Source organism: Colius striatus, chromosome 12, assembly GCF_028858725.1.
Source record: "Colius striatus isolate bColStr4 chromosome 12, bColStr4.1.hap1, whole genome shotgun sequence".
Classification (NCBI taxonomy): domain Eukaryota; kingdom Metazoa; phylum Chordata; class Aves; order Coliiformes; family Coliidae; genus Colius; species Colius striatus.
In genome coordinates, this window is record NC_084770.1 from 20429335 (window position 1) to 20501423 (window position 72089).

The window sequence follows — 72089 nt, forward strand, 5'->3', positions numbered from 1 at the left end:
AAGCACGTTTAGCATTCAGTGCCTTTTGCACCCATTGGAAGTTCAGTCATGGACTTCAAAGGATTTTTGCTCTGGGTGGCAGTCACAAAGCAAGGATTTTCTGCAACCTTGTTGTGGCAATTGCATGCGTGTACAAGAAAAGATCTCCAAGAAAGATGTTAAATTGAAAGGAAATCAGAGAAGAAACAGAATAGAATAATTAAGAGATTCGTGAGAACTAAAGGGGGGGGGGGGGGGGAAAGTAGATATAATTTGGCCAAATAAGAAATAAGCAGGATCATAATAACAGCTTTCAAGTGCCTGAGGACATAAGCTTATAGAAAGAATAATAATTAGTCCACCCCTCCCTTCTTCCTGGGCTTGACTTCACTCCTAAATTCACTACTTCCTCCCCTCCAGTAGTTTAAGGGGATGCAGGAGAGGAGTTGCAGTAAGTTCATCACATCACACATTGTTTCTGCTGCTTCTTCCTCTGCAGGAGGACTCATACCCTTCTCCAGTGTGGAGTCACTGCCAAGGGAGACAGCCCTCTATGAACTACTCAAATGTGAATCCTTTCCATGGGCTACAGTTCTTCATTAATAGCTCCAATGTGGGCCCCCAGTGGGGTCACAAGTCTGGACAGAAAACCTGCTACAATGTGGGCTCTTCTCTTCACAGGTCATGCCACGAGCCTTCTCTAGTTCAGACTTGGCCAGTGGTGGGTTCATCTTGGAGCTGACTGGAACTGAATCCGTCAGATGTTGGGGAAGCTTCTAGCAGCTTCTCACAGAAGCCTTCCCTGTAGCCACCATGCTACAAAACCTTGTCACTCCAGCCCAATACAATGAGAGTACAGTTCTAATAGGTAAGGGGAATATAAGTGAGGAAGGACATTTGATGTAAATAATAGGAAATAGATTATTAAACTGTTGAATAATAGAAGAGATGGAAGTCCTATTGTTTGGGATTTTAAAAGATCAGATTGAATGCTAGCTATTGAAATGCAGAGAGTAATCTTTTCTATTCCCCATGACACTATGAAATATATCTGTCTTAAAAAGACTAGGATCTTCTTGCAGGCTCTTCCTTTGCAAGTTCTGTATGTTTTAAAGCCTACATCAGGAGATGCAGAAATAGCATAGGATAAATTGTTCTTCATAATGAATAAACACTCTTAATATCTTTTTTAATCATATAATCTCCTCTCTACTTTCATCCCTCTCTGCATAAGATGATGGTCTTTTCTAAAAGCCAGTATATCTTTCAACTGCTTTGCACTACTTAGAGATAAACAAGGCTTTATATTGAGAGGAAATAGGGGTAGCAGCAGCACTAAGCCAAAGATTTGTTAGCAGAGGAAAATTTTTACTACTGTTTCTCTTAGCTTACTCTGTCTTCTGCTAGAAATACCATTTATATATGAAGTGAGACCTCTTTTCAGAGGTTTTCCTTCTCTGGTCATATTCTTTTCCTATATTTTTATTGTCTACAATTATTTATATTGTTTATCTGCATGTGTTCACTGCTGGCCAAACACCACATGGATGTTCTTATTCCTCCTTTTCCCTTGCCTTGACTTACCTTCTTTTTTCTTCCCTAGTTTTGGATTTTTTTAGAAAATTTTTAATTATTCTTTGTGTCATTTCTTGGTTATTTCTTTTTTTTTTCCCCTTGTCTTTTTTTTCTTTTCTCCACCTTTCTTTTTTTGTTGTTGCTCTTTGTTCAGACATTTTATTTCCTGAATAAAATTTGTTGTTTTTTATTCAATTTAAACATTCACAGTAAATACTATTAAAAAAAACCCAAACAAAATGAAACAAACATCACAATGAAAACAACTCTTTTCTTTTCCATCAGGAAACAAAGTGGAAAAGAAAGTAGTTCAGTGTCACAGCAGCTGACCATAATGCAGAGCCCTTTCTTGTCCCGAGCATTAAACTCACAACCCACAGTCATACAGCCATATAATGTCATAGAATCATAGAATGGTAGGGGTTGGAAGGGACCTTTAGAGATAAAGTGAATGGCTTCCCCAATGTTACACTAGATTTTGGTGTTTCTTTATTTCTAACAAAAGCAAGGTGGAATCTATCACTTTCCACTCAAATGATGAATTGACCAAGTGAGTGAAAACTGCAACATGTTAAAGGAAAAATAAATCTCCATGTATTTGTTTTGGACCTGGGAAAGATTTCAAATAAACCAGAAAACCCTCAGTCCTATCAGCAAGTATAAAGATACACCATAACAGGTACAGGTGTCAGCAAAGTGGGAAATACACAGATGTGTAAACAAAGTTGAGCAGAAACCTGTGTGTTGCCTTCAGCTGTTTGCCAAAGCATTAGGTACATTATTTACATGGAAAAAGTGGCATATCTTTTGAGTCATGTGATGTTCTTGGCTCCTTAACAGCAGGTAAACCAGCAATTGCAGTGTAAGTAGTTTGTCTGCTTGGTAATGTGTTCTTGGTCTGAGAAAGCTCTTTTGTTCAGAGAAAGAAGAAGCAACATCGGAAAATCAGCTTTTGAGGTTGGTCCTTTCTGCTTTCCTTTTTATGGAAAAGAGTATTAAAAGTGGGAGAAGTGTAAGTGGTGATTTGAACATGCTTCTTCCTTTCCACTCCCCCTCCCCCTCCCCCCACTGTTTCATGTTAATTTGTTATTTTAGTGAGCAAATGATAAGAACAGCACTAGTTGGACCCCGTGGCAAGGGGTTCTGGGTGCTTTGGTGTCCTTTAGTCCTAAACTCTGGCCTCTTCCCTCAATCTCTGCTGGTCTTGCAGAGGTTGCAGCTGGTACGGGACCAAAACAGGTGCAGAGTATTATAAACTGCAGTCAGTCATGCAAATCCCAGAGCGCAGGTTCTGGGAAAGAGAATTGAACTGCACCTAAAGCCTGGAAAATGCTGCCAGACCTATATTAAGCAGGAAACTACGGGATCCTTCTCTGTAGGAACCCCAAAAAGGGAATTAACTAATTGCTGATGCCTAACAATGGCTTTTTTTGTCTTTTCTATATTCTTAATTGTTGTAAATGTAAAGCATGCTCTAGGAGAATGAACAGGCAGTTAAATGCACTGCAACAACTTGCTATTGTATTTTACTACTAAATAATCTCTCCTCAGACAACCAAGGGCACACTGTGTCATACTGAGGGGACACCAAGAGACAGCACGAGCAAACAGATGGAAAGGCAAACACAAGGAGATGGTTTTTACCCAGTTTATGTGGGGTCAGTGCTATTCAAAGGGGACTAGTGTAGGTATTAGCAGTGCTGCAGAGGAGGAAAAGACATCATCTATATCTACCATGGCCAAAGAAAGAATTGTCAGCCTTAAAACTGCACAGTAATATGAGAGTGAGAATTAGCGTTAGGTTTGAGTAAATTGAATGAGATACAATTATGCATCAGTGTGGGATGAAGCTGCATGTGTTCTTTTTTCATTAAAGTGTTAGTGGGACATCAAGGTAGAATCAAAATGTTTTAAATGTCAGTTGCTTGCATGTCGTCCATTCCACTGGGAATTTTCCAATCATCAAAAATCCAGCCATAATAAATGCACTTAAACTTACACTGCAGTTTGCAGCAATTCCTCTCTAGCTGGTAATCCTGTCAGATGTCTTTTGTGCAAAGCATGTTATAAACAGAAGAAATAGAGCAAATACTTCTGAGCTGATTTCCTGCTACTCCACCAGCATACAAATATTGACAATAAGTTTCATATTTCACATGCATTTTCCTTGTTCTGCAGTTGTGCCAGTCAGACACTGAAGTTTACCTGTGTTTCCCAAAGCACTGCTCACTTCTTCCAAGGAGCCTGTGTGCCTTTTGGGCTGGGGAATCTTCTCATGCATGAGAGGGATGTTTGCAGCTAATCCTTGGTCACAGCTCATCAGGGCACTGCTAATATCTCAGAGCTTTTTCAGTTACAAATTACAGTTATTAATGCAGTGTGTCTGACAGCTTGCTGCTTGAAGCCAATCACAGAGGAGTGGCTGATCCTTCAACTTCCTCCCTTCTCCCCTCCTTTTTCTCTTCCAACTGGCCCCAAGGCCATCTGCAGCAATAGGAGTCAGACATTGGCACAGATCAAGTTAATAATTAGCTGATATAGTGGTGAGGCTAATGCTCTGGATAACTAGACTGATTAACATGTAGAATCCTGCAATTAAGGTTAGTTAATTATTTACATTCTTCTTCCCAGAATTATTATCATTTCATAGATTTTTTTTTCTGGACAGACAGCATTTGTGTTTGGTCTTTGGATCCTGGAGAGGTCAGACTGCTCTATAGGCTGTCCCAGGCTCACTGAGCACCTTGTCTTTTCAATCCTTGCATTATCATCTCTGTACTTCTACCATAACTAGTATAGTTGTTTTGGTAGTAGTACATCATTGCATTTCTAAGAATCCTGGAAAAAACCTCAAAACATTCCTGGGATTACCCAGTTGTAAAATCCTTAGAAAGACTTTTCTTCCCTTTTCTGGGCCAGTTTTTCTCTGGGAGAAAGTATGGCTGTAATACAGCAATTTTCTTTCCATGCTTTTAAAGTGACTGGTTTTAATTTGGATGTATTTTCCCTGAAAATCTTTTCAGTCAATATGTAATTACACAGAGCAGCTTTCTGAAGAGAAAAAAATATCTGAAGAATTTTCCACTGGGAAATGTGTGTATTTGTGGATGTGAGTGCGTGTGTCCTGTGGACAGGGAACGTAGTTGCCTCTTTCCTTGAACCAAAGAAGTTTATTTCATACCTAGGAGAGGGGAATATTGGTGTGGTGAGAATGAAATCAGATAGAAATTGGGAGGGGGGGGAAAGAAGGCAGTGAATGCTTTGCATTGAAATATAATGAGATATTTTAGGTGACCTACACTGGGCAGCTTTATTCATAATGCAAATGAAAATATTCCATAGTCATATACATCAATAGGCCTTCACATTAGGGAACTGGTTTTCTGATATCATTGCTTCATCAACTGACAATGGAAATTAAATGTTCAATGTCGTTTTCTGCCAGTTCCTCCTGCCATGAAGGCTAGCTATGAAATACACCACAAAGACATCTTTTTGGCTGAATCCACTGTTAATCAATTTCTGTTTTGAATAGAGAGTATTCATTGTACTCAGCATTTTTATCTTGATATATATGCACAAGGTAATTGTCAGATTTCTCTAATCAGTGTGGCCATGGCAGCTTTTCAGCTTTGGAGACACTGTATGGTTGAGATACTTTTTTCTGATTTTCCTGGTCAAAAAAGTAGCAGAAGTGTGTGTAAAATTGCTTTTACACTTTACAAAGTTTGTTTTGCTGAGAACACATTTCTGTTTGCTTTTTCCACCTTTTAATGTGATGTGATTGAAACTGAATTTAGAATCAACAGGATGGGAAATAACAGGAGAAGTTTTAATTGGACTCTATATTTTTTGTTATCAGTCACTTGCAACACAGTAAAACTGGTTTTGTCTGCTTTTGAAGAATAAGCAGACATTTTTACTGAGCAGTTGTTGAGAAGTTTGGGGGTTTTTTGAGAGTTAAGTGATCATCTCTGAACCTGTGACTGTTGGTAGTTTCATTAACCTTTGTCTGCATGAAACTTTACCATTTTTTTCCAGTTGGCTCCATTTACTAGAAAATGAGTTGCATACTGTTTACTCCCATACTAAACATCTGCATACATGCCTGGTATGACTTAAACCTTTAAGACAGAGTTTACTTGGTATTTATAGAATGTATTGGATGCTGCATGCCATTCTTTCCAAGAGCAGTTTTCCATAGCAGTAGCATGGTTCTGACTTTTTTTTTTCAATATACAAGGAAAAAAAAAATGTTTTATTTGCCTTGCAGAGCTGCAAACTCACTGAATGGTTTAAAAGAAAAAATGTCTTTGTTCTGATTTATGAGCAATCACCAGTAACACAAATTCTCCCCTTGAGACGTTTCTACTGAAGTGTAACAACATTGAGATTAAGCTTCCTCTTTGCATGCCCTGATAATCTTGTAGGTTCTATTATAAGGTAAGGCACACAGATTCAGGAGCCTGATGTAAACCAGGCAAGCACAAGTGTTTATTGCAGTAAAGAAGTGCAGAATATTTGCTGAGTAAGCAAGTACTTTTTGCATTATGCCAGTGATTTAAAGTGACAAAAATCTGTCCCAACAGCAAGTCTTTGAGCACTCCATATTAACCTCTCTTTATGTCAAGAATTAGATTTTTTTTCTTCTCCTTTTGTTTTCTCTATCTCATGAATATTTTTAAATCTGTGGTAGAAATTTCCCTTTACTTTATAGTTTTTGTAGTTTTTGATTTTCCATAGTAGACTTTAGGATGTATTGTCTCATACGACATTTAAAACTACAACTGATCTGTTTAGATTTGCTTTTATTGTCTGTTAACATTTTTACTGGCATTGAACAGATCTATGGGGCAAGTAATTTAACTTTTCCAAATGGGGGAGGGGGTGAATTTTTCCCTGTTTCTCAACTTTTAAAATGTTTTGGAGTTCTGATACATTTATCACATCATCTGAAACACTGGGCTTGACACAGGAGCAGTTGCTTTTAGATAATTTAGAGAACAGGAAATCTGAACATGTCCAATGTATAATTACTTTGTATCTGAATGGATAGATAAGTTTCTCAGCTAAAGAGAGGTAAAGAAGCAGGCTGTAACAGAGCTGCTGTGATTTTCAGTAGCTAAAAATCTAGTCATATTCTTTGGGAGTCCGTTTGAGGAGAGAAAGCGTCTGTGCAGCATGGCATCTGCAACCAAAGTCTGATTCACAAGCCAGGACAGTACCAGATCCCCACGGAGAGCTGAATGACGTGAGTTGTGTTGCTTGTGCTACAACAATTCCTGATCCTGTGTATTCCCACTGAGGTGCATGAAAGAAGAGAAGTCTTTTCTCCTCTTCTTTTTAAGCAGAACTAAAAAGCTGTTTTTCTTGGAGTACTTGGAGGGACTATAGAAGATAATATGTGTTGTGTGAATCGAAGAGGAGAGCACACACTGTGGAGAAGCTACTCTAGTACCAAGCAAAAAGTTGAAGTGTACTTGGGAAATTATTCTAAAAGGTTAGGAATTAAGGTCTTGGTTTTGGTTTGTGTTGTGGCATGGTCTTGTCTCTTGTGTTACCAACTCCTGAAAGTGATCTTTTCTAATTATCCAGTTTTAGGCGGGGAGGTATCAGATCCAGCCTTGAATCTTAGCTCAGTTTTCTTTACACTATCTCACTCACAATTAACACTGAAAGGAATGTTTTTTCACAGCTCACGTATTTATGCAATGGATCTTGTTGTCAAATGTTTACAAGGTCACAAAATGCATTTGGACAAATTCACAGAATCTCAAGGAAGAAAAATCTCTAAGTAGCAATGAGATATGAGAACATGACCTTCTACATGGACTCATATTTTTGCTGGATGGGAAGTTTTCCATATCATGATATGTTTAGCCTTTTCTTCTTTGCTTTTGCAAACTTCCCTGACATATGTTGATTTACCCTTGGTCACACATAGGATGGTTGTTATTACACAGTTGTTTTGTAAAATTTCTGTTATTTAATAGAAGATATGATTACTTCTCTGCAGGTAATGTATTTCTTTGGTCATACATAGTGGCAAAGTAATTTTGAGTCACACCTCTAGCTGAGGTATCAGTCCCACGGTTAAAAAAATAATGTATTTACTCAGTTTAGTGGTGATTTACTTAGAAACTATGTAAGAGGAAACCTGAAAAGATCAAATCTATTTAGAAATTAGCAAGAAAAGGAAATAGCTCAGGTATAAACTATCAAAAAGGTAATGTGAAAGGTATCCTGAAAAAAATATGGGTTAGTCCAGTATGCCAAAGGCACTTAAGAGATTGAAAGAGTTAGTCTAGTACAAGCAGCACTGAGATTCCAACTGCATACAGACATGCTATCCAACACCTTCACCAATCTCTTTTTATTCAAGATGCTCTCTGAGCTCTCTCTGCAGTACACCTGATTTTTGAAATAGCATATAATTGAAAAACTGAAATGGTCTATAGAGAGAAGGGAAATGCTGTAGTGATGAATGTTAATAGCCGTTTTGTTAGAGATTGCACTGAGTGTAACACCAATCCTCAGGTCAGCTTTACAGTGTTTGCATCCTAAGCCTGTGCAGATGGATTATTTCTTTCTGTACCTAACTTTCATGACCAGCAAACACTGCCAGTGGTTTACAAAGTGAGCCAAAGTTCTGTGAAAAGTACTGAGCTGTATACTCAAAAGGAAAATGAGTCTGAGGGATTTGTTTTCTTTCTGCATTTCAAAGATTTTAGGATCTTCCCCGACAAATAACAACCATCAGATGAGTGCAGTAGCATAGCTCTGTGGTGATCCATATTGCTTAAAGGCAACAGCACAACCTGGTGGTTTATGGTTATTCTGATGCATCAAATCAGGTGTCTGCATAAGAAAACACAGGACTTTCTCCTCTCCAGAAACTGACTTGTCGCCTGTACAGCACTGAAGCTGTTTTTCATTAATTCGTTTGTAAGATCCCATTTTACCTGAGGTTTTCAGAATAAATAGAAGAGACTAGACTGCAAGGGCATATGCAAAAAGATAAATTAATAGATCCTTTCCAACATCTATGATTCTGAAACCTTGAGGCGCTGTTGTGATGAGCCATTTCATGCGGTTTTGTGCTGGATGTGTCTGAATTTGTATTCCAAGGTAATAGCTAGAGGCATTTAACTAGAAAGAAAATCTTGCAATATGCACTATGCAAATTTTTGGGGGGAGAAAAAGACAAAAGGAAAGTTTGTGCAGACAAAATTTCAAGTTTGTCTTGCTTGCTTTTTCTATTGTGATGAAGCCAAGCAAAGAAGATAATACATTTACATATTCAAACACCAATAATAATATTTATTCTCTTTCTTCTGTGTCTTCAAGATATGTAATGTTGGTCACAGTGTATCTTCTGATGTGGCAGTGGGAATGAAATGAGTGCCAAATGTGCCCAGACAGAATTTTCAAACAAAATTAGTTACTTTTTCTGTTTTATTTGATTCTGAAGAGTGGGCTGTGTTATTAGTAGCAATGCAGCCAGTATTAGTGTGGTTGCTGAACAAAATTCTTGCAAACTACATATGCAGTTCATTTACTGATCATGTAGAATAGGACAAAAGCTACTAGCTGTAAGTAGAAAGGCAGTGCCAGTCCAGTGCCTGGGCTGGTCCTGAGACTGTGCAAGCCTTTTTCATCAAGTTGTGCTCAAAACACAGATTTCTCAGTCCTGCTTACTTGATAGAAAGAACCTTTGATTTCAGCCTTTGTGGATTTGGACTTTAGAGAAATGGGACCTTAACACACGCTTACTGAGGCACTAAAGACTGAAATACTTTGAGCTAAAAGTAGTGTTATTTTTATGCAGTGAAGATTCCTATAGGATTATCACAAGTAAATGCAAAGATTTTTCATTGCTTCATCTTTGTACTTTAGCCCTGTTTGTGACCAAAGTATGACTTAAAATCTTGGTCAAAGAAAGCACTTTAGTCTCTGTAAAAGTATATTCAATGCAGTTAAACTTACACTTAAGCTCATAATTTATTTTATTGTCATCAAATATACAGCAAATTTGAAGTGTGTTAAAATTTGTTCTTATTCTGCTTTAGTTCATTATACAAGAAAGACAGTTACATAAATAGGGGGAAAAAAATCCTTAAACTGGTGATGATGCTTCTGAAATACTGTAAAAAGAGGTTTGGGAAACAGTAGAATGTGGGGGAAAAAAAGAGGGAAAGAAAGAAGATGAAGAATTTATTTTGCTTGAGTGCTGAACTAGAGGACTAAATAGACCAAATCCTGTTATAGACAACCTTTCCCTATAGTCCACAGGAGCACTGGGAGGTGGTGCAGTTACCCCATCCCTGCATCCCACTGTAGCAGATACGGGAAGCACAATCAGCAAGCCATAACCATGAACAGAAAACAAACACATCTGAGATGAAACGCCTTTGTGCCAGCTTCCCACACATCCTGCTTCACAGTGGCCAGACTCCAGAATATTTTTCAGCTTGCTAAAAACTATTGGTGAGTGCTGCTTGTTTTTATCACACATCGATTATAACCCACCAGTTCAGACGTTGCTTTTTGCTTTACTGACCAAGTAGGTGACAATGGTAACTGTAGTTTTTACATAGAGATCCTAGAATCATCTGGGTTAGGCTGACATGTCTCCATCAGGCTCTATTGCCAAAACTGCTGGGTAGAGTCTGGGGCAATATTCACACTGCGAGTAGAATAATTCCTCTACTCATCATTCCCTACTGTTTGCTAAAGTTCTTCCATGTTTTCACATTAACAAAGAACTTGTCAGCAACAACTTAATATACTGCTTGAGGATATCTGCCAATCTTGACAACTGAGTATCAAGCACTTACTCAGAGAATAAGCACGTACCCAGACTGTGTGCTGGATAAAAGCAAGCTCTCCTTTTCCCTCATTAATTGGAGTGAGAATAGAGAGACTCTGTTTTGTTTTCATGATGCCATTCTTGCTACCACAGTGAGTGCTGGATCAGCACTTACAGTACATTTAGAAGGGGAATCATATTTTCCTCAGAGGATTAACAGTTCTATAGTACAAATCCGATGCATTCCCATATGTGTCCACCAAATTGTGTTCTCGTGGCTACAAATTTTGTATTCAATTATTTAGGTCAGCTTAAATTTGGAAAGCAACAAAATAAGCACCATTTTTGGCTCATTTACATGTCTGTGATTATTGTAAAATGGTTTGCTTCCTGAATTAATGTGATGAGAGCAGTCTGCCAAGAAAATGAGCAGCAGTATTTTTTGTTGTCTTTTTGAAAAGAGTGTTGTAACACTTAGGCATTAACCCAGTAATAGGTGGACATCTGGAAAATGAAAATTAGGGTTACTTTTAGCATACACTGGATCTTTTCCTTGGAACTAAGTAATGCTTTGAGTCTTTGCCTAATGGTTTTACTATATAGTGCTGCAGACATGGGTAGCACACTTTGGCACTGCACATTTTTAGAGCTCTTAAGGTTAGTATATCAATATCTGGTTTCTGGTGATTAAAGACTGCCTAATAGCATGCATTGTCAGGATACAGAGTATTGCATTAGGAGTCATTAATAGCTCTGTCCTGTGCACTGACATGATGTAATACAGCAGCTGTCCATGGAGAAACTCTTTAGGCATCCTGTCAAAGGTAGACATGTTAAGAACTGCAGTAGGCACTGGCATATTGCATCGTGATGACACCAGAGTCCTTCCTTCCAGACGTACTGTATATAGTGCTAAAAATCCATGCGTTAACAGCTCCACTTTTACTGACATTCTTTTGTATGCCATGCCAAAGTTATATAGTAAGTGAGTTAATGTGAGCTCAGATCAGGCTTATTTCATGAGACTTTGAGGCACCATGGGGATAACAAGAGTTAGCAGGCAGATGCTTGATCTCCAAGTCTGAATGACTTGTTCTCACTGACTGCCCTCAGCCTACCTTTTACTTTTACAGCTATACCAGCTCCTGCTAGAAGTTCCAGATTTCAGACAAGCACCTCAATTTTCTTTGGTGATCTGTGGGGATATGCTGTACGTACTCATATTGTTTTGTGGGTTTAAGTGTGTGTCTCACCTTTCTACTTCCAGCAGATGCCAGTTATCTTAAATGGAAAGCTTCTTTTTTCATTGAGACTGGTCATAGCTGATCTCCTTGCACATCCTATTTCATGAAAAGTCCTGATCATGACTGAAACTGCAGTCATGGAGGGAAGATTCACCACAGCTTTCTGAGAGAGGTTAACTCTCTATAAACAGGTGATAAAATTTCCCTACAATAAATTCAAAGATATTTTGGCAAAGATCTTTAACCCAGAACTGAGGCAGAGGAAATGCTTTCTAGTGTGCCACAAATCAGTAAATGAAAGTTGCCTTTTTGAGTATTTTCTATGTCAAATGCTGATAATTATCACTGGATTGAGCATTCATTGTGGTGTCTCTGCCAGCTCTGGCAGATATTTGGGGTTTACTATGCTTGGAGAATCTCACAGCAGTTATTTAAGTGAGACTGTTGGCTCTAGCAGACTGTTTGTCCCTCTTGGGAACTTTGGGTGAGGAGGAAGAGGCAATATGTCTGTCTTCAAGCCAGTTTATTGAATAAGTATCCATTGAGGCACAGGAAGCACTTCTGTAGTTTCTGCTGTTGAATCTGTGTGTGTAAAGGAAATAGCTAAGCTGAAAAATCTCTGCTTAATACCCATAAACCCTTGGGATCCTGGCTCATATTTTGGCTCAAGTGTAGCTTACTTCATTGACAGTAAAGCATCTGTTGAAGAGTCCAGCCCTTCAATGTCTCATCCCATTGCAATCCAGCACCCAGAATGCCAGAGATACCTGAGGAAGAGCTTGAAAATCCCTCCAAGTGTCTAAGGTAGGGGCTGACTTCCCATACTTCAAGGATAAGAAGCTCTTAGTCCACAGAACAGACACCAAAGCCCACATAACCAGGGCTTGGAGCTGCTTATTTATATTGATCCTGTTGACTCTTTATTTGATCCTCCAGAATAAATGCTTATTTATATTTACCCTGGCTCAGATCTGAAGGCTGTTGGGCACTGGCTGTGCACGGTCTGATTTTCTGCTTGTTGACCAGATGGTCTTTGGGTTTGTTTGCAGAGATGCATTGGACATGTCTGGGTGTGCATATTGGGATAGGAAGGTACCCATAGACACACTGTGGCAGCAATAGCAGGTAGGGCAGCCTGGTGAGAGCAGCAAAATACACAGTTCTGAGGATCTGATGGTGTACACACTGCAGGGCTTATTTTTATATATTTTTGTTTTTCCCTAGCTTCAAGAAGCTGTAGACTGATGTCATAGATTGAATCCCCATTGCTCATGCATCAAGTGCTTAGCACAAACTAAATTCCTACTGTCCAGGCACCCATTGCTGAAACATCTGTCTCAGCATTAGCTAAAAATCATTTGCATAGTGACATACTGGGATCACTTAAGCCCAAAAGGACAATGATTTGGGAAGCGTAGAAAAGAGCTGGACCCGTTCCCTTACATTCCCTTTGGTCAAACATCTTGTTTTCTGTCTGTTCTGGTGTAATTATCTCAGCAACATTTGATAAATTTTACTGCTTGCCCATCTTCTCTTGAAATAGCTTCCAGGTTTCTCTGTAAAGCACTTTGATTCAGCCCTTTTCCTATTTCATGCATCAATACTTAATTCTTGTACAGATTTTTATTGATTGTTTTTCTTAGTGTTATTTTATTTTGCTGTTTTATGGCTACTGTTAACATTTATTAGAAAAGCTATTTTTTATGCTCTAGGTGTGAGAACATCACTGCACATTTTTTTGACAATGCTGAGAGTAGCTAAAAATTGGAGGGGAGATGAAATAAAAGGAGGAGGTGAGAAAAGGAAGCACTGGAGACTTAGAAAACTACTTTTCACATGGTTACATCCTAAACACTGGTAAATGCCCTTTCACTGGGGAGGACAGTTCATATTTGATATAAGTACAAGTGTGCTTAATCAGAAAAGCAACAGCACAGGCACTGGCATTCCTTTGTGCGACACTCCATCTATGTTTTGATGGGATTTTTTGCACATGAACACAAAAATTAAAATCACTTGAATGTTTTTACCGAGCCCGTCTTAGCCATTGCACTTTATTCCTCCAGCAGCACAGGGAAACAGACTGACATTTTATTAAAGCTGTGTTCCTGCAGGATAGGCAATGAAAGGCAAACCATGTAAAACTCACTTAGCATCGCCTGCCTGCCGGCCTGTGGGTTTTCTTCAATGTGAGTCCCTGCTTTGGATAAAGTGAAGGTGCATGTTTTTGTGCCATAATATTCCATCTGTGCTTTCTGAATCTATTTCCAGACTAAAGTCTCACTACAACCTTTATTATGATTAATTATGGAGAAAAAAAGATTCACAGCTGTGGTGGTGGCTCCAACAAGAGGCACTGGCAGCTCCTGGGCAGACTGGTCTAAAGTGGCTTTCCCTCCCCATGGTTTGCTAATCAGCTCAGGAGCTCAGGAGTATTCTGCTGTAGATTCTTTTGATTATTGCCTGTGGTGACTTTTAGAAAATGCAACCTCTGAATTCCAAGGGCTGGCTTCAGTTTATTGTGGAAAATGGATGGAAATGCAGCTTTTATGCAAGATTACCACTGAGAAGATCTTCAGTTTTTAGTAATAGATTGAGAGAAAACCTACCATGCTGCAGCTCTGAACCTGAGCAACTTAAACCGAGAAGGATGATGTCTTAACGTTCTGGGTGTCTGAATGCAATATGATCTTGGGCATATGTTTCAGTTTCCCAGTATCCTTGGTCTGATGGACAGAAAGGCCTTCAGCTTGTGGACTGTTTGTGCATTTTGTACTGAACCAGCCTTCAGGCAAAAGTCAGAGAGAGAGTAGAGTCGTAACGTTCCTGCAACTATTAAAGATGCCTCTCCTCCCCAGCTGAGGTCTGCAAGGTCTGTCCATGGTGCCATGTTCTCTATCGGTGCATTGAGGTTTTCCTTTCCTGTTTCAACCTTCTTCAACCCCTGCTAAGGGAAAATATACTTACAGATTGTTTTCAGTGTTGAAATGCTGCTACATGATATGAGGAACGGGACTGGGAAAATGCCATGTTGTTTCAGGCTTGTACAATGTCCTTGGTGCAAACAAAGCTGAGAGGAAGACAGGATAAGTTTATAGGGTGGGTTAATCCTTCAGGAATCTGCATAGGGCAGAATAATCATGAGCAATATGTACTGTTAATAAACTAATGAATATTGCTGGTGAGGAATAATTATTTTATTAAGTAATGTTTCCTAATAGTTGGACATGATTAATGTTTGAAGGACGCTGTTGGAATCACAATGCTGTTAGTATTTTGACTCGTATCCTTGAACTTCATATTGAGCATCATACTTTGAACATCATATTACCTTTCAGTTAATACTGTGTACTTAATGTATAGACATATAGCAAGACCTGAGGGAGTCTACTGTACTTTCCCACTCAGCCACCTGTTCTGACAACTCTGTTTTTCAAGCAGATGGCACTGTGATGAATTACCCAACAACCACCAATCACAGCGTCTCCCTGAAAATTTTGCACAGATGTTTATAATGAGATTTTCGTGATTACACATCACTTGTACATCCAGAGAACGAAGAGGCCTTCTGTTAAAAGGTCAGTCAGTCTGAGAAGTTTGCTTCTCTGGTGGGACTTCAACCATGCTCAGCAGTAGCTGAGCTTTCATAAGTGCAGTGGTCCCTGGGCATGACCCTGTGGCAGAGGTCCGAGTGTGCCTATGTGTGTTGTGCCATGGTGGTAGCAAAATAAGCACAACCTCTTCCAGGGTCATCTGTTTCTCCCAAGTTATGTTTCTTTCACTAAACACATAGGTAATGAGATCAACTCAGCTGTGAATTGTAGAAAATAAAGCAAAACTGGCTCTGGAACAATTTTTAGTTTTACTCTATTGCAGCCAAAGTGAGGAAAAGTAAAAGTTGTGACCTGTTGTTGACCAACATCGACTGGCTTCCTCCTGCTTGAGCAAATCTATTGGAAAGGTGGAACCCTGCTGCCATCTTTGCCTGTGGGCTGCAGAAACCTCTCAAACTTCCTCTCCTACAGGCTTCCAACCCACACAGGGCAACAACAGGGCACCAGAGGATCTGAAGTTTTATCTCATAACAAACACCTAATTATTTCCACTAAAATCCATAGTTGTGACATATTCAGGTGCTGTGACTCATTTATTGGAGAGTGGACTGAGGCACACTGAACTTGTTTCCTCTATAACTTCCCACCTGTAGATCACAGCAGGTCCTTGATATGAGGCTCAGTTCTTTCATTCCTGTTTTCAACATGCTGGATGAAATTGAAATCTGAAAACTGCAGTGACTTAAGCTTTACATACCTCTATGGCTTTCTTCATTAGAGACGTGTATTTCTCTCCTAGATGCAGAAGCTGAAAGATGGAGGATAAAGAGTGAGAATTAGGAACTGGGAACAGTTCTTACCTTCCAGAGGCAAATTCTACTTAACAGATTCAAATGAGCTGATTTAGCCATCGAACTTGTTAGTTATTCATGGAGTTTAGGTATGAGAGGACATGGTATTGTTGTGAACGTCATATGCTACCAACCAAGCTTGGTTATTCACATATCCTCACATAATTTAAAACTACTAGAACTTTATTATCCACAGGAAAGAAAAAGGAAACAGAAATGGAAGACGGTTATATTGTCAATTAATCAATCTTCTCTAGAAATCTGTGAAACCCAACTTATAATTCAATTAGCTTTATCACACTCACACAAGATGTCAGCTCTTTGCTGACACTCCCATTTTGCCTGTTTTCTTACAAGATAAACTCCAGGCTATAATCATGTCATGCAAGGCATGTTATGTGCATTAATCATTTTTAATTTTCTTTATTGAATCCCATCCTCATACGAGAGAAAACACTGAGTTATGTAAGAGCACCATGAGGAATTAAGAGCAAGTGAACATTCAAAAGGAATAATACAAATAATAATACCTTTGTCTTTTAACTAGCTATATTTTTCTCATTGCCTCTGATTTCTCCAAGTATTTTATAAATGTACAGACCATAATTGTGCTAATAAAGAGGAAATTATGCCAACCTATAATTAGAGTAATAAGGAAAAAGGTACAGCAGATTATAATTGAACGAGTAAGAGGAAAATATAATCATGTTTAATGGCTTATGTGAGTGTTAGTGTCTTCTGTATACTTAATAAATTGGTATCCATTTTCATGGTATGTATCTAAGACACTTTTCCTAATATTATCACATTACCCTTTCAGGTTTATTGTTGGGAACTTCTACTCCTGGAAGCTCTGCAGGAGTGAGGCTTCTGTGAATAACCAGAAAAACAACAGAATTTCAGACAGGCCTAACCGCCAGCTGCAGTCACCTGTAGCAACACTCAAGCTCTCCTCAGGCTTATTTGGAGTGTCCCTGCTTTACATTTGTGGGTACATACAGGTGCTGTGTGCAGTACCAAGTATGAGATTTGCAAAAGAAATACAGAAAAAGAAGGAAAATGTCAGCTTTCAGGACCACTGTATTTGGGTGTGGAAAGATGCTCTGCAGGGAGGATATGCTCAAAAGTAAAAGTAATTATTTCTTTCCTAAATGGATAGTAGAGTAATGTGAATGTAAGCTCAAAAGCTGAGCATCTCTAGTTACCTGCTGCTGCTAAGCTCGCATCTTCTGTGGGTTTTACCTGACGATTTCACAGTTGGCAGCTTTGGTGTTGTTCCTTCCGAGTCCTTGAGCTGCTAACTGTCCCCAGCTCCGCAACCTTACCCCTGTCTGCAATTTCACCTTTTGTATTTTGTACAGCTTGAGTTTATTTTTTTTCCTCACAGCTTTTTCTCACAACACAGCGGTTTTCTCAGAGGTTCAAGCCAAGGTCACACAGATGCTCAGCATGAAAGCTCAGCCAGGGATCAGAGGTGGTCAAGGCCCCTCCCCTACTTTTGATTTTCTGCTCAGCAATAAAAAAAAAATGTTTCTTACTTTTATATAACTGTTTCCTCATGTGTGCACACACCTCACATGTGATATCCTTTACTTTGAAGTGACATTTGCAAAGCATTTCAGCTCAGTTATCCTTACAGATAACCAGGTGCTGTTTCTGAGGCTGTAGGTGTTTTGGAAGTTGCAGAATCAAATCTGATGAATGGGAATCTTCAGTGCAAGTAGACCTTGAAAGCTCAGAGGACACCTTGGGAGAGAGGCACACATTTCCACTACAAATATCTGAGAGACATCTTTTCTCCAGTTTTCTCTCTCCTAGATTTCTCAACTCTATCAGGCAAGTCCTAAAGATAACCCAGAATATGCATAATTTAGGATATTCATAAGCATAAACATCTGCATACGCTTAGTTAATATCCTGAAGGGCAGTTTAATAATGAACTAAATCATAGCAAAATAATTGGTATTTCTATAATACATATTGTTTAAATTCTCTAAGCCTCTTAGCCTACTAAATGTCAGTCTTTCCTAGAGCTGGATTTTACTTTCATTTCTTAAGAGACTTGGACACCACTGGTATCAAAATTCCCCTGTCAGTGTGACATCTGTTTCTTATGTACACATTAAATAATGAAAACTCACTTTTATCTTTGGTGGTGATTTTTAAGAACATTGCCTTCAGTAAAAATTTGCATAATCTCAAAACCCCCTCAGCATTATACATAGTAGATAGATGGATAAAGATATTTTAAAGTACCAGTGTGTGTGTGTGTATATATATATACACACATATACCAGTATATATATATATAACAGCTCTTATACATACACACACACACATATATATAGTGTTCTATCTGCTGGTTTCTACTTCTTTTCCATTCAAGCTCCCAAAGGAAAAGAGAGAAAATGACCACCCTCTACAGAATTTCTAAAGGCATTAAATGTATTTAATCTCTAATTTTAACTCAGGTATTTTTAGTAAGCTAAGTAATAAGTAAAAAAGATGTGTTTCTTCTCACAGAACACAGTTGTGAAACTTTAATTTATATGTTAATTTTTTAATTAAAGGGAAAAAAATATGGAAGAGGGCTTAGTTTTCTGAAATAACATTGCATAATAGTCAAACATTAGACTAAAGTGTAACAGTTGAGAATTCTAACAGTCTGTCCTAATGGCCGCTTTCCCTGATGACATCCAGGTAACCCCAAGGCTGAATTCAGTGTTTCCTACTACCCAAGAAACAGCCTGAGATTGTTGATTCACTTATCCCAGGGACACTCTGTTAGAATCCATAGAAATGTTCTACATTTTGCATTTTCTAACTGTGGCTGCCTCAGAGCAGGAGGCTGTTTTAGGTGCCTTGGGCACTGTAAAAAGAGCAGAGAGGGGCAAGGAGAGGGCAAAGGAACGATGGTGAAAACAGATGTAGAACAACACAGCCAATACTGGAAAACAGATGAAGCCACAAAGAGCATTTTTAGTGTTTTGAGTCTCCTACTGTTTTTTCTACTGCTCAGGGCAATGATAAGGATTGAAAATACAATGGTTTGTTATAAGCACCAGAAACACCTTGTTTAAAAGTGACCTCTAACAAGATTGGAGGTTAATGATTCATTTCTCTGATATCACATAAATGAAGCAAGTGTGTGTCACATGACCACATTTCCAAATGGGTTGAAGAGACATTACAGAAAGTCAGCTAATGTGCACATTAGTACCAAAAACTATCTTAATTTAAAGAGCACAGCTGAACATTTCTTCCCAATTAATCCTATTTTGTTATTAAATAGTTCTATTTACATCAGTGAGATGATAATCTCAGCTAAGAATCCTGAATTCCCAACTAGCAACTATAGAGAACACTTCTGTGCTGAAAGCTTAGGGATGGATAGTCTGGTTTAAGTTTAGACTAGGATATCTTCTCTCCAGTGGACATGTCCTTGCAATGTATCTGTCCAAAGTCTGCTCCTAAAAGTAGACAGTAAAATTCCTGGGAGAAACTAAATGACCATACTTGCTTAAGATTTTCTATGTTAAAAAGCTATTTCACATGCTATCTTCTCAAAACCATTTGTAGTCTCCACTTTAAGGTCTATAAACTTTGTACCTCATTTTTTTTGTTTCTGCTTTATTCCTATTCTATACATTGCCAACTATTGCTTTTATGTAATTGAAACAGAGCTGTAATTTCATTATTAAAAAGAGGGAAAATAATTGTCTTCATCACTAACAAGAGAAGCAAAGGCTCTTGATGGAAGAAAATGATAAATTGTAGAAAAATTGCTTTTTTTTTCAGAGCAAAGCTAGAGAGAGATGCTGCTGGGGTTCAGCAGCCCCATCACCAAGAAGTGGCTTTCTGGTTTCACATGGTAGTTCAGGATTGTGGTTTTGATAGGACATGTTGTAAAGTGGGGGTGTTGGATGCATTTTTTTGTGGGGGTGTACCATCCTTCTTTTTGATTCTGCCTTCATTTGTAGCTGAAAGAATTTGCATTGAAGTATTCCCTCTGTGTTGTGGGACATGTCTCCAACTGTGCTGCAGCCCTGACCTGAGGGTTTAGACAGGCTTTGCACTTGAAGTGTTGAAATCTAGTGGAAACAATGCTTATGAGGTTCAGGCAAAAAGGACAGTATCATTTGTACTAAACAGTGTGGAGAATTTCATATTTGAAGCCCAAAAAGAGAGAGAAAATGGCACATGACAGCATATGAGTACCAATTTTAACCCTAACATCAGAAGACAATGTGGATTTCTAGAGGAGCCTACAGATGGCCATGAGTCAAGTAACACAACTGATGCTTGACAGTTGTAGACATATCTGTTCAGAGGACACTTGCTTTTTACCTACCACCTTTGCCTAAACCCAAAAATAATTACTTACCTTACAGTGAAAAGTTTTAGGTGCTTAAAAATGTTGCAATCTTGAGCTGAGCAACAGCAAACAAGTACAGACAAGATCAGAGCTCTAAGCAAGTTGTAGGAAAGAGAGGCAAGATTTTGTTAGATTTATAATTCTATTCATCTTTCTAGATTATAAAGTTGTTGCCTCATGCTAAGAGTAAATCACTGCATCTTTGCTTCCCAAGGAAAACCTCATGCCTTATTTTCCCCAAAATGGGTTTCCTCTCTGCAGCACTTCTACAACTACATCATCAGCCTTTGAGCAGATGTCAGATAGTAAGGAACGGCTGCCTGCAGATCAAGTTGCTGCTGCCAACTCTCGCGAGCTTTGTGTCAGAAACAGTTGATTATAATGTCAGTACTGTCCAATTTACGGGCTTAAAGCAGCAGCTGCATACTGCATTTTCCCTGAAGTATTGAAAGATCCTGACTCTTAAAAACTTTGTAGTTCTTGTAGTAGAAGTGGGGTAAGTGATTCTCTATTTACACATCTCTGTCTGCCAGCATAATTTACAGTTCAGCTTGATTTGCACGGGGATTGGGATCTTTTAAAGCGTTACTCTCTGCCCATTTGTTGCTCTCTTGGGAAAACTCACTCCGTTCTGCAAATGGAAAGAGTAAGCAGGCGTGTGTATCAGAGCTTGGTATTATTCAAGGGATCCTGGGCTGAGTAAATTAAGCTGAGCTAGAAATCACTTATTAATTCAACCATCTTTTCTATTTAAATAATGATTATATAGTCTTGTGTATAGATTTTTTGGCTGGGTAAAGATTTGCAAGCAGAGGAATAGTCATTGAAATAAATTGTGTTCCCTTACTGAATAAGAATACAGAAGTGTGGGCTGTTTAACTTTTGCTAGAGGAAACCACTATAGAAGCAGCTTTTTCAAGTATGCAAATACATTATATGATATATCTCTACTCGGTTAAGGTTGATGAGCTAAAACATCCTTCTGACCCTTTTACTCTCACAGTAATAATCAAGCAATGTTTACTTTGCTCAGTGTGCATTATATGGTTGAGTTTGTTTTAATGCAGCATTAAAATCCTTATTAAATGTATTATTTGCCATACATTCAGGGTGTAATAATAATCCCTTGTCACTTGCTACTTTTGTTAATATTAGCAGAGTAACTTGAGGCTAGACAAGTCCTCTCATTAAACAGTACAAAACTTCTGTTTTGCAAGCTTGATCTAGTTCAAACCATTTATTGAAAATGGTACCTGTTCTTTTGCAGAGATAATTAGAAAGGTACAGAACTGATTTTTTCATTTGCTTTTTTCTTCATAAAATTCTTGTCTGAGACTTCTTAGGGTCAAATATAATGGCTCTATGTTTTGTGACATTACAGTGTTTTCCTCTCATTCCATTCCTTTTTAATTAAAAGTGCAGAGGGGAACTCATTTTAATTACTTTTAAGATTTAAAAAAGCTTTAAAGGCTTTAGGAACTCTTATGTTTTTTGCTTCTCTCAGTGTCACTTTTTCTTCTTCATAACGACAAAGCTTAAAAACTGTTGTTATTTCCAGCTTATTGTCAGTCTTAGGTGGTATGTTAGAAGTCAATATGTGAAGGTAGATAGTGCCAGTGGAACAACAGACTTACAGAAATTACTTCTCCCATCTCACAGTGCTGTGCATTAGCTGAACAGATACCCAACCAGATCTCCACTATTAACATTTCTCAAAACCACTGCAGTTACCTTAGTTGACTGTGACATAGGGTGAAAAGGTTTAGCCCTAATCTAACCTTTACATACTTTTTCTCACCCAGCTCTTAACAGATTTTATTACAGGAATGAATGGAACAAAAAATTACTGACACTTAGACAGAGAAACTAAAGGCTAGTAAATAATGTGAGCCTCCTGCGCAGGTCCTCTGCTCTGCCAGAGTGAGCCTCAGATTACTCAAACTCCTTGAGAGCTGCTGGACCATGTGAGTTGCCCAGATAGACTACTCCCATCTCTAAAGTTTAGCATACAGGGGGGCATTTGCAGGTTTCTACAAGCCAAGCTGAAGGCTAGGTGTTATGTTAGACCAGCTCTATTGCCTCCATTCACCACCTTACCTTTTTTTAAGAATCAAAAATTAAGAGTGTAAATGTTTATGTTTTCTAAATATTAACTAGTTTCTATCTGTTTAGATGAATACTAAAATTAGTACCTCTAAAGATTCTTCCATGCTCCTTCGATGCCATCTCAAAGTGAGGAACTTCTTTGCATTAAATCTTCCTTTTCCCTCCCAGCAGCTCTTTAGTTGATTTCCAAGAATACACAAACAAGCAGGAGGAGCTCAGATTAGGCCACAGCTGTACTTTCCACACAAATTAGCCTCATTCCTTTTAAGGACACAAGTGCTTCTCATTAACAAAGAATGGCCTGTTTAAAGTGGCAGGACAGAGTACACTATGTATGACCAGACACCAAGCAAAAAATAGAAGGAAGCTTTGTTGAGCATTTTATAAGCCATAGAAATAGGTTTGTGTAAGTAGTCTTTTTCTGACTTTTCTCTTTCAGGGGAATATACTTGAGTTTTTATAATGTTTGAAGAGCTTGTGGAAAATAGGACTATTAATATGCTTAAATGTTGTATGTAATCAGCATCTATACTCTTAGCTTTAAGATAAATTATCACTCTGAAAAGTCCTCAGGAGGAAAAGACCAGACTATACTTAAATTATTAGACACCCTCTACATACATTAAAAAATCCTTGTCTTTTCAGCATTTTATTGTTAATTCTAAGTAGAGATATGACTGCTTCTCATGACTATGATGGTTGTAAACTTGGCTAAATAGAGATTGTGGTTTGAACCCAGCTGACAACTAAGCCAACATAGCTGCTTTCTCACTCACCCCAGGTGGGATGAGGGAGGGAATCAGAAGAGTAAAAGTGAAACTTATGAGTTGAGCTAAAGACAGTTTAATAGATAAAGCGAAAGACATGCACACAGGCATAGCTAAACAAGGAATTCATTCCCCACTTCCCATGAGCAGGCAGGTGCTCAGTCATCCCCAGGACAGCAGGGCTCTGTCACATCTAATAGTTTATTGGGCAGGTAAACATCATTAGACCTCTGAACTTTCCCCTCTTCCTCCTCCTTCCCCAGCTTTATCTGCTGACATGACAGCATATGGTCTGACTTATCCCTCAGAGGAATTGGGGTCAGCTGTCCCAGCTGTGTCCCTTCACAACTCCTCCTGCATCCTCAGCCCACTCACTGGTGGGGTGAGGAGCAAAAATGGCCTTGACTCTGTAAGCCCCACTCAGAAATAGCAATAATATCCCCATATTATCAGCTCTGCTTCCATCATAAAACCAAAATACTGTACCATACAGGCTTCTATGATGAAAGTTAATTCTATCCCAGCCAAAAGCAGAACAGTTGCTTTAGAGAATAAAGACCTTGAAATATACGTTTCCTTTTCAGTGTTCACAGGATCTGTGTTTATGTGTGGAAAAATCTATGCCTAGTGATGTTTATTATCCTCTTCATTGATTTGAGAATACTAATTGCCAAAATAACCTCTAACAGAATGGTGGTTAGTTAGGCATGGCATTTTCCATCACAGATCATAAAACGTCCTGTTTACTGTAAAAATGCAAGTGGTTACATCATCTACTAAAGAAAATAGTCAGGGTCTCCTTATATGACTTTACCTTCCCTGCTCTGGCTTCAATTCTATGTTTTCTTTAGTGTCAGAGTTTTTCTGAGGTGTTGTGCTGAATATCAAACACAGTCTTTGCAACACAACTAACTGATAAGAATTTTTGGTTAAAGACTGCTGACTTATGTGCAGCAGCAGCATCTTATTTTCAGTCCTTGAGATGACCTACATCCTTTCTAAATAAACTGTTTTGACTCTGGTACTAATAAATGGCAATGTTAATTCTGAATTTCTTGTTTTCCTGTCTTTCAGGCATCATGATTTGGACAAATAGTACAAGTGCCTATACCAGATTTCTTATGTGGCTTCTTCTGTACATGTTCATCAAGAAGGTGATGCCTGAAGATAACATCATTACAACCAAGAAAGGCAGAGTCAGAGGGATGAACCTGCAAGTACTCGGGGGAACTGTGACAGCTTTCCTTGGAATACCTTATGCACAACCCCCCATTGGTAGCCTGAGATTCCAAAAACCAGAACCTCGTGAGAAGTGGTCAGATATTTGGAATGCCACAAAACATGCAAACTCTTGTTACCAGCTTCTAGATACAACGTACCCAGGATTTCCTGGATCAGAGATGTGGAATCCAAAAACTAGCCTAAGTGAAGACTGCTTATACCTTAATGTATGGATTCCTTCTCCCAAGCCCAAGAATGCAACTGTCATGGTGTGGATATATGGTGGTGGCTTTGAGACTGGGTCAACTTCCCTACCAGTCTATGATGGCAAGTTTCTGGCCAGGGTAGAAAGAGTCATAGTGGTTTCCATGAACTACAGAACTGGTGCATTAGGATTTTTGGCTTTGCCGGGAAACCAGGAAGCTCCTGGAAATGCAGGTTTATTTGATCAAAGATTGGCACTTGAGTGGGTCCAGGAGAACATAGCAGCATTTGGAGGCAATCCAAAAAGCGTGACTATATTTGGAGAGAGTGCTGGCTCGGCTTCTGTCAGCTATCATATCCTTTCTCCCAAAAGCCATCCTTTATTCACAAGAGCCATCATGCAAAGTGGATCTGCAAATGCCCCTTGGGCTGCAGTAACAGCATCTGAGGCCAGAAACAGAACGGTGGCTTTAGCTAAACAACTCCAGTGTTCCACCAGCAATGAGACAGAGCTAATTCACTGCCTTCAAGACAAGGACCCAATGGATATACTGGAGAATGAAATTTTTGCTGTAACATACGACTCTCTTATACGAGTATATTTCTGTCCCACTGTGGATGGTGATTTTCTCTCAGACATGCCAGAAACATTGATTAAGAATGGCCTTTTCAAACAAACACAGATCTTAGTCGGTGTTAATAAAGATGAAGGATCATCATTTCTAGCATATGGAGTCCCTGGCTTCAGCAAAGATAGTGATGGCTTGGTCAATGAAACAGAATTTGAAACAGCTTTAACTGTGTCCTTCCCAGAAGCAAGCCAACTTGCAATAGAATCCATCATTTTTCAGTACACAGACTGGGAAAATGAGGAAAAGCCAGAACGTTACTCTGATGCTATGGATGATATCGTTGGTGACTACAATATAATATGTCCTACAGTGGAATTCACAAAAAAATTTGCACAATTGGGACACAAGGTCTTCTTTTATTTCTTTGAGCATCGATCTTCAAAGCTCCCTTGGCCAGAATGGATGGGAGTAATGCATGGCTATGAGATCGAGTTTGTGTTCGGATTGCCCCTAGAGAGAAGAGTGAATTACACTAAAGCAGAAGAAGTTTTGAGCCGGTCCATGCTGAGATACTGGGCAACTTTTGCTAAAACTGGGTAAGTTTAGTGTGAAAGTTTGTTTGGATGGTCAGATGCTTCTTGTTTCACAGGTGGAAAAAGCAGTGATGAAGCCTGATGAGAAAGATGAGGAAGGATTAATTGTTTGGCTATTCAGAATTCCTCTTTTAGTTAGAATCATAGAATCATGTCATTTAGGCTTTTGGGTCCAACCACCCACCTCACACTGCCAAGCCTGCCACTAACCCATGGCCCTCAGCACCTCATCTACACAGCTTTTAAATATCTCCAAGGATGGGGACTCCACCTTCATAATTTGCTCAGAATACGTAGGTGTATAAAATGAAGATATGTTTACATGATAAAGTGCTTGGGATTGTAGGATGTTCTTTTCAGAAAGCCTGTCTCCCAACGTGTACTGTAAGTATAATCCTGGGTTTCACTGAAGCTGATGACAAATCACCTGCTATTTCCATTGGACTCATCTTTAAATGAACTATATCCTGGGCTGTAAAAGAAGCAAATAAGCATATTTCATTTGGATGTTTGAAATGGATTAAATGCAACCCCTCATTCATTTTATTTAGCTGGCATCTAAGAGAAGTGAGACATCCCATGCCCTGCTCAGCAGGGTTGTGGGGATCTCAATACAATACTCGGATTGAAATGAAAACATTTCAGCGTGGTAAGAAAAAAATAACTACTACAGTCATGTACAATTAGTCTCAAGGCTTTAAGCCTGATGGGGTGGGGTGGTATCTTGTCTTCTCAGAAGCTTAATTTGTGATCTCCCCTGGGAAAAAGGTATTTATAAAAGTCTGTATCTGTAAGAACATACAACCAAACACTTAATTCACGTTAAAAATGTTTAACTAGCTTAAATTTTAAAATCATAGAATCATAGGATCTTGCAAGAATTTTACTTGCAAGGTGGAATTTGTTTTGTGAGGGATGCATAGGTTTGTAAAGTTGATTGAAATCAACTTTGGAAAAGGTTCTAGTATTTTTTGTTAATAGATTTGAAATCAGAGGAGACTACTATGCTTGTTTAGTCCATATAACCTGACACATAACACAAAATACAGGTAGGGCTTCAACATTTCCAGTGACAAAAAAATCAGAATAAATAGTGGTAGGGGGTTCTAAAGATTAATTCCACTTCAAATTATTACAGTTATAAAGGCCTTTTTGTTTCTGGTCTGAATTTGTTTATTCTACTTCTAGATTCTAAAGGTGCTATATTTTGTTTGATGATTTCTAAGCTTTACATTTTGATTTCTGTTCCATATAGAGATAATTCTAGGATTCATTCGAATAACCCTTAATCCTTTTTTGGGAAGGTAAATAAAACAGGTTATACTCTCGAGGCTTTCACAGTAATGCACTTTTTCAAGTCCTTTAAAGAATAAGTATGCATCTTTAACACTGTGATTCATCAACACCTTGTTGGAACTTTCCTTGTTGGAATTAAACACTGTCACCTCCAGAGAATCCTAATTACAGCTGTCATCCATCCCCTCCAGTTCAACCTGATAGCCCCCCTGTTTATTCATCCAAGGAAAGTACTGTTTGTGTTGACCGTGGTGTTATGTGAGGAGCTGCTGGGTGCCTGCCTGTGTACAGTGGCTCTGAGATCTGCCTCTGTCCTGCTGTCACCCCTTCTGCAGTGGCTGTGCTTCAGCTCTGAAACACGATGCACTTACTGTCTACCACCAACCTGTCCCAGCCTTCATTATCCCTTCAATTTACACTCCAAAGTGATTCCACAGCTTATTTTTATGTCTATCCTTTTGCTTATCAATACATGTGGTTGATTGTTTGCCTTCCTATGTAGGAATACTGGTTACATCAGCAAGTTCTATCTCCTTTATATGTTGGAGCTTGTAATATTTATTTTAACCATAAATGAAGAGCATATTAAAACTCAGAAAATTACAGATAGTTATGCTCATCAAATGCATAAGGATTTAATACAGCTTTTAGTTTCGTAAAATTTAACTTAAAATTTAATCTAAACTATAATCTAGGAGCTCTTCCTCATTTCCTCTTTACTCAAAGCCTAACGACACCACTCCATATGAATTTGGTGTGAAAGACCGTAGCACAGAGAAAAACATTCATCAGGGGTGTACGCTCTGGAACTGAGCTGTGAAGTTGATTTATCAATGCCAAAAATGCATCTGATAGATTCCCAAGATGAAGTCTGTACAATGAGGTCAGGTGAAGCTTGGCAACAATTCCTGCAGCGTGAGGACATGCTATGACAACATTGCTTTCAAGCTGGTGTCATTAGGCCCTTTGTGGAGAGCAAACTGAGTGAAGGCTCCTTATTACATGCTGCAGCTTTTCCACCTGCCCTACAGGAGCTTGCAATCAGGATCTTATACTAGAAGTAGTGTATTTTTCCATTAGACAGAAGTATTTATTAGTGGGATATGAGAAATTCAGGTCTAGTCTAGAATTTGCAGAATGATATTTCCATTTTTGTGAACTATTGGTTTCCACTGGATTACATAGCTACAAATTAAAAAAAACCATTAGCTGTATCTTATCTGTGAGTATAAAAATAGATAAAATGTATTATAAATTATATAAATGAATTTACATCTATTCAGTTTTATATACATGTGTTATTTTAATATAAGCATATGTAAAATATGTATCTATATATAAATACAGATACACCTATAAAATCTCAATTGCTTGCTGTGCAAAATAGAGTACATTGTCCCTGACACTGTAGGTAGCTAAAATTAGGCAATATAAGGTACATTCAGGTTGATATCTGTAGAAGACAGTTCTGTCATCTAGTCTGATTATCATTTGCAATATAATTAGATTAACCTACAGATCAAATTTCAAATGGTTTCCACTGCAAACAGCAAATAATCCCTCTCTCTGCTTCCATCACAAGAATCAAAACCATCTCTATTAGAGTAGGCAGTGCAATCATGCATTTTATGTACCAGTAAAAGATCAAATCAGTATTAATCTATTCTGTGCCACTGTCCTCATTGTCCAGAACACGAACCACTTAGGCTCTGTATCACATTATTCATTGAGTACAATCAATGGGGAAATAATAAAAAAGTGCTAATAATTCCAAAAGTGATAGCTGGCCTTTGTTTTCCTGACACTTCTGAGTACACAGTAAACATTTATAAAGAGCTGGGGAAGTCCTGTTTAACATACTGTTTATAGTAATCTCTCTCATGATCAAAGGGTAGACATCTGAGGGGAAAACTACTTTATCATTGATGTCTCCAGCAGATGAGGAGAAAATCAAGCAAAAAGATGAAAATCAGAAATATTGTACAGCATAATATTTAGTGAGGGGGTTTGACCTAATATTCTAATGCACAGAAAGAAGTACAAAAGCACAAGGGAGAGAGGAAAGAAAATGGTTGTCTTCTGGTACTTGCTGTTTGGGAGGGACAAAGAGATAGCTCCACTCACTGCTGGTGCCACAGACAGTGGATCCATGTTTCTCAGGAGGGGTCTTCAAGCCCATCCTTTTACCCTGCTGATATCTCTGGTTTTCATTCTCACATGAGCACTAGGAATAAAAACAGTGATAGGAAAAGGCAAAGGTTCAAATGCCCAGTAGGAGCATTTTCTGCTTCTTAGAAATGCCTAATGTCATGTAAGAACAAAAGATGTTAGAGAGAAAAAAAACAAAAAGAAGTGACTCCTTCAAAGGGTCCCAAGAGTGTATGTGAAATTCTTGGTTTCTAGTTTTCTCAGTAAACAAAAGGAGAATGACACTCAGCCTGAGAGTTTCCCAGTAGGCCACGACCCCCATCAATACCTGATGCAATTTTCCAAGTCTCTAGACACATCTTATTTTATATCCTTGATAAAAGGATGAAAGTGAAAGAAGAAAGATATTTATTATTGGTGGTGTCTGAAGAAAATCAAGTATAAGAAAATACTTGGGTTATAAGAAAGAACAGATTCCAAAACCTGTGTTTTTTATTTACACCTTGTTTTAGAATTCCTTTATTTACCCTGATCTAGTATCTCCTCAGCTGCTTCTTGTATTTAAGAACATTGTCTATGAACATCAAGTATTAGCCTTAAATTCATCTGATAAAATTCTAGACAGCATTAAAACTAGACAGGCAAAGAAATGTGGACAAATTGTATTCAGCAGGAAATCATAGTGTGATATCATGTGGAAGGGGCTGGATCAGGCTCAGTACGGTTATGTTTGTGTTTAAGGTTATTTTGACCATATTCAGTCAGTCATCAGTGAGCACCTCCTGTATGCTTCCCAGCACACTTTAAGTGACAGAATTTAGATGTCCCTTTTTAAACACCTTTAAAAAAAGTCATTTCTCTGCTGCACTTTTGTTATTCTTCAGAAAGCTTTTGAAAATAAGCAAGTGACACTAACAGGTACTATCGATCATAAGCAGCGGAATGCTCTGCTAACTCTACAAAGAGGAAGTTTTATTTATCATGAAAAAAATCTCTGGCATCCCAAGTCAGTGGTTGCTAGGTTATGCCTTTTGCTTTACTTTATTCATTAGATTTGGTAACTGTATTCTTTAGACATGACTGACGTAAAGTGACAAGGAGATGGACAAATCAGATGAGATGAAAACTCAAATAAGAATGTAGTGGAACACACAAAGATAATATTTTTAAGACTTTGTGAAAAATGTTTCAGATAAAAGGAAACTGGCAAAACTTGTCTCACTGCCAGTTTTTCAACTGCTGAAACAAATCTTTGCAGCTTTTTCCATAAAGTGAAGCCTTTGAAATATTTCCTCCTACGTTTTAGGGGAATTTGTGAGGCTTTGATTGTCCCACTAAAGCTCTGAAGCACTTTGCGTGGTTATTATTGCCTTTCCCTGATGTTCCACTGGTGGACATATAATAAATTTTTGTGCTTTTGTTACCAACTTATCACAACATGTTTATAGGAAGTAGTTTCAGAACAGAGAAAACAAAAACAACAGCCTCATATAGAGTTCAGGGAGCAGATTTATCTGGGGACCTGTATACCCTATGTATAGAAAGGAATGAATATACTGGGGAAAAAAAAGAAAAGAAAGAAGAATTTCAACCACTTTTCATTTTCTCACACTTCAGAAACTAGGAAGTTTTGCATACCACTAAGCTACTTCATGGTAAAAATAATGACTGTGGGTTGTATTTCGTGCTGAGATTGGCCTATACTCACAGGGACAGAGGTAAGCACTTGGGTTTGATCTGCTCATCTGAGACATGATGCTGCTCCTCACAGGGTCTTCAGACACACCAGAGATGGAACTCAGTGGGACCAAATGAAGCTTTCCCTGAGGTTATTGTTTCTGGCATCTCACATTTATCTAGAAGAAAGCATTTGTCATCCTAAGTAATGATTTGACTGGTTCAGATCAATAATCCAGAAGAGAAAATTTCTGGGTGTGAGGTAAAAACCAAAGAAGTATAAACAAAGCATAGAATCATAGAAGCATATGCAGGTGAGGTATTTCTAAAAATGCAGAAAGATATACAGAAAAGAAAAGCTTTTCTTCCAATGTTAGACAAAACCAAAGATCTAATTTTAACCCAGAAGGGCATATACATTCTTCCACTTATGAGCCAAGAAAAAGACTATGTAACTCATAGCAATGAACAAAAAGAGATCAAATATTGGGAAATTTACTCCTATTTCTCCACCTTCACTTTCAGGTTTTGGGCTTTAAAAAGTGACTCATGATCTTTGCAGAGTCCATACTCTTATATCCAGGAGCAGTAATGGAAATGTCTTTTTAGCAATCTATTCAGAAATAATGCAACATGGAGAAAAAAAGCGCAAAACAGTAACTAGAGACTCACATTTGGCAGTCAAATCTCTCTCTTTGGCTTGCAAGATGACAAGATGCCATGGAATTTCAAAATTGAAACCAGGAATATTTGATTCAGTCATCTTTTGAAAATAGGTCAGGGATAGAAATTGTTGAGATTGGTTTAATATTATTACAAATACTGCAAAATTACAAGAAGATGTCTTGTTACTTTCCATATGTGCAGCAAATTCAATTCCATCCATTCAGGTATTTATTTTTCTCTACAACAGATAAGTCAGACTGTTATTCTCAAAAATGAGATGAGAACATCTATTAAGGAAATGTCCAAATATCGTAGGAGTAATTGAATGAGACACAAAACTAAAGCCTAAAACTATAATGCAAAGGTTTGCCTTAAGTATAACACTGGCAATGCTTTTTAGTAAAGAGTAAGCTCTAATGCAATTGTCAAAGGCTGTGGGATCAAAACAACCAGTGATGATGCACAGCTCTGGGACCTAACAAAACACACTCCTGGTGTCTGCAGTCAGAAGCACAGACACACAAACATGCACTTACAGGCACAAGAAAAGAAATGGTAAAAGGGTTCTCTTTGAAATGGGGTTTTGTAGAGCTATGCTTCCTCTGGCTGACCCTGTAGAAGAAGAGAGGGAAATGCCTTGGATGTGGCTTTTCTGTTTGTTGCGAGAAAGATAGGTAGAAAAGCATGTAGAGGACATGGTTTCCTACTGTGCCCAGAACCTGACAGAGAACCTACACAAATATGTTGTGGGGAAAGGAGAGGAATGAAGAAATATAACTGTTCCAGAGTAAAACCCCAGTATGATGGCTACCTCACATTTGGGAATAGGAATAAGAAGCCTGAATGGAAATAATTTAGTATCTGGTGGAAAATACATGAGTAAGGAAAACGGGAAAGCAAAACAGGAAATGCTAACTAATGCAAGAGGCTGGGTGAAGAAGAAAAGACACAAAGAAGAGATAAAGAACAAAAAAAGAGATGCAAAGATAAAGGAAGAAGTTGTCTGATAGACTTGCTAACAATTTTGGGGAGGTGAAAGAATCTGTGAGCAGTGAAATGAAGAAAATGCATGCATGAACTTAGCAAGAGTTATATGTAAGGCAGGTTCATGTATAAATGCAATACACTTCAGAGATAATCTAGGATTAGGGATTATGTTGCCTGTACTGTAAGTTTTGCAAGCATGTAAACACATAGTTGCAAAAGTCACTGTGAAATTCTAATTAATGTTCACATACAGTTAATCCTCTTCTGGGGCACTCTGCTTCCATGCTGCTTTTCTACAGTTTAGACCTTGCTTCATCATCAAAAAGCAGAAATTGAAGTTTAAAAGGTCTGCAAACCCCATTTTTTTCCAGGTGGTACTGGAACACTAATCTGAAGTCCCACTGAGAAATTTCACTTGAAGAATGGAAACCTTTTGGTACACATTTTAATTTACTCCCCAATGCAAGAGATTGGCTTGTTTCAGGGAAGTGGCAAAGGGGAGAAAAGAGGAAATGAGGAGCAGCAGGGGTTACCTAACACCATATTTTTGAAGGTAGCTCAATATGGCGTTTAATTTTGTTTCAATCAGCTGCAGGAGAAGTCAGTTGTGGGTAAATGTGGTTAGCAATTCAGTCACAGGATTTGTGAGATTCTATCCCCGCAAATCTAAAGGCTGCATAAGTAGAAATCAGGCATTTCATGCTCACAGTTAGTGAAGTTACTCAATTATATGCTAGCACAGATGTAAAATTAAAAGCTGCCTTCGTCTGCTTTCCCAGACATCTCCGGCTGCCATCTGTGTTCTTTACCTTTCCTTGAGGAGACATAAGAAAACTTCCCAATTTCATACAATACAAACTCTAAAGTGTGAAAATTATTTTTACCAGAGAAATCCTTTTTCTATTGAAGCTGCTGCTCAAACATTGTGACTTTAACTAAGGAAGTTTTAAATATCTGCCTCTCATCAATATTATTCATCATGGTGTGTTCTCAAGGAGTAGACTCCGAGTGAATTTCCTATACAAATGAAAAGATGTGTAACAACTGTTGTCTCCTACTTATAATGTAGTCTACATGCTATAATTTCATTCTTGAGAGCATGCCTTTCATGTTGATATTTGGCTATCTCCCTCTTGGTGTAGTTTGAACCAAACTCGGAGGGTGTTACAATCCTGAGGCATAACTTGAACGTGTCTATCAGAGGAAGTTACATATAACTTCCACTTGTGAATGTCAAGCTTACAATGAATTTATAACAGATATTTAAAAGAAAAGAAGAAAAAATATTTTCTTATTCTTGAAATATCTTTTTTGGGGTGTTATGAACACTACAGCTTCTTATTTGCATTTATATTTACAGTAATTCTGATTAGGATGAAGCACTAACACATCTACATGCTACTGAAAGCTACCTGATAGTTTCATTTATAGGACTGCTCAATTTGGCCTAGATTACATGGTAGTTTCAGTTTGTGTCTCATGCTCTTCCTACCATTCACAGAAATAAAACAATGGCAGTAGTGAAAAATATCAAGAAAAATGCTACTATGATTAAGTCCATCAGGATCCAATGAATCTAGATGATTTTATTTGGTGCAGGTCTAAGTGGAACATCCATCTTGAGAAGAAAACATGATTAAGGCAATTACAACTGAAGACAGATCTCAGATATTATATCCTAGTATAGTATCTACTACACAGTCAGTATTAAAAATTTGGTCTCTAGAGATAAGGAAAGCATTGAATCCATTTATCTAACAATTTCTGAGTGTCTGGGATGAAGGCTGTTAATGGGAGAGAAAGCAGGAGATGGAAACAACAGTTATATACATATGAGTATGGTATTCAGTCTTTCTCACAACCAACCAGGCTGACAAATTTCAGAGGCACTGGGAATTTAAAACACAGTATTAATAGTTCCATTGCAATAAAAACATTTTTCTCTCCTTTCACATTCTCTGTAGGTTTATCTCGGGGAGCAATTTTGGTTAAGATACTGTGTAAGTTCATGTTTTTCCAGGTCATGAGAAGGAGCAGTGAGGTTGTTGAGGAGATAAAACAGCTTCAGAGGATGACTAAAATGGCAAGTGCCACCTGCCTTCCAGTCTACTTATTCTTTTACTTACCTTCTATGGAAGTTACTTCCTCCTTCAAGGTCTCAAAAAGGCTCAGCACCTTCTTCCATTTCCGAATAACCCACTTCAACCTCTACAAGTAAGACTGAAATCTATAGCTTCATTTGATTTCTTGCTTCAGCCAAGAGTGTAAGAAATAACAGCTTTGAAAAGTGGTCCTTGAAAGCTAAAATTGATACAACACAAAAGGGCACAAGAATCTTATGAAATACTTTAAAGGAACATTAAAAAAAAAAGAAAGGCAAAAAAATGTTCCTTTAGAATGAAGGACTAAGCCATAGTGGTGTTGCCTCTCTCATGTCTGCTCAAAAATGATGTAAATACGAACTGTGAATATTCACATCAGAACCTGAAGTCCTGAATAAGGTGTGAAATCCTCTTTGTGAATTCTTTCCAGGAGAAGAGAAGCTTCTTTTGCAAACACCTACAGGTATTTCTCTAGCTGAGACCTGAACCAAGGCTTTTGAATTTAACCAATCTGTTCCATTTGTTTGAGTTTGGATCAGCCCTGAACTTGTAAGTTGATTCACCTCAAAAAGTGCTGGAATGGTCTTCAAACATCGTACAAAATAATACATCAGATGCCAACCATGTTAAACAGAGGGGATAAAATGCTTTCTGAAAATTCTTTACTGCTTTATCACAGCAGTAATCTAAATGATTACAAATACATGTTGTAGGTATATTAGATGCTTCAGCTTAGTGTGACTGTGAGCATCATACTGAGTGATAAGTATTCTTAAGACACAATAAACCAGTTTTACTGGTTTAAATTTACTTCCAGACTAATATAAAAATTTCATCCATTTCCCTAAACTCAATTTAACTTGAAATCTTTTGTTTTCTTGGAGTCAAGTTCTTGGGGATCGTGGGTTTTTCTTTCTTCTCCACTTGTCAATCACTCTCTTCATCTTGACAGTCTCCAGCATCCTTCTGTTTACAGAATTTGCTTTCTTTTCTTTGATCAGAAACAATTCTCTGTGATGAGCAAGGTGTAAGATTCAGCATTGTCTTAGCCTCTTCTTTACATCCTCTTAAAAACTGTGTAAAGGATGCATATGTTTGGGATGTACCATCAGAGATATAGAGGCTTTAGAATCATGGTATAGATATAGGTCTGATAGTCCTCATTTAGATAGACTCAGAGGATATTGGGACAATATTGTTCTGATTTAAATCAGTCTGGATCTTCACTATTAATTAGAGATAAATTTAGAAAAAGGTCTGTTTATGTTTAACTTTACCAGAGGCTCAGGGAAGGATATTTTATCTTGCTTTCAGGGTTCTAGTGCTAGTGACTCTCAGACAGAATGGTGAGACTTATGTTACAGATCTTGTGTGATAATCATATGCTATAGAGATAGTGGAGATTTGGACAGAGGTTCCTGAAATAGCACCAAACTTTGCTGGAACATTTTTACAGTGGAGGAAACCTACATGCAGGAGTGCCAGCATGGGATCAGGAGGTTGGAAACACACAGGCAGGGTCTGAAGGGCTCATTAGCTCTGACTTGGCTAACCCAGCTCATTATTACTCCTGACACCAGAGCAAACTCTAATCCAGGAGCCAGGGATTTGAAGCATTGAGCTCCTAAACACATTGCATGCATGCATAAAGTGCTAAGGCAGAACATCCTGGATCTAAATTTCCCAAATACTATATTATTTATGGCCCATATTTTAAGACCTGCCTTGTCAATCCTTTCTATACATCAGGAATTCCCTATTAAGTACCAAGACATGCTTGCTCATTTCAAACAGATAGGTGTTTCATGAGGCAGTTTTGAGCAGAACATGGTAAGACCAAAACAGCAGCAACAGCTTGTTGCTTCATTTCCTGAAACTGATATCAGTTGTAATAGTTCATACCATGATAATTTATAGTTTTACGATATTTAAACACACAAATGCTGTCACCAAGCTGGAATCTGGAAGAAACATCCTGAGCTTTATTTAGCCCATGAAGGTGTAAGAAAGCCTAGCTGCAAAGGTCCTTCTCCAATTTCTGTCAGTTAAAAGTCAAGCCAGCTGAATCCTACAGATTTCTTCAAGGATCAGCAGAAGAAATAATATTTACCTACCATATAACTTGCAAAGCAATTTCCTTTTGCTGTGGCTCAGAGGCACTTTCTAGTCACTAGATTATGAACTTGTGTGTGTGATTTGATAGTGAGAACTGAGCACCACAGAATATGATGAACTTCCCATAAACAGATGCTTAAGACACGTGAAGGATTCAAACCTGCAGCTTCTCTCATCTGCAGCCTCTCTCAGGGTTGTAGTACTCTGTGATATAACTCTGTTCCTTCATTACAGTGGGAATCAGAGTAAGGTTCAACTGCCACAGAATTAGCAGCAATGATTTTTATGTCTTATTAAGGAACAAGTAAATGAGAAAGGTTTAAGCACTGAGGATTTTCAGGAACTGGTTACTGTTTTCTCACAAGAATTAAGTTCTAATAAATAAAGTATTTTTAAACATGATGCATTTAGGGGGTTTTATTGTTTGTCAGTTCTTCATAGTGCCACAGGAGCACAGGCCTGAAACCACAAGGCTGCAAGAAAGCTTAGTATTTGAAACAGATAATCATGGAAATACACTTTCCTACCAACCAGTACTGCACAGGCTGAAAATACCACTGAGTTGTCACCTTTCAGTATGGTAGTTTTTAGGGCTTGGTTATTATAAATAGCACCACTCACCCTTTTCAGCTGATAGAATAGATAGCTGCTGTCTTTTCCATTAGTCTAAGAGGGCAAAGACCTGAAGAGAATACTTTGAAATAAAATATTAAGCATAGCAACACGTTTGTACAGGGGTTTTATCAATGTAATAGATGGGGTGGTTAGTGATTAGTTGGTATTAAGGAATACTCTGAAAAACTGTCTCAATTGAACAAAAATTTGCAAGGTAACTTGTTATGTGGTATCATTTATAAAGAGCAGCAACTGGTAGGAGTGGTGACATTAAATGTAATATATCTACTTGTGAAGTGATAGCATGTCAGCTTTCCAATTCACTTATTTAGGGTTGACATTTCCTCTTGTCTTGTTATTCTAAATGGACCAATTCATACACTTTGCATAATGCATGGAAAATTGCCTGTCATCTCATCTCTGCTTTTGCAGTTTCTAGTAACAAAAGCTTCAAAGTGTACTACTTAACATAAAATATTTTGGCATAATGTAAAGATTGTCTGGGAAGTCCATCAAATACTTTAGTAAGAGGTAGATAGTTAGCTGACTTGGGAAAAACTTCCAAATAACCATCAGAGTTTCAAAAACCTAAGACTAAATGAATTATAGTGAACCATACATAGGTGGATCAAATTGATAGTGGTTCTGTATTAGAGACAATCCACATGTTCAAACACTGAGTGATTTTCAGATGTATGCAGGCCTCAATCTCAGAATGAATGGATAATTTATACAGCAATTAGAGCTTTGTGGGGGTGTTTGTATTGTTAAACAGATGTTTTTTACAGGTTCATAGATGTTTTTTACAGAAACATAGAAACATCTATATTTCTTCATCTTTTCCCTTGCTAACCTTTCTAAAGAAAGTTTCCAGAACAGGTTCATTTCCTTAGTTCCAAAAGTTAGGACTGCTCCTCAGGTTAAAGACTTTGAGTCTTCAACCTCACAGCTCTCCCCCATGTCTACTTAACAGTGAGTCATCTGAAACTAATAGCCTGGTCAGAGGAAACTGGCATGAAGCCAAATTGTTTGGGGTTTGAGAAGGTTCAGCTGATACTTAACAGTAAAATCTACTCTTCTTTTTAATAGGACTGGCCTGGAAAGTATCTGTTGGGCTCCCAGTCACATCATCCGAGCAAAGCTTTACACAATCACGCACTGTCACTGCTTTGTTCCCCCCTTAGGGACCATGCCACAGCCTAAAATTGCTGTTAACCTGGCAGTTGTTGTATTGCAATGAAAAAATGAACATAGGTGTAAATACCATGCATTGTGGCCTTTAGAAATTATGTGAGCCATCTGGATACGTTTTCCTGCCTAATGCTACAAACACTTCCCTCAGCACTCCAGAGGGCTGAGGCAGCACAGGTGTGTCTGGAGCTCCTCGAAAGCTCTCCTGCTAGATAGGAGCTCCTCAACAGCTCTCCTGCTAGATAGGACAGCCCTTCTGTCCAAGTGGAAAAGAGAAAGAGCAGCAAAACATTCTCTCCAGGCTGGAGGGGGAAAAAAAGTCCTACCTGCATTTCATCCACTTGGATTAGATAAATCAAGGTGTTTTGATTGGGTATGTTGTTTAGTGCCAGGATGATTAAAGGACGTGTTCTATGTGACACAACCACTAATAAAGTAATTTTAAAACTCAGATAAATTTTTAGGATACAAATCTTGTGCCCTCTCCTCAAAGTGTGTGGTATCCACATTGTGACTCCTCTCAAGTAAACAGAATCACTCACCCGCTGAGGCAGCGGCAGGAGGGACTCGGGCTTTAGCCATACCTTAGAAAGAAGCACAAAGGCTGTCATAGCCAATCCTTTGGAGGAGAAGAGAGTTGGAGCCTTGATGGTGACCTATCACATGATAGTGTTATCCAGGAGCTCTTTACCATCCTATCATTTTTTAATCTACCTGTATCTTCTTTAAAGCAAACAGGCATGTTTACTTGTGGCGCAGTGACAGCTTAACCTGTGGTACCTGTCTGTTGTTAATTTACTATCTTTGCTTCTTTTGTAAGCTACATAACTCTGCTTTCAAACACTTACCAAGATCAACTGTTGATGGCATATCCCAGATTCTCATCTGTTTGTTCATTTTTCCTGAAGCTTGTATTTCTCTACCCTGTGTCACCTTACTCTCTTTTACCTGACAGAAAATGTATATAAGAGACAACACAACCAAAACTGACAATGCAACAGAAGAAGCAGCTCCTTATGTGTTTCTACAAGCACAAAGTCCTTATTAACTGTGTTCAGTCCTATCAGGTGTTGTACTTGTACATGGCTGCAGCACAAATGTTTGCTGGGCTGGAAACCATGCTGTGCAGCTGTAGCCTTTATGTGGCTTCTCTGAAGACACTTCAGGTACAACTGCATGAGTTTCAGCAACTCCCTTTGATTGCAGCTAAGACACGTGCAGAACCGTCCCTCATTCCCAGAGCAACCCCTGGGGTGAAACATTTACAGCATACTTCTTATTTGATGTCTATCTGACTATTTCCATAATTCTTAAAGGCTTTGTAATGCAACTGTAAAAAACGTGCAAGAGACAAGGTTATTGTTGCTGTTGCATTTGCTCTAAGGCTGTTCCCCCCTCCCTGTTATCTAGTCCCCATGGTAACACATTGTAAAACACCATCCCATGAAAAACAGCTGATTGCCAGTACTGTCTGACAGCTACAAGGCATCATGAAAGCTAATAAAAATGATTCACATTCACTCTCTCCTCCCTTTAAACCAGCTGTTTAAAAGAAAAGGGGGCCAAATTGAAAATGAGCATCAGTGGTTTCAACCCCAGGGTGAAGTCAATAAAGTCACACGTAGAAAGAACAAGTCTCTGTTTGATTTAAATTCTTACTGCATGGGGGAGGCAGAGGGTGCAACAGCATTATGATGACTTTTCATTAATCTCAGTGGGCAACCCGTTCAGCTAATGAGACACATGCCAGCTGAATTCCAGCCTGATGATAACCCCCAGAAGGCACTTAGGAAGAAATTGCCTTACTAAGTGTCTGTGACCCGCGGGGTTGCTGCTGTCCTGGTGAGAGCAGGAAGGAGGCAGGTTGTGCATGGAGAGGCCACCTTCCCACTGCTCCACACAATGGGGAGGGACAGGGAATCCTCTACGGGGTGAGCTGTAGGCAAATTAACTTGCTGAGCTCTTCTCAGAGCGGAGAGGAGGGAAGCCAGCTGCAGCTGAAGAGACAATTAAGAGCAATAACACTCTGCTCAGGTGAAATTAATGTATGCTTCCTCTCAGGGAGCAATATCTCTAAGAGTAGATTTAGCCAGGCAGAACAAATATTTGTCTGTCTGGAGGTAGGGGTACTGAGGACTACAGGTAAAACTGTGTTTCAGCTTGTGAATCTTTTAGTGAGTTTGGGTTGGTATAATTCATTTGTGTTAGACAGCTAAAATGATGTGAGTTTTGTTTTTCTTTTCCTCTAGAGAAACACTCAGCAGGTTAACCTGATCCATTTGCAAATAGAGCAGCTAAATATGAATATAGTGAAAGCTTGGGACAATCTAAACTAGCATGTGGTACAGTTAGTGTTTACAACACTCATTAGGAAGGTAAATGAGGCTTAAAACAGATTTCAGGAGACCTATCAGAGAAAATTTTTCTATGTGGGCTATATCAAAATATAAGTTAACAGTACAAAAGAACTTCAGTGGTAAATGGGGGCACCACAGCAGAGCAAAAAGCATTCAGAGCTCACTCACAAAAATAAAGTGAATATTTTAGAGGCCTTTATCTTAGGAATGCTTACCAAAAAACCCTCAAAAACCTCATGAATTACATTTTTGTGTATGTGTATGACAAACCATCTGTAAAAGCAATACTGTGTGAATATTATCAGTATGCAGTGAGCTAGTATTTCAGGCTATATTGATTGTATTAATGAGAATGGTTATGTATGCTCAGTGTGATTAACAGAACTGTGTTCAGCTTGTTGCATTTCCCATTTGAACCAAATTAACTTTCTCTTTCTAAAGTTGTCAAAGATGAACATTAAATACCCAGAATGATCAGTGAATAAACCCTTCTTCACTATTTTGTCAAATTTAGTATACTACCTATAAATGAATCTTGAAAATTAAATGTTATTGACAGTTATGGACATACATTACCCAAAGGGGGAGGAACCTGATTTTACTAACTGTGAGTAATATCAAATAATTTCTGCTGGACACAAGAGTAAATAGAGCTCGTGAACTTCAATGAGAGAACATGTATGTATACAGGTAGAACATGAAAGGAAGTTTTACTGGAGATTGAGTCTAAAAAGACATTCTGTTTTTCGAGTTAATGAGAAAATAAATTTGGCTGCCTTAAAGACATATCTTAAATAATTAACTTTAAATGAGAGTAGAGAGAGTCCAGCCTATAACTTCAGGGCATATGCAAAGGAAAAAAGAATAGCTGAAGTAATGAAACAAATTCAGTCTAGGACAAGGTTTAAACACAGTTGGTTTGAGATTTTTTCTTTTTTTCTCACCTGCATTTCTTCTCTGGGAGCAATTTCAAATAATTGTGTCTCATAATTACCATAAGGCTTACTCCTGCAAACTTCATAAAGTGTGTAGAAAAGGAGCTAGCTTCTTGCTAAACTATCCAGTGAAGAAGCTCACATTTTCCCCAAACAAAATGAAAGTCTTCCCTGACTAGATATTATAAATATGAACAGAGGTCTAAGCAAGGTAGTATCTCAATGGTGGGTGTCAAGAGGTTGGTACATCCATTTTTTCTATAGTAGCTAGCAACAGGACAAGGGGTGATGGGGTGAAGCTGGAACACAAAAAGTTCTACTTAAATATAAGAAAACACTATTTCACTGTGAGGGTGAGGGAGCAGTGGAACAGGCTGCCCAGAGGAGTTGTAGAGGCTCCTTCCTTGGAGATCTTCAAGACCTGTCTGTACAAGTTCCTATGAGACCTGATCTAGGTGAACCTGCTTCTGCAGGGAGGTTGGACTAGATGATCTCTAAAGGTCCCTTCCAATCCTACCATTCTATGATTCTATAACAAGGTAGACATACAAGATAGAGGTCTGTCCTGAAGATACCTGGCCCAGACTCTTTCAGGACACACTTTCAGGCTCCACTGACAGCATTGAGGTAGGAAAAGCTGGAACGTTCTAAAGAAGATACGTCTGATTAGTACCAGAAGATGAAAGATTAGATGTTTGAGGAATATGTAAACATGATAACATGCAGGTTTCCATGGGAATCTGGGGCTTTGTTTCAGTAGAAGCAAGTTCCTATAACGCATCAGGAAAGATTGTCCGTCCACACATGGATGTACAGGAACAAAGTTGGCAGTGTATTGGATTCTTTGCTTTCAGTAGAGATATTCTCACTATACTTTTAATTTTCTATATGAATATTATTGAACTTTGAGTTTGATGCAAACAGCTTATACTGAGCACCGCAGTTCTCAACATGGAGTTATTAGCAAGGAATGAACAGTAATTGTGATAGAACAACAAGGTTATAATAATAACTTGGTAAAAATTATGCTCCTGTGATCTCTGCTCTGCTGCAACTGGGAACTACTTTTTACCTTGGGAAGTTTTCAGTAATGGAGTTAAGAAGGGAATTACTGGGCAGTTCTTTGAACAGTAGCTTCCTAGAAAGGCAGAGAGAATGTCATAATCAGCAGGTTCATGTATTTCAAAAGTCTGTGTTCATCTGACAGTTGTTTCAATCATTTGTAGTAAAATACATCTGTAGTCACTGTATAACCCCCCCCCCCCACCTGTAAATGATAATGTGGAGTGTCATGATTAATTTAATAGCATAAAAGCTGGTAAATGAATAGTGACAGAACCATTAGTGTTCTGATCTTGAACTGAAGTGCAAGTCAGCTCTGCTTAAGTCATCTTTCTCATGAGCCACAAATAAACATGCAGTTAAAAAGGGTGCCATAGGTTAATCAGAGATGAATTAGTAAAGAAAAATTAGTAAAGAAGTGAGCAATTCAGGAAATGACAGGCTGAATCTTTCACTTGTTTCTATAAGCAGCCAGTGCCAAAGACTCCAGAACATTAAACCATGGGCCAAAACCTTGATTCGTTAGGAGTGAACTAAGAGATATTGACTTCATTTTGTTCTTTTTCTGAACATTTCAATGAGTGTTTTTCTTTAGTCATAAAAATACTACATATTGTCTTTTTTGGAAGGGAAAATCTGGATGTCTGTTCCTAGAACCTTATGAGTTCTGTTGTATTAGAAATAGTTATCGTAACTAACAGCTGTGGTCCTTTAATGTGCAGAGCCTGGGCTAGGTGCTCTGTACCTCTTACTAGTTTCCAAAAGATTTGAGATTGCTCATGTTTGGCACTCTACTGACAAAGTCCAGCACACTTCAAGGAGGAATTGTTCCTTTTAAATGAGGAATGATTGTTCTCTCTCCCAGTATAGTTGTCAACCAAGTTTAGATATTATATGTACTTTTCCTTGCATTTTTATCTGAGCCATTTAGTCCAATCTATTTGTTTATCTGAAGAGATCAGCAGCATCCAAATTAAACAGTAAACTACTCAGACACTCAAACTTGTTTGTTCTTAAGTTACCTGTAATAATTTGTGGCTTTTGTAAAGGTCTCCAGATTCAACAAGTATAGTTTATGTATGGTCATTTGTTAATATTTTTCCCTTAGGTGAAAATACTCCAAAAAAGAGACCATAAATTTCAAAATTAAGTAGAATAAAATTTACCTCTTGTTTTTCTCCCCCCTTTACATACCAAAGCACACTTCAACTCCAAACTAACATACTTATGCCTAAATAGCTGTTAAATAAAAAGGAAAAAATACTTTATTGATGTACTGAGGTAGATCCTGATTCCAAATTAAACCTTTTCTTTCTCATTTAGAACTCCAAATGGAACCTTGACTAATGAAACCAGATGGCCAGTCTTCACTAACACTGAACAAAAATATTTGACATTAAACACGGGCACTTCGGAGATCCTGACAAAGTTACGGGCCAAGCAGTGTCGGTTCTGGAATAAATTTTTTCCTAAAGTCCAGGAAATGACAGGTAAAAAAATGCTTTTCTGGATGTTTTTATATACCTTTTATACAAGGATTGTTTGGTTGATACTAACATGATATTCAAACTTAAATCTTTCACTCCGACTTTTAGCTGAGTCTCCACAAGGTGTTCGGATGGACAAAGCTGTCCATGCTGTGATGAGAGCATACCCTATGCTTCTGACCACAGACTCACCAACCTGTAGCACCTTGGTATGCACTAGGACAAGACCTGGGGACAGGCCAAGGCTCAGGGCTTGAGTGGTATGGATCTCCTTTGCCCTGAAGTCTAAGTGCAGCCATAATGTGAGACATTGAGTGCTACAAATCTCTGCTCTGAAGCTATACTTGGGGTACTGAAAAAGCAAGAAAAGACATTGCTGAAGTGGGAATCTGTATTGGGATTTCTGGAGACTTACAGAAGTTCTGCATAAACTTCATGTACCTAAAATACATTGTGGGATGTTGTAATGGGATTATATTATCTATTATTTATGGGATTATATTATCATGCAACTAATTCACAGAGGATATTATGTGCCTTACTGCTCCCAAGAGGAGATGCAGTTCTACATGTCACATGAGAGCCTCTTGTTTCATTTCTAGTGTTAGATATTGATGACAACCCATAGACTTCAGGATATGCTTAGAGAACTGATTTGTGCCTGATCGTGTATACAATGTTTGTGAGATTTCACTACCTAGAAGAGTGTAATGGGCTGTTTGAAACTTTAAGCTCTGTTGAACACAAAGGACCCCATTTTTCTTTAAAAGCCCAAGGGCACTGTTTTTGCAAAGCCCAACAAACAGATCAAGCCTCTCGTGCTTCTGGACTTTGAAAGGAATTGGTTTTATAAAGTGATTTTGCAGTTCTGGAACTGCATTCTGCAATTTGACAGGAAGAAAAAAAAGTCTCATTTCAAAAATCAGATGCACTTTTAAATGTTAATTAGTAACTTACAAGCTTCCTGTAAGATTCCATTTGAATGTTAGTCTTAAAAATATGTAAACTTTCATGATGCACAGATGATTCTTTCTGAAATAATTCATTCCTTCCTCATTTCAGCCTATAACTGTATTATGGCTCAACTTTTATCCCTGTTTCAACTCAGTAGATGTTTTTCAATTAAATCAAGACAAGTAAAATCAGTAGGTTAAATGAATAATTTATAAAGCATACTATGATTTTAAAATCACAGTATACCAAATTATGGATGGATTTTAGGGCGGGTTCTCAAATTCTGACAAGACCTTTATACTAAGCCAGGAGAACAACTGTTTTATGAATTTCTTTAACCTGGCTGTGAACTCCTATTGAGTAATGTGTATCTTACAAATGAACTGTGCATAACCAAATGCTCAGCAGTGGAGCAGAAGAGAGCACATCACCGGACATCGTTCAACAGATCTTAGCAGCCCAGCAGAGTTGTTCTGCATGGTCCTGTGGTGTGAGGGATTACAAAGAAACACTGGATCTGCCAGGAGACATAAATACATTCCTTTGCCATATTCAGTAATCTATAACATAAATCTACTTAATTGAATTAAAAGAAATTTCTGAATATATTCTTAGCAAAACTGAAAGGAAAACATTGTGCCTGGATGCTAATACAGAAATGAACCAAGAATACTCTTAAGTAGTGCTGCTTTGTCATGTATCTACATATATCATTCCTCAAGACATTACAATAGAAATACTATGGGGTTTTTATGTGTTGTTATGTGATATTACATACTTCTGACAAAGAAATCTTTAAGGGTCTGCTTACAAACATAACATAATTCTTTATATTGTAATAATTCTCTTCTCTGAAACATTATCTTGCATTTCTGTCTCCTTTTCTGCCCAAAGGACGGTCATAAATACACATATTTCCTTGTTTTCTGAAGCCTGTCTTTTCTATTTTTTCTTCTGTTGATATATTCTTATAAAAAGAAGGTTACTTTAGTATCATATAAGATGACAAAACCCAAGGAGGAGGTTTTTTATATGTCATCATTATTGTAAATTATAATTCAAGCAGGTTTCAGATAGACAAGGTGGAATTATATCAGGTAGAGGATAATCAGACTGACTTATTTTGCAGAAATTGCAAAGGGATTTCTCACTGTGCCAAATGGTCAGAATTTGACATGGGTGTGCTTGTTAATGTACCACTTGTTTAATTAGTGATCCACTCTTAGCACAAGCTTTGCTATCCCTCTGAGGTCTTCTCAACACGTAATGGTCAGCTGCAGATGTGTTCAGCATCTGAGGAAGCCTGTTCCCATCGCAGGCTGAGTAAGACAAGTTCCTTAAGGAAGTTAAATATGTGAGAGAGGAAGATATTTAGTCCCTACCACCTTTTTGGTTAAGCATTTTCCATTTCTTCAAGCAACCAAATAAAAGATGTTTAAGAAAATTTATCATGGTTATGGGTTGAGGAAACTAATAGAAGAAGTAGACCTCACACACTACCACAACATTGACAGTCATGTGTAAATACTGGCCTTTATGACTCTAAAGTACTTTGTATCATTTTGCAACATTTCTCTGTCTTCTCCTTCAATTTCAATAAATTAAAGTATAACTGAGGACAAATCGAACCTTGCAGTTTTGTGTCCAGCTTGATAAGAATCACTAGACAAAACTGCACCAAGACATCTCATGGGGTATCTCAGTTCCAACTAGACAATTTCGACATAGATTTCAAAGCTATTGCAAAGGCACCGAGTTCCTCAGTTCCCACTCTCCCTGAAAGATGGGAGTGTTTTCATAACTATTTCTGATGACTGCTTCTTAAAAAAACCCCAGACCAAACCACACCAGAGGGACAGTAAACACTAAGTGCCTCAAGTAGTTTTTAGAGCAATCATATGTTAATTATAAAAGCATCTGTGTTAGACTCTACCTTCTTAATAAAATCTTTATTGCATCTAGACCTTAACTATTTATATATGGCCATTTCCTCTTGATTGTAGGAAGCTGCAGGCAGCCAAGCTTTCCATTTATTGTTCCATTACTATTTTAATGTGCCTAATACATACTTTTCTATTTTGTTTTATATTACTGCATCATATATCATCTATAGGGAAATCAAATAAAGCAGGCAATATAAATACATTATTTTTTAAAACAGCCCTAAAAAGATCTTGAATGAGGAGGCAGAGAAAATTTCAACCTCTTGACCAGTGAATAACAAAAATAGTTACACTGGCTATGATGCTCCAAAGAATATCTGGATTCTATAGAGCTAAATAGAGTTGTAAGAGTACTTAAAATGTGACTAATTATAAATTTCACCATCAGAATTAGTTTTCAGTTTTCACTGCACTCATTATGTATGTAGGAAAGTGATTTAGTCAAAAGTAACCTCACTAATACTACCGCTCCTACCAACAAAGTAACTCACACTAATGAGCAATTGTGGACAGAAGAATTAATTGTACATTGACATCTCTTATTAACTATACTGCATCATAACAGTTAAATGGCCTTTGTCCCAATCTTAATGTTAATATACAAAAATACATTTAAGATTAACACTTTATTGACACACCTAACAGTTCCACAAATTATGGTATGGAGATAAATTCAGCTTTGATGTAATGCCATTAACATAAGGGCTGTATGCCTGTGTGGAGAAAAGAAATGCCAGCTGTCTGCACTGATGCTGCCAGAGAATCAAAACCCACCCTTTTCCTTTCTTTGGTCTGTTAAACTGGGACCTTTCTGAGCACTGAGGTGTGATTCATTGCTGACTAAAACCTCCCCTTTTCTCCCTGTCAGCATCACTATGCTTTACATTAGGCTAATTGGTATGACTATCAATGTTGGGATTGCCTAAATGACTGCATATAGCAAAACAACCTCACTTTATTGTTAGCTGACTTCCGTGGTGCTGCAGCACACTGTAGTTACCTGGTGCTTTGAGCTGTAATTATTGGTCAAGTTGAATTCTCTAATTGTTTGGGGTTGCTTTTTTTTTTTTCCCTTCTAGCTGTCAGCTCATCTGAGTCATGGGTGGTTGCCTCAGAGAGATTGATGATGTTGGTGATAATGGGATGCATTGACTTGTGACTTCAGTTTGGATCTTATCACCGAAAAAAGCAAACAAATGGGAATCCAAGTTCTTATTTCAGTGCTTTCCTTCTCCCTTTTGTCTTTTAGATTCATAACGGTAGCTACTCTGAATTTCTTGTTGCCTGCTTTCTCTAGCTGAGTCACTTCTTCACTGTGATCATTAATAAGCACTGAAATGCTTCACAGTTTACACTGTAGAACAGTGACTTTTAATTGAAGATATGTGTATGGTAGAGATATTTCACTTTCTAAAGTCTTTGAGCAGACTTCAAACACATCTAAACCTGAATCATTAAAGAAAGAAAAGGTTAGTTAAAAAAAAAATAAGTGGAAGCTTTGCCTGGATAAAACAAACTGGATACCCATCATCAGGCATGATACAAGAAATACCCTTGATACATCTTTTTTCCAAATAATACTAGTGCAGGTTTATATGCCAAATTACCAAAGCATTTGACAGTCATGGAAAATCTGGCCTTGCCTGAGACTCTGGCTACATCTTTAAATTACAAGACATGCAAAGCTGAGTCCTTAGAGTAAGGAAAGTAAAATGTTATGTATGTCTTCTCCCCATAGTTCTGAGCCGTATCTGCATAGCTTAGTACTCAAAACATGTTTTTATTGGTAGCAGCATCTACAAATCCTCTTTGAGTTAATGACAATTGTGGCCTGTAGGGAAAAAAATTACAATTATGGGATTTTTTTTCTTTGATCTCTGATGTAAGCAACTTATTTACATCTTTGAACCAAGGGACAGGAGTGTGGCTGATTTTTTTAAAATATTTTTTTCACAGATTTGTTCTTCATAATTTCCCTTTTGACTACAGGCAGAAATACAGAAACTCTCCAAGAAAAAGTATCGCGGTTTTATTTCTGGTCTCACTGAAACCAAGAAGTAATGTAAATCTCATTTCAAAGTCTCATTAAATTGCCATCTGGATTTCCAGACCAAAAAGGTTTGGAAGTGTTGAGTTAAACTGCAGATATGCAACCAAATTACTGGATGTTTCTCCAAACTAAATCTCTGAATCTGTTAACTCCCTTTCCAGGATATTTTCTCTACTGAAGTGTAAAACACAAAGTATTTCGTTTTCACATAATGAGTTAAACTTGCAGTGCTGGCAAGATTATAAAAATGGGGGAAAAGAATGTATTTATGGAGGGAAAGGGCTCGTGTTCTACTGCAGCAGAAGCACATAAAGACAAAAGAGCATAAAGAAACCATGGAGCTGTTATCTCATGAACACAATTACCAAATTTTTTTGGAATCTAGCTATGTATATATAGGGACACTGAGATAATTAGGTCCAGAATGAATAAAGGCATTTGTAGATCATAAGCTGTTTTAAAGCTAGAAGAAAAAGCCTGTAAATGATCTAAAATAATAAGGCACAGTATGCAATACAGCTTACATACATTATCTTTCCTTGAGTTGTTGTCTTATGGGTTGTACCTGCAAGGTCATTGCATTTATCCCTGGTGTCAGTTACCTCTTGGGACTGGAAGAAGTGATCCCTGTCCATAAAATACTCTGGGAACCTTGTAAAATGATCTATTTTTATTACTCTTTCCATCCTCAACCTCTGCTCTGATGCCTGTAACAAATTTGGCAATAAATATTGCCTTGGGACGCAGGATTAGTTGGGAAATGCTTTATAGGCTAGAATGAAAAAGAAAAGAGCAGAAGGTTTCATGTTGACATACTGCACATTTTACAGTATCCTTCTCCAAACTTGCTCCCCTTACACATTAAACTTGTGGATTTATTCCATGGTAGAGTGAAATCCTGGCTATCCATTGAAATCCATTGAATCTAATGGTAATACCGTTGTTACCTTGAACAAAGCTGTGTTTTCCCTGTATCTTTACAAGCACCCATCTCAGTTTGTGTATTGCAGTCTTTGGGGTATCTAGGTTTCACTGTGGAGCATACTGAACCAAAGCAATATTTTGAGGTTAGTAAAAAAAAAAAGCCCCTTTTAACTGATGAATTTGATGTACAAAATAATTATCCAAAAGCAATAAACCCACCCATAAGTATATTTGTTACCTGGGGCATGCCAGAATTATACCTTTCGCAGTCCATCCTTCCTGATTCAAAGATGAAGTGTTAACCACTGAATTTTCAGTCATTCCAGGTTTAAGAGACAAAAGCCAGACTATTCATATACTTGGAGCAAATGACATTGATAATCAAAACTATTTTTCAATTAGCATATAAAGAGATTCAAATTTAGATTAATGCAACCCATTTCATGTTTTACAGGAAATATTGATGAAGCAGAACGAGAGTGGAAAGCAGGATTCCATCGCTGGAAGAATTACATGTCAGAGTGGAAAAATCAATTTAATGATTACACTAGCAAGAAGGAGAGATGTGCAGGCACTAATTAATATGTTTACCCTTTCCAGTATGTCCGTATTACTGTTCATCAGGCAGATATACAGGTAGCTTTCTAACACTCCTGGCATTAAATCTATCATGCAGATTTAAAAAATAATGTTATGGATATAATTTTGATTCCCCAGATCTTTAATTTGTATTTTACTTCATATCTCAATAAACAATATAAGGCATCCATACCCTTTGAAGCTTCACTGTGTTAAATAGGGCTATGGAGATTAATGTCTGGAGATTAATGATGTACATATTATTATAAACACTAGCTGCTTAAGTTCACACTTCAAAGAAACAATGTAATCTGTTATAGGAAAATGGATTTTTAAAATAGAAATAGCAATGTTTTACAGTATTGCCATGCAAAACAGAATGGGTTTTGATCTTTAACTGCAAAGCCACAGCACTTAAACCTTGCTTCAGACATAATTTAATTGACATAAATATAAAGAGGTAATAACTTTGCTGGATGCACCAAATGTTATTTGCTTGTTAGACCAAAAAGTTTTAAGACTGTCATTAAAGCCTGAATCATTGCTTTTTTATAGCCAAATCTGTGGGATAAAGCCATAGAGAGTAGCCAAACTGTGCCTTGAAGGTCCAAATCATCATCATTCTATGTGCAAGTGCAATGGCAAAACAGGCCAGGAAAACTGGTGCCTCTGCTTCTACTATTCCCTTTTTTTCAAGAACAGACCTACAGTTTCACAAATTAATGAATTACCCTCCTGTGCTCAGGCACCCACCGTCTTCAACCAGTAAAAGCCTCTGCTATGGAGATAGGCTTCAATTATGGTATTTTTTCATCCACCAGTTTGCCTCTTAGTCGAAGGATGGCCCCATGTTCACTGGAACATGATGGACAAGTTTTTATACCTGCAGAAGAGCACCCATCTGTGTGTCAGCATGTTCATCAGGAATCAGCCACGAAATCCCTGCTCAGCTAGACAGCTCTCAGCAGGAACGTGGGATCTGGTCACAAAGCTCTTGCTCGTCTCTGGAGCTGGGAAGGATATCACTGCTGAGGGACATTGTGACCTTGATGGGAAGGATCCAGCTCTTTGACATGGTCCACTGAGCTCTAGCTGCCATGCAAGTAGGCATCTCCTGGCCTCTTTTCTCTCCACTTGAGATAAAGCTATTAGAAGCTTTTAAAGAAATCCCTTGGATAATTCTTTCTACTTCTCTGCTTCTGGATGGGTTTGAAAGTTGTGTGCCTGAATAACACCTTAATTGGCTGCTTTTCACTGGCCCAACTGGGAAGAGTAAATGCCAAAAAATTTATAAACATAAGGAGTACGCAAAAGCAGCAACACAAGTCATAAATAAATTATCCTGGAGCTTTCTGTAAATGTAATAGCAATTCAGTGCATCTATTTTCTGTTCTAGTGATTGCAAACTCTTGCAAAATTCTTTTTCAAATTGAGAAAGCTGAAGAGATATCTAGATAATGAACAGAGAGTGTCCTTGTTCTGGCAATCAGATTAGTCACACAGGATTCCTACACTGAAAGGCTTTAGTTTTTCAAAAAGGTAAAAATCTTTTCAATTATTTTTAGGCTAATACAATTATTTTCTGACTAAATTATGAAGAAAAAAAAAATCCTTTTTACACAGTATTTCCAAAGACTACAATCAAACCTGCACAATCCAAAAAAAAAAGGTTTCTTTTTGAGCAAACTGATTAAACCTTGAAACTATCAGGGATTAAAAAGCCCTTTTTATGCAACACTTCATGTTTATACCACAGGTAATTAGCTCATTACACACATTAGCATAGTTACTGCTATTAATAGTTGCATGGAGAGCTATGCCAGTCTACAGTGTATTGGATGTTTATTGGATATTCCTCATGCCAGTGATGAGCTACTAAAAACACCTTCAAACACACAGAAGGAAGAAACTTTCTATTGTTGACCCTGTTCTGGAACTCACCATTTTATTTATGTAGTGTGATACATAGCTATGTTGGGTGACACGTTGACCACCGTGACCCTTGACAGCACTAGTGACACCTATACGTGTTTAAAAGCAACATTTGTCTCTCTTGATATCCTCCTCTTAGATATATTTCACAACCTATCTGTCTAATCAGCCTAATGAATGGGAGGGGGAAAATCTGAGATAATTAAAATGCACAGATAACCTTTGGGAAAGGCAAGATGCAAAAGCAGTTCATAAACTATTTTGCTGGAAAGATGTCCTTTGTCTGTGTCTGTGGCTAGGTTGGAGAAGATCTATTTGAAGCTTAATATCCTTTCCACAGTACACATACAAAGCCTGGGATGTTCTTAAGAATGGAGGGGAGAGGAAAAACGAAAAGCAGAGTAAAATAAAGGTTAAACCACATTTTGAAGTGTGGGTTTACTGTTTTTCATGGTGTGAATAAATTACTAGCTTTATATTTTTTCATATGCTGGGAAATAATATCTCCATTTATCATTCATATGAAATCAATATATCATGTACTCATATATTCATATCCTGCAGTTATGCAAAAGTAGGAAAGCCTTAAGTACTTGGATGTAAGTGGCTAAGGTAATGAAGAGTGAAAAAAGACCAATCCCCATTGGGCATAGTTTCAAACTAAAGGTCAAACAAAATTATGCTGGAAATTGTTTGAGGATACTGTGTCATTGCTTAAAATTATGATTACATATTAGAGGGATATCTCACCTAGACCTCACTGAAGATATGACATTGCTAATTAAAGTTTCCTTTTGGCTCAAGAGAGGCAAGAAACCAAGGTTCCTCTATGAAAAGAGAAAAAATGTGTTGATTCTTTCTTATCACTCTTCAGCAAGAATTCTGAACTTAGTTCCAGTGTTGCAGGAAGATTATAATAAAATGAACTGCAGTGTCAACAAAAATGTTGGCATTAAACCAGTCATCATTAGGTTTATAAGCTAACAGCATGCTGAATAAATTACAGACGTTTCACACGTATTTTAGAGATGATTATAAGAGTACTGAAGTCAGAAATTTCCAAGCAAGACTCTGTTTAGTTCAAGCCACCAGTTTTTGTGTTTTAAATGTTTTATCTAAAGGAATTTGGGTTAGTAAGGCTTTCAGTAAAGTTAAGTATTATTTGAGAGAAATCCCATCTGTGCTCCTGCTGGAGTATCAGAATCTGAAGGACTTGGGATGCTCAGGGTACCTGGTCTAGGACACTCTGTGCTACCCGACCAACCAAAGTCAAAGTTGTCTGGCTTTAAAAATGGGTTCTTCAGATCCCCAAACTTATCTCTAGCAGAACTAAGAGCCTCCCCTCAAAGTTTTTCAGGCTCCTTCCCCAGGGCAGATTTGACATTCAGTGTGGATTTTTGGGGCAGATACTCAGGCCTCACTGCCTTGAACCTTGACCATCCTTCAGAGTTTATCATTCTGATAAAGCCAAATTTCTGTCTGACTGGAAGTCTGGCTTTTTGGCCCTCTTTAGTCACTAGAGGCTCAGGTTACTTACAAAGCAGAGATTACTGCTGTGTAAACACATAGATATACATGCCCAGTTTACATCTTCATGAATAGACAACTCATATTCATCTCAGCAGTGAGGAATGAAGGCAAAATGCTATCAGCTCATAGTAGAAAAAGTGTCTTAAAAGAAAAGGATTTATCTTCTTTATGTTGTAAAGTATTATTTTGAGTGTTGGAGAGAAAGTTATCCTAGATTATGAAGAAATGATGGAACTGTCAGAAAACCATACACACATTTCATGACATACAAGCTCAATATGACCTCTGTGGGCCTCTAGTGCTTCTGTCACAGCAGATCATCAGCAGGTGATTCGGCCCACAGTCATAGGCAGATATCACACAGATTAATCTGAATATAACATTAATAGTGGGGAGATACATATTTGTCTCTGTCAACATGATAACGTCTTCTCAGGCTTGATTACAGTTCATGCGTTTCTAATGGCTCAGCACCAGTTCCGCGTCATCAGCGGCAGCAATTTAGAGCGACATAACAAACGTTGCTGTGCTTCAGTTACACCTGCAACATGGCCAGCTAGCAAAGAGCAGTCTGTACTGCCAAATGCCAGCCTGTCAACACAGGGCTCTTGCTCTTCTTTGCCCTCCAGTTGGAGGCAGGAGTGGAAAAAAGAAAAAAAGTGAAGAGAAAAGAAGAGAAGGGAAGGAGCTAAAAATGGGGGGAAGGTAAGGTAGGAAGAGAGACAAGGGAAAGAAAAGACCATAGAACCTCACATAAGTACTTTTACCTCAGAACAACTGACAATTGAAGAGCTTGATACTGTATACAGAGGTACTAAGTATCCCAGTGTCTGTTCCAATAACTCCATCCAAAAAACCTCCCACTGAATTGCAAAGTGAGTTGAGGAATTTGACAGTGATTCAGAATATGGGTGAGGAATGAGACCAGCAGGTTTGGCTCTGGCTTGGGATCTGCTATGGAAAGTGCTAATGCCAGCTGATGACTTTCTCACTGTCTTTTCTCTTCCAATCCATGGAACTACAGACATTTGCCAAAAACTCTGACTGCTCTTGGCAATCCAATGAGTCTAAAACCAAGCACCTGTGTAACAGATATGTGCAGCTGTATATGTTTACCCTGGACGATCCATCTGTAGTACATGCCACATGCCCCTTGATTTACTCTGGGTGGACTGGGAGTAAGAATGTTAGTAAAAAAAAGTCCCTGGCTGAATTGCAAGTGTTTCTCTGTTGTTGCTCTTTCTATTTGTTCTCATCTGTCTAAGGTTCTAGATGAGTTTTCTGTTGTGATGTCATGGCTGCTATATGAGGGTAAAGAAAATCCTTTACTTTATTAAAAAAAAACCCCAACAATCTCTAGTAAAATAGAAAGTTTTTGACTGTTTGAATACAGTATCCTTGAGATCTACAAGAAGTATTTGGCAACTATGTGCACACAGTCAGCATTTGACAACCTTGACTCAATTCTGTGAGCTGAGAGGAGTAGTGCTTTAAAACCATGTGTCTCAGAATATGCATCCATGTACATACACACACATAGAAATAGGTTCATCGCCAACTACATCTCAACAGTGTTATCCAGCCTCTGCAAGCAACGTGGAGATAGAGGCTTCTATGAAAGTATATAAAACCAATAACAAAGTGCAGAATAAAATGACTTTTTGATGTAAATAAGCCTCTCTGCCAAATTAGTCATTCATAGTTAAAAGTTCAAAAGCTTTTACTCTGATTTTGATTGTTTTAGGATCAAATTTTATGAACAAACATAATAAGCCATTTTAAATACTTCTTAAGACAAGAAATTCCTTCCTGACTCCTACTGAAACATTGAAGCGCTGATACTGATTATCTTGTTTTAGCACCTAAACTTTACAGCATTTTGTTGGTAAACGAGATTAGTTGCACTCATAAAAATGTTAACTCATAGGCTTAATGACTACGAAGCAGTGATGTGCATCTGCAATTAGCACAGGTGTGAATTTTTGAGAGCTTTTTAATTGGATTGCAGGTGAGATTAAACAAGGCTTCTAGGCATGATGCAAGCAGAAATGCTGAGCTGGGGGGTGAGGTTGTGTTGCATGATAATTTCAATTAGTTTGGAGAGAATTTGGAGGAAAAATTAAGCTTAATTCCAGCACAGGGTCTGTTACAGAGAAGTGAATAATGACAAAGTTTTCTTCCCAATAGCATCACAGTAGCTTCAGGACACATACAGAAGCTGTGAGGGTCTGTCTTTTGGGATTTAGTGAGTCTAGTCCTTACATATACCATCATCTTTTTTCAAAAAGCATCGTTCTACTCTGCCCTCATGAAACCACATCTGGAATACTGTGTCCAGTTCTGGGCCCCTCGGTTCAAGGACAGGTAGCTACTGGAGAGAGTTCAGCACAGGGCCACAGAGATGATGGAGTGGAGCATCTCCCTTATGATGAAAGGCTGAGGGAGCTGGGGCTGTTCAGCTTGGAGGAGACTGAGGGGTGACCTCGTGAATGTTTACAAAGTGTGGGTGTCAAGAGGATGGAGCCAGGCTTTTCTCAGTGATGGCCAATGATAAGACAAGGGGCAACGGGTACAAGCTGGAAAGGAAGAGGTTCCAAAGAAATATCAGGAAGAACTTCTTCCCTGTTTGGGTGAAGGAACACCGGAACAGGCTGCCTACATGGGTTGTTGATTCTTTTCTGGAGACATTCCAAACCCACTTGGACAAGTTCCTGTGTGACCTACTCTAGGTGGTCCTGCTCTGGCAGGAGGGACTGGACTGGATGAGCTTTCAAGGTCCCTTCCAGCCCTTAAGATTCTATGATTCTGGTCTGGCATCTGGAGATAGCTGGGAAATTACTGTTGTTTTAAAATTGAAAAGTATCTATTCTCTCCAAATCCATGTATTTTAATACATGCCATAGTTGCAGGACCTAGTGTTTTAGCCACTATTAATAGAACAAGGTACAAATTGCGTGGGTGGTTCTTACATTTTGGGAGTGCTGTGGTTAATTTCTTTAATTTATAAAGTATTTATAAGTCCTGAGTTATACTGAATAGTGGTAAAAGCATGCAGGCAGAAAGCAGTTATCTCCACACCTCTCAATCTTCCAAATTAAATTCACTCTTGCAGCATGTCTAATCACTTCAGGATACCTCATCACCCTCTCTCCATTACAGGCTGTGCAGCACCATTTCATACAAAACAGATACATTTCAACTGTGTTTCTACTTTGATCTTATTTTGTTGTGTCATACATGAGACAACTAGGGTATTAACCTAGAAAAAGCAGCAAGAGATGTGGCTGTCCATTTATCAGGACTTGTTTAGAAGGTAAATCATAAGGACATTATTTAGGATTGCCAGACCTAGCTGGAATTACACATCCACAATGATACTTCTGAAATATTAAACTTTTGCTACTCACTAATTACAGAGCTACAAATTTTATAGATGCTGCTAGCTGAAGTTACGTCAGTTACTAAACAATATTAATGCCTCATTTTTCCCGACTTAACATTTTAACATTAACTTTTTCTTTAATTAGGAGTTAGAATTGAAGAAAGATATTACTCTGTTGTCTTTAAGCATATTTTTTATCTAGATATTCATCCCATTTCATGTTTCATGTTCAGTTGATTTGGACAGTTAATAATCCCTCTCTGCTCTCTAGAAGAGCTTGATCTTGTAGCTGTCATGGGAGGCATTATTCTGGTTCCAGAAGTGATTATTACAAACAAAATCTGCAAGTAAATACTGATGTATGCACTGTTGCTTCTGTTCAAGATTTTCGTGTTTCATCTCTCTTGGGAATGACCTCAGCACTCCTAATTTTAGACCGTTGGGTGACTTTCATTTAATTAAAGTTTTATCTTTGCCTTCACCAGAAGCATAAGAGCTCTTTTGACTGACATTTTCAATGTTCTCTATCACTTAGTAATCTGGGCAATGTTTGCTGTCTAAGAAAAAGAATCTCCATCCTTTTTTTCCACAGATTTCTCTTGATAAGCTAAATGGGAGGGTAAAGCTCTGGGCAAATTGCCTTTATGTATTCCACTTTGAAGAGGAAAATCCATTAGATGGTAACTGAAAATGTCACTAACTAATTTACTTTACATGTTACATGTTTCCATTCTTTTCCTAATAAATAGACTCTGAAAAATGGAAGCAGAAACAAAAGTTATCCTCTGCCAGTCCCTAGAAAAGCTGTCAGCATGCCTTCAGCTCACCCAAGGGTCCTCTGCTCCTTCATCAAGGCTCTCATCATTGTACCATAGATTTGCAGTTCCCATCCTTATCCACTCAGAGCATACATATATTAGTAAAAATATTAATATCAGTATATACAAATACTTCTTTCAAGAGAAGAGTACTAACAACCTACAGCTACAGGAGCTCCCGAGCCTATGGTCATCCCCTGTGAGTCCAGAACTGCAACGAGGGATCTTAACCAAAACTCAGCCTACTCTTACTCCAAGAAGCAGCTGGACTGGGGCTAAATGATGCAATTTGACAAGACTTCAAAGAAAGCAACAAAGAAAACCTCATTCATTTTTTTTTCCTGTCCCTGGGCACAAAACTGCCAGATTAATGACTTTAGCTACCTCAAACCGTGGTAAGGTAGCAATGGTATGGAATTTCTTACAATGCTTTATGTTAAAGTCAGTAAGTACTGAATAAAAACAGGGTCTTACCTGCACTTTCCACCTAGTTAATTTCTAGCTGAGCACATCCCATGGTGTCAGCCATAGCAAAACAGTAAGCTTCTGAGAACAGGGTTTAAATCCCCACTTTGGCAGAAGTCTCACTCTTTTAGTAAAACAGTACTTCAGGAGACAATTGGAAACCCCTGCCTCCCCATTAGTTTTTCACTCATTCAATCTAACCTCGTTACTGGTGAGGCAGGTGTGTTCTAGCATGAAAATAGATAGTCTTCTGTTGGCAGACTTTTGAACTCTTTTCAATAACAGAAGGAATAAAACTCATTTAGAGTAATGAAGAGAATTTATGAATGTTTTAGACCAGGGTATCACCCACTCCAGAATAAACTATTCAATTTCTGTTGATATAAGAACAAGTCTTATTCCAAATCCCCGAAAATTACTCTCTGTGTTATTTCTATATCCAAAGAAAGCCCCTTGACCATGTAGCCAGCCACAGCAGTCTGAATTCCTTCTATTTCCCCTTGATATTACTGTTATAAACTCCTAAAAACTAGGTTGCTGTTAGTAAATTCATGGCATTTGACATTCATAACTCCACACTTATAAAAATAGACTAATCCTTTAAAAACCTTGTTAATAATGGTTCTAGTAAAGCATACATTGCCTAAAGCAATACAATTATTGGTCAATAATTGCTCTTTAGCTGTCTGTATTACCACTGCTTTATTTCACAGCTTGACTTCTTACCCTTTGATCTGCTAATTATCTTTTTGCGTTCTGATCCTCTTTGCAATTCTCTTGGCAATTTGATCCATTAATTACAGCACCTATATGCCCTATTTTATACAACATTCTCTTCTTCTGACCCTCTTCACCTTTCTTCATATAAACACTTGACATCTTTGTGTAGGGTATATCTACTTCTGTAAATATATGTTTTGCTAGAAAATGATAGAATAAAAAGTGTCTTTACAAGTTCTTTACAATGCTTTGGACTTCATGAAAATGACTTGGTCATTGACTTAAATTTGGATGAAAGTGGTTACGCATTTCTGGTAAATTCTTTGTCAATCCATCTTCAATTACCATAAACTCTTATAGATTTTTTTCAAATGTAATGAACAGTAGTTGTATTTCCATCCTGCAGGTTTTATTAGAAACACAGTTTCTACTATGTTTTGGATATATTTTTTAAACAAAAAGTATTTTCTGATGTATGGCTTTTCTCACTTTATGAGCATGTAATTTATGAATTACTGAATGTTCTGCATTACTAGTCCCTTCTAAAACAGTTGTAGATTTTCAGTGAAACCTAAATATGTTTTAGAGTGGTAGAATTTTAGGAAGATAAACTCAGGTTGTTAACTTGCACGGTGTAGAAATGATGATGCTATGGGAGAGGGACTTATCTGAGACTAGGAAGCAGAAGTTTGGCAGTTGGAACACAGCCTCGGTGAACACAGCCACATTTCATTCATTTATTGTGATCAAGATATCTTTTTACGTGGTATTTGGTTGCAAATATTCACTTAGTCCTTTCACCAAACTTAACAGCTGTTTACAGTAATGATTTTGGGATGTTTCCACTCAAATGACTTCTTATTCCAGAGAAACCTCTGCAGAGTTGCCAAATAGCTATTATTATTAATAGCTATTATTATTAATTCAACATTTTTCTTTGTGACCTTGTTTCTGCTTTAAAAATGATTGATTGAACACCTCTTTTCTTGTATAAATAGTCTTTGTAATTTATAATATAGAGGATTCGTATTAGTTTCTCCAGTGTCCAAAAGAAAAAAAAAATCCCATTTCTGTGCTCCCATTTCCTCTCAATTAGATTATTCTTACAAACTATGAGGACTGCGGGGGCAAAATACGTGTTACAAAGAAGTATCTTCTGCATTCCAAGGGAAAATCTCTGAAGAAATAACATTCTCACAATTTCAAAACAAAAGTGTGCTTGTTGAGTACAGTCCTGTCTAATCATATTGACTTATTATTATTCTTTTCTTTTTCCTTTTAGACTTAGATAGTAGTGTATAAGTTGCCATTTTTCATGTTAGTTCTTAAATAGTTCACAGTTTCTTGAGTCACAAGGCACTTATCTTTTCAGTAATCTGATTGTTCAATTGTCTGAATATTTCTTGACACAGAAAAGTGAAGTACAAGATCAGCTTGAAATATCTTGAAATACAGGAGGCCATTTCCCTGTAACTGATGCAAGTAATGGAGAATTTGTAAAATAAAATGTAAAGAAATGAATTGTGGTTTGCAATAAATACATGTGCTGCTCGAAGGGTATTTCTGTTTGAATTATGGAGCTTCACTTTCATTGTTTGGGAATCAGGACTTATCTGCTCGACTTCACTTTATAGTCCCCTAGCCAGGTATCTTAGCTGCTTCTGAGATGCACTATAAGTCAATACTGTAAGGAGAAGCTCAACTGATTGATTGTAGATCTCAGAATTGCCAAACATAACATGAAAGGTGGTCAGAACTGCTGACAATGTAATTTTTCTTCACTACCGCTTGCATTATAAAGGAAAACTTTTTGCAGCTTCCTTTGGTGGGACTTGGTCTCATGAAGTATTCCAACCAAAGAAGCAATACAGCCAACAACCAGACAGCTACTGAATTTCAGATCTGGGTTTGTGACTAACCTGAAATGTGCAATAGTAAAAGGAGAAACTCATTAATCAAGACTATCTTCCAAGAGAAGTATCATTTCCTCTAGTGTGGGTGTGTGTAATACTTATCCCAGTTAACATTCAGATTATTAAAATCCAGTAAGCCACATAATGTGAACACACTATTTTTTTTTCTAAGGCAGAATCTAGATGGTGACACTTTTTAGTCTCCAGTTTCAATCTAATTTTATGTATCCAAAACACTGTGGCCATTTTCCTTTGTCATTAATTTATATCTCTCACAGATAACTAAGTAATCTCTCTATTTTTGTATCCCTCTAGCCAGTTGCATCAGAAATTCCTCTGTACTATTTTGCTTTGTCATTTAAAAAACAAACAAACAAACAAACAAAAAAACCAATGTGATTTTCTATAATGGTTGCCAACCAGATTGTTCCATACACAGATTTCAGCTGCACTACACTCCTCAACAAACATCGGTTTATGTTTTCTACCACTCTAAGTTGTTGTATTTATTAAAGCTTCAGGCTAGCAGAGCTTACCTCAGCTCTTGCATTTGCTCTTTTAGCTCTGAGTACCAATTAATGACCAAGATTTCAGGAAAACTTTATGGTTTTATTTTCAGTCATCTTTTGATTTCCATCGCTAAGATTTTTTTTGCTGCAAATAGATTCAATATTTTGCACTAGAAACCTCATCTAAAAGTGATTGAAGTCAATGAAAGCATTTCAGTTGAAGTTTGTAGGCTTTAAAGTGAACCCTAATTTAGCAGCTGAGCCAGCCCCCACTCTTTCAACAGAAGTCAATAACTCTTTCAACAGAAGTCAATGTACAGGTTATGCTTTGACACACACACACAGAAAGTCCAAAACAATTAGGCATGTATTTAAGGAGAAGAACGTTCGAGTAGTAGCATGTCACCTGTTCCCAAGGATTGCAATGCTTTGGTGACTGTGACTTTCATCACAGGAAGACTTAGAAAAAAAGTGAGATGCCAGCTTCACTTTTTATCATACAGAATTGCCTCTCCTAGCACTGCTGAGAAAGGCACAGAGTTTAACTATTTTCTACCGCTGGAATAGTTAGATATCCTTCTTCTCTTCTTCCTGGACTATTTAAGCAAGAAGCTTTGTTTGAGCAAGAACTCTTTAACCTCATCACAGTGGTGTTTTTTGCTTATTTCAACCTGATTAATATAAAGTCCAGTGATCTTGCAGCCCCTACCTTGAGATTAGCCCTTTGATTAAGACACCTAGAGGAAGCATTCTGCAAATAGAGCTGGGACTGTTCAGCCTATAGGAAAGGAGGCTGAAGTCTTATCAATGTATATAAATGACTGAAGAGAGGGTGAAAAGAAGATAAGTCAGACTCTTTTCAGAGGTGCCCAGGGACAGGACAAGTGATGGGCAAAAACTGGAAAACAGAAACATCAGGAAGCACTTCTTTTTTTAGTGTGAGAGTGATCAAGTGCTGGAACCAGTTGCCCAGAGAATTTCTGGACTCCTTATCCTTGGACATATTCAAAAGCCATCTGGACACAGTCCTCAGAAACTGTATCTAACTGGACCTACTTAAGCAGGGGAATTGGACCAGATGATTTCCAGAGCTTCATCCCAGCCTCTACCATTCTGTGGTTCCATGATTCTGCAAAACATGTCAATTAGTTCAGTGTCTCAACATGAAGAATATTACACCTGTAAGATGAAGATGCTGAGTACCCTTGAGACCACAGTATGATTAATATCTGTTGCCAAGTACCATAAAAAACCCCAACACATTATACTAGAATAGGTTCCCTGTGTCTAATGGGGTTCTCAAAGTGTGTAGCACCCCAAATAGCATAAGATTTTGATCAGTTTTTTAAAAGTCTTTTCTCTCTCTTTGCCTCTACTTCTTTTTTCTATCCTGTTTTTATAATAAGAAATAAACATACCTTTGCCTGGCCAATTTCTTTGAACTGAAAAATAAACCTGTAACTTGGGGCGTACCTGGAAATGTTTACAGATGCTCAGTAACCCTGTGAAGACTCTCATGGTCCTCTGAATTTAATGGAAGCTGACGCTGAATTCAATGAAGTGCGAATTTCCTTCTCAATTTCACCAGCATTTTCTCTGGATTTATTATGCCTTTGATTTCACACAGTGTCTGCAAATAGTGTTATAATACAGCCACCAATTCAGCCGTAGTATTTCAATTGAGAAGTTAGAGGCCAAAGTCTTTTGCAATTAGCTGCCTCCAGTTTGCATCTGTGGTGGGTAATCTGGATTCAACTCTCTTGAGATCTGTCTTTGATTACTAATTGGTTTCATTTATTTTCTAGCATCTTCTCATAATTAGAAAGGGTGAATCTCCCTTCTTTAGGGAAATATCAATAATATATTGTAAGACATGATGAACTGCTGCACAAAACCCTTATAAACCAGAGATTTCAGTAGCTGGTAGCAAACCTCATCAATACAGGATGATACACACGCTCCTCCCTACTTCATCTCATCTCATCTCATGAATACTGATGAGTGACACATTGCAACATCCAGTGTGTTGGCTGATTATACCACAGAGGTTACCTGCTTTGCTGTGGCTTCAACACTGTGATGAATACTAAGATGGTAAGTCATAGTTGTGTAACAGTAGGCTTAAGAATGTGGATTTCTTTCTTCTGTCTTTGTGTGTGTGTAAGTAAATTGCCAACAACAGGATTACTGCAATCCTGAATGGTATATGGTATGGAATTTTGGACTTTAAGTCTCCCTAGTTCCTTCATAACCAGCCTTGCAGATCTGACAGGGTGAGGTTTAGCTTGTTATCCTCCTAATCCTATCGCAGTGCTTGCTGCCCTTGATAGTTTTCAAGCAAGCAGGTGCCTGGGAGGAAATGGAATCAGGTATCTGATTACTGTCTCTGCCCTGCTCTGAGGAGAGAGGAGAAGAGTTATGCTGGGGTAGACACAAGCAGGAAACGGAAGGGAGTAGCAGAAATGCCATTGCCCTGGGTCATGTATCACAGTGAAGCTACTCTAGTAGAAACATCTCCCCAGCCTGGCAGAGTGACAGACCTGTCCCTTGGCCAGCAAAGAAGCTGAAGTTTCGGAGAAAGGAAAAGACGCTGCTCTGGCAGGGAGCAAAATCTCATCTCTACTTCAGGGCCTCAAGACAGACGAGTTAATGTAAGAGCTAATATCTCCTGGTCTTTGCCAGGAAAACTGAATGGCCCTGGCTAGACTGTTTTTCTGTTTTTAGTTTCAGCAAACTGCATCTATGCAGCAAAGCCCTATTAAAATAAACTGACTTCCGTTAGGGCTTAAAGCTAGCCACAAAAATAAGTGCTCTGCTGAAAAACAATGGAGCTAAGCTGAAGCACTTTGCTGCATAAAGTTCTGAGTCAATATTTTAACTGGTCTGTGTAATTTCCCATCGTTTAATGTGAGGCTTCTCCTTGTGCCTTCACTTCAGAATAGCCTTATACACATCATCAGGAAGACTGTGCTCATCCTATGCCTCGCTACATCTTATTATGAAATTATAATGCCATTCTATAACCTTGCTGGAGGGAGAGTTTCAAGCTAATACAAGAAAGCTGGCCTCCCATACTGATGAACAAATATGTTAAGGTACATATCTCTGAATATCCATCCAGTACCTCGATGCAGCCAGCCTTGATGGACTTCTGTTGTTTATCTTACAACAGCTAGAGTTTATAGGTTGAACTATTACCTCCCAGTCCTAAAGTCTGCTTGGAGTTTTAGAAACCCAATTCTTGGCATTTTTTTCTTACATGGCAATTGTTGTGTTGTCCAATTATGTTGTTTTATACATTTAAAACTTGAAATTATAAAAGATTATGTAGAGTAATTTCTTGGAAATACTTTACATGATTATTGGTGTCTGATAAAAGTTTGCAAGAGTTCAGACCCACTCCTAGTCAAAAAGCATTGAAATATCAAATTAAAGAACTAGTGCTTTTTAAAAGCTTGTTCTGGTCTGAGCTCTGTAAAGTAAAAAGACTTCACCAGTGAAATAAACAGTCAGATGTTCTCTCTGATCCTAATAAAACCCACTGATGTCTGCAGGGAACTATGCCACTGTAGGGATATTGTACCTACTCCATCACTGCTAGCATCACATATCCAGTCCTAGAGCCAGCTTGAAAATGTTCAAGCAAGGTATTACCAGCCTCTTTGTCAATAACCACTTGTCTTATGTAAAATGTCTGTATAGACTGCACCGTGTTCTCATAATAGATATAGCTGCAGCATTTTCTTTTCCTACGCTGTGATAGTCAGGGAGTCTTATTGTCAGAGTGACTAACAAATATGTGCAAGTATAAGGAGAAGGAAAATCTATGGAAAGTTGTAAAAACATTATATGCAGTCTCTGAAGTAACTGAAATAAGTCTATGAAAATTATTCTATCTTTCTTCATGAAGTCTCATCCTTTGTATTTCAGTACCAAAAAAGTGCATTTGGAAAGCAGACTGGCATAATTACAATACAGAGAAGCCTGTAAGAAATGGGAAAATGACACTAAAAAGAGCCACTGGGAGTAACATAAGCAAAGGCAAAAGCCAAAAGAATGTTATTTGTATAAGAAGAGTTTGTGTGTTTACAAATGCAGAAAGGAGAACTCTGCTAATGAAATTCACTGTTGAATTGTTCTGCTGACCTTTGCTGTATATCAGGAAGAGTTTATCTAGGTTCTTCACAATGTAATTCATATTATCTGCTCTGTAATTGCTTTCTGGGTCTGTAGTAATTATGAAAGACTTTAGGTTTTTATAGAATCATAGAATGGTAGGGATTGGAAGGGACCTTTAGAGATCATCTAGTCCAACCCCCCTGCTAAAGCAGGTCCACCTAGATCAGGTCACACAAGAGAGTACACGGGTAGGTTTTGAAGACCTCCAGAGAAGAGGACTCCATAATCTTGTTTGGTAAAAAATTTGCAGTATTTTAAAGAAAGAGTAAGATGACAATAGTAGGTTTTGACTTTGCAGAGATCTCTTGAAAATGCTCTCCAGAGCAAGTAAAGATAAGCAAACTGACTCATAAAATGCTGAAACATCCCTGGAATTTGTGGCGCTCTGACCATGTTGCCTTTTACTTAAGTGACAGGAAATACCAAGGAAGAAGGGAAAAAGAAAGGTTTTCTAAGAAAAGATTCCTCGAGTTGATAATGTGTGAACCTGGGTAGCAATCCAACATGTTTCACACAGCGTTTATCTTGTGTTAGTGCAGAGCTGAGGGGCTGCTCCCTTCTGTGTCACCCAAGGATCCCTGTAACTTAAGCAGTTGCAAGCTTTCTTAAAGTCCTTTCAAGTGGAGATCAGTTATCTCCACACCTCATTTCTGGAGTGGTTTCTGCTCTCTCCACTTGCAGGTGCCAAGCAGCTGCAACGTTCCTGCTCTCTGCTTGTCTCTCCTGGTGTCCACCCTCCATCCCCGTAAGTTTTACAAGGGATATTGAGACACAAGAATAGCACATCTCAAAATGCAGGAGGAAATCTGGGGATCCCAAGGTTCCTGATTGAACTGTCACATCATCCTCACTGACACTATCCCTACTTTGTTCTGATACAAAAGAGAAGGGAGGAAGAAATAGAAATACTATTTAGCATGCCTGCAGGGAAGAGTCCTGTGTGCCCAGCTTGGATACAGGAGATTCAGGACAGCCTGAGCCTCCTGAATACTAAAATCAGAGGGAGCAGCAAGTTGAACAAGTGCTTTAATTAAGATGCTATAAGTTGGGCTTTTCAGTTGATTTTCCCTGTCTCTGTCTCAGGCTCCAGCTTACTCGACCAGTGTTAAGCTGCACATTTTCTGACAGAAACACTACAGACAAGCCTCTCACGGGCAATGGCCTCGGTTATCTGGATCATGAGAGAAGGAGAAAATCTCTTGATTTTTCTTTTTTTAAGTAAGCTAAAGCAGGAGAGATGCACAGGTGTTTATCAGAGACAAATAAAGCAAGCAAATTTTGGTAGCCACTAAGATGCATTACTGGATGCAGAACAGGTAGATTTTTCTCAGATTTTAATTCAGTTCTTTGCTGTGTAAGGTTATCGTCAGCCCTGTGTCACTCCTGCTGGCTCCAACAGAACCATAAACAGTTTGGGACCAAGAGCTGGAGCCTCTCTTTTCAGCTTTGAGCTGCGTGCAAGGCTGTTTTAAGAGGGTAAATATTTATAAAGCTGCAGAGAGAGGATAAGGGAAGCAAGGAGGGCTTTGCCTCTCAGACAATGCATCAAAATGAACATTTTCATAACATTTTCCACATGGGCAGAATCTTCATCATTCACAAATTTTCTGTGTGCATTCTGGACCCAATTCCCCTGATGAATTCCTGTTTCTATGCACTCGGATAGATTTGTTTCTTTCTACCCTTAACACATTTCAATTTCTGTAACATTTGTACTTTACATATAAGAAATTCAGAGTCTGCAAAGGGATAGCTAGGTTGTGAAAAGAATAAGGTTGTTCCCTTTATTTGTCAAAAGAAGCAGTAACATTTATATTTTTTTTTAGCTTGTGGAAAGACAATGTATGATAGAAAGAGAAAAGCAGCAATAGTATTCATTTTTGTCTCTTAAAGCTAGATATGGTTCATATGAAAAGTTCTTAGTGCCTTCTGGCTGGTGGAACAGTTTGATCTCAAATATATCAGAGACACTTGTAACTATTAAAGGCAAAGAAAAGAAAAAGCAGTGTCAGCCATAAAAATGCTGACTATAACAGAATATCTTAGTTCACTGAGATTTGGCAATAATCAATACATGATGCTCTCTTTAAAAATATTTTGGGTTTTGGCAGCTTGAAAAATTTTGCCTCCCATAAGTGTAGATTGTCTAAAGATCAGTCAAATTGAAAAGCTTAGAGAAATTTGTAGGAATTACTGAAAGAATCCTAAATATTTACATCTCTGACATTTACAGAATATCTCCAGGTGGGCAGGAGTAGGTAATATCCCAAATCTTCCAAGGCACAGAAAATCAATAGGATAGAAGCCACGGTTATTCCTGCTGCAAACTAATTCTGGTTGCTTTATCTTCAGACAAGAAGCAGGTTATTACAAACTCTATGGACCTTCCTTTTTTACAGCCGTATGACTAAGGAGTGTCTCCACTGAGACCTAGAAAATTGTCTCAGTTAGTGGAAAATCAACTCTTGTTAAGCAGAAATGAGGTGTCTAGAAGATGTGTTTTAAACTTCAGTAACTCTATTGAGGCACAACATTGCAACATCTTTTTTTTTCCTTCATGTTTGGTACAAAAGGTCAGAGATCATCATCATAGATGTCTAATGTCCTCTATTAAGGAAAACTAGCTAGCAAGAGAAACTAAACAGTACTGGTTTTAATACCTTACTATAATTAGATCATTGCTTAGAAACATAGCAATGTTTGAAGCATTTAGACTAATTTATCAATTCTGATACAAACATTTCTCTAAATCCTTTTGAACCTCAAAGTAACCTTCACTTTTGTAGCACCAAAATCTGTTCCCCATTGTTCTTCACTTCAGAAATGCAGCCTGGCTCAGAAACAGAAATTACCAACTACCAAAATGAGAGCTATCATTATAATGCTCCCAGTTGATCTAAAATCAAATTCTACACTCCAGGATTGAGCACCAGTTGAAGTGTAAGTCTGAGTTTCAGCCAGCTTGGGGCTCATTTTCTTCAGAAGTGGTATCCCCAGGATACCATGGCTATTCATGCTTTTATTTGATTAAATATGGGCATGATGTTCCCCTGCCACTTTAGCTATCTCATATGAACCAAATCCTTTGGCTCATGGAACCATCAAAACTTTGGTCTCTGTCATTTTTTAACCAATACTTTAATAGTTTTAGGAGTTACCCCACTACCCTTAAAGATCTCCCTTGTAGATGTTAATAGAAGATGGACTCTGCAGGAGAGCTTCAAACTAAGCATGAGAACATTGTGCTACACAGCCACAACAGGGCTTCAAGTGAGCTCAGGAGCTGCCCAGAAATGGACTTTACTGCAGGGATCACAAGTTGAAAGATGACTTCTTGTCTTCCTCTGTGTTAGTGACAAATATCATTAATATATGTAAACAATGATCATAATAAAATGATCTGACAAATGCAGAGTTGGAAACTTAGATAAATATTTCTTTGTGTGAGATTGGGCTTTAGATTCCAAAGGAAGGAGGCTGTGACAGTTTGATCCCATAAAATATGTCGTTCTCTTTCATACTTAGATGAAACAGCAGAAGCTTTTAATATTGAACAATTCACTTGATGGCTGTAGAGCATTCATGATAAATCAAAAGTTCCTAAACAAAGCATTTGTGTACAGCTCTTCAGAGCATTCTTAGTCACAGATACAAAGTATGATAGGGAAACAGTATATGTGAAGAATAACTGCAATCTATTTGATGCAAATGGTTCAATTTTGTGCCGGGCCACCAGTACTCTTGCTTCAGATGATGTTGTTTTACATTTACAGCAAGCATTTATTTTCATCAGATAAATGTAATATAATCATGAGGCAATGAAGGCAGTAGATTACCACTTTCCATATTTTTTTAATACAGAAGGTTTTTATCCTTTTTACTGTCTAAAAGAATCCACTTGGGAATTCTGACTGTGAAAGATTTTTTTCCCCCCTGACTAGCTATTCTAGTGGTTAATAAAGGTCTGATAAGCCTTTAATAATGAATTATCTTTTATTTATCTCTTAGGTTTTATTCCTTTTTCCCTCACAGACAAAAGAGAGCAAAGAGGAAAGAAGCCACCAAAGCTTACGTGTACACAGAAGTAACCTGAAAGGTCTTAAAAAAAGATTGTTGAGGTAATAGAGATAACATTTTTAGGTCATAAGGATGGAAGGTGAAGAAACATAGAGCCTTTGGGAACCAAGTTCCATTTAAACCTTTTCTCACTGCTTCCTGTACCACAATGATCTTCTTTTGGTTGTAACATTATTTAGCTGTAACATAACTTACTCTGGCACTAATGCCAGTTCAGTTGCCTCAAAGGCCATATACTTCCTAAATTACTGCATACAGGAAATACTTTGGTCTAGCTATAGATTATACCAAGCATGGAAGAGGTACTATATGTATAACCTGCAATCACTTCTGGGTGGTAGAGGTCTAAGAAAACAGGTCATTGTCTTGATATGTCAATTATTTCTAAAGTTGACCTGACAATAATAATACAGGGAATAATACAAAGACAGGATGATTAATCCCAGTATGCTAGATGCAGTATAGTTGAGCTTCCCTTTCAAACACAAGTGAATTGCAAGAATTCATCTTCATGGCTTCAGAAATTTTGGATTGCATCCTCATATCTACAGACCACCTCTCCTAGACAGCTTTGGAGGTTTACAGTTATAGTGGGTATGTAAAACGTCTGCAGTTCATTTGAAGAAGAAAATGAGGAGGCAAACAAATGATGTGTTCCTGTATAGGTAAGTGCATTTCAGAGAAAATTAATTGGCATCCACTTATACAAAGCAAAATTAATAGCAACAAGGTTAATGAGCTCAACAAACACCAAGTGGCATCTACCATGTACTGATATTTCCTAAAAACTTCAATATCAGGTATTTTATTGCAAGATAAAATGCAGGAGATACTATAATTGCTACTTTTAAAAGAGGTATAGGAAGCATTTTGTCTCCAATTTGTCAGAAATGTGAGCTATATAACTACATAGCTACAGTTATTATGGTTACCATCTTTACAGTGGATTCTCTTGTGCTGTGGCAAGCAGAAGAGGTACACCACGAAACCTAAGGAGAGGCTTCCTGTCTCCCAGCAGCTATCATGGGGCTGCCAAGTTTTCATCTATGGGAATGCAAGTGGTGGGAAAAGGGGTGAAAGAACAATGTCAGTGGATTACAGTGCTTGTAGCCATTTGGGTAGCTGCAGTACAAGGACTGCATGTGCAATGTCAGGTTGTGTATCTCATGCAGGTCTTTTAGAGAGGAATTGGCTATTGTTTTCAGTCTGGACAGTCTCTAACTGAGCCTCTTTGATGTTTTCACGTATGAATTCAGTGAGTTTGCTGTGTCTCACTGTACTCTACTCAGTGTTTTGAATATTTCCCATCTTTATAATATCCCTTATGAATATGTTAGGTAAAAAATAAACCCTGCCTTCAAGATATCATAACATGTAGATGTTGCCCACTTGCCAGCAATGCTTGACTTGTACCTCATTACCTGTAGATATGCACCCATGGGTCTGGTCCAATACGCAACACATTTTTAAAAGTATAAAATAAATCACAAAAGACTGTCATAAATATATCCCTTTCATCCCACTTCCTTTTGAAAAAGCAATGAGAATGAAAAGAGTGGGGGAAAAAAGGCTCTGCAACCAACCTGGAGGAAGAGGAAATAAATTAGGACATAATCTCATCATGAA

The 72089-nt window shown here is 38.0% G+C and overlaps 1 protein-coding gene across 4 annotated transcripts; it reads left to right on the forward strand.

Annotated features, from left to right (window-relative positions):
- The first annotated feature begins 2422 nt into the window (after positions 1-2422).
- On the forward strand, positions 2423-51128 carry BCHE (butyrylcholinesterase). 4 transcript variants are annotated; one of them, XM_062005963.1, is made up of 5 exons: positions 15067-15185; positions 16833-16999; positions 24335-25853; positions 44325-44491; positions 50814-51128. In XM_062005963.1, exons 3-5 carry the CDS (start codon positions 24340-24342, stop codon positions 50939-50941), a joined length of 1809 nt encoding a protein of 602 aa, XP_061861947.1. In that variant the 5' UTR covers positions 15067-15185; positions 16833-16999; positions 24335-24339; the 3' UTR covers positions 50942-51128. The 4 variants fall into 4 exon arrangements, with proteins under 4 accessions (XP_061861946.1, XP_061861945.1, XP_061861947.1 ...); XM_062005962.1 differs by lacking the exons at positions 15067-15185; positions 16833-16999 and adding an exon at positions 2423-2566; XM_062005961.1 differs by lacking the exons at positions 15067-15185; positions 16833-16999 and adding an exon at positions 2423-2511.
- Positions 51129-72089: the final 20961 nt, after the last annotated feature.

Coding starts and splice junctions, on each gene's coding strand:
- BCHE (XM_062005962.1), top strand. CDS start 24,340: ATGATTTGGACAAATAGTACAAGTGCCTATACCAGATTTCTTATGTGG. Junction 25,854..44,324: donor GCAACTTTTGCTAAAACTGG/GTAAGTTTAGTG, acceptor TTTCTCATTTAG/AACTCCAAATGGAACCTTGA. Junction 44,492..50,813: donor TAAAGTCCAGGAAATGACAG/GTAAAAAAATGC, acceptor CATGTTTTACAG/GAAATATTGATGAAGCAGAA.